The 70,228-nt window shown below is 40.5% G+C and overlaps 6 protein-coding genes and 1 long non-coding RNA gene across 28 annotated transcripts in view; 3 read left to right on the top strand and 4 right to left on the bottom strand.

The window, feature by feature from the left end:
* Nucleotides 1-9,839, bottom strand: part of LOC111260690 (glycolipid transfer protein) — a 16,375-nt gene extending 6,536 nt beyond the window's left edge. Inside the window, exons 1-3 of one of the 7 annotated variants that reach the window (XM_022833641.2) lie at nt 9,263-9,839; nt 7,888-8,894; nt 1,892-1,986 (exon numbers count right to left, since the gene is read on the bottom strand). The gene's annotated coding sequence lies outside the window, so the exon portion shown is untranslated. Of the gene's footprint in view, nt 1-1,891; nt 1,987-2,924; nt 3,806-7,887; nt 9,239-9,262 lie in introns of those variants that run through there. The other 6 variants (XM_022833640.2, XM_022833644.2, XM_022833645.2 and 3 more) reach the window with 6 other exon arrangements.
* A 3,592-nt stretch (nt 9,840-13,431) lies between these two features.
* mRpL22 (mitochondrial ribosomal protein L22) lies at nt 13,432-17,100 on the bottom strand. Of its 6 annotated transcripts, none has more exons than XM_022833638.2 (4): nt 17,008-17,100; nt 15,695-15,845; nt 15,126-15,430; nt 13,432-13,748 (listed from the first exon to the last, which is right to left on the bottom strand). In XM_022833638.2, exons 2-4 carry the CDS (start codon nt 15,836-15,838, stop codon nt 13,613-13,615), a joined length of 585 nt encoding a protein of 194 aa, XP_022689373.1. In that variant the 5' UTR covers nt 15,839-15,845; nt 17,008-17,100; the 3' UTR covers nt 13,432-13,612. The 6 variants fall into 6 exon arrangements, with proteins under 6 accessions (XP_022689373.1, XP_022689369.1, XP_022689370.1 ...); XM_022833634.2 differs by having other exon boundaries at nt 16,884-17,034; XM_022833635.2 differs by having other exon boundaries at nt 16,902-17,028.
* Nucleotides 17,101-17,201: 101 nt separating this feature from the next.
* On the top strand, nt 17,202-31,096 carry LOC111260684 (double-stranded RNA-specific editase Adar). 4 transcript variants are annotated; one of them, XR_015311149.1, is made up of 14 exons: nt 17,202-17,482; nt 17,917-17,969; nt 18,301-18,436; nt 18,787-18,908; nt 19,298-19,429; nt 20,069-20,214; nt 20,714-20,832; nt 20,945-21,109; nt 26,985-27,184; nt 27,411-27,621; nt 27,926-28,080; nt 28,443-28,582; nt 29,022-29,146; nt 29,563-29,700. XR_015311149.1 is itself a non-coding variant. In XM_022833615.2 (14 exons), the coding sequence occupies exons 1-14, from the start codon at nt 17,470-17,472 to the stop codon at nt 29,753-29,755; spliced, it is 1,938 nt and encodes a 645-aa protein (XP_022689350.1). In that variant the 5' UTR covers nt 17,202-17,469; the 3' UTR covers nt 29,756-31,096. The 4 variants fall into 4 exon arrangements, 3 of the variants coding, with proteins under 3 accessions (XP_022689350.1, XP_022689349.1, XP_022689351.1); XM_022833615.2 differs by having other exon boundaries at nt 18,790-18,908; nt 28,991-29,146; nt 29,563-31,096; XM_022833614.2 differs by having other exon boundaries at nt 28,991-29,146; nt 29,563-31,096.
* Nucleotides 31,097-31,411: 315 nt separating this feature from the next.
* On the bottom strand, nt 31,412-39,318 carry Sce (E3 ubiquitin-protein ligase Sce). Its single transcript, XM_022833619.2, has 6 exons — nt 38,475-39,318; nt 37,198-37,342; nt 34,742-34,878; nt 33,628-33,909; nt 33,040-33,182; nt 31,412-32,614 (listed from the first exon to the last, which is right to left on the bottom strand). The coding sequence occupies exons 1-6, from the start codon at nt 38,550-38,552 to the stop codon at nt 32,224-32,226; spliced, it is 1,176 nt and encodes a 391-aa protein (XP_022689354.1). The 5' UTR covers nt 38,553-39,318; the 3' UTR covers nt 31,412-32,223.
* A 619-nt stretch (nt 39,319-39,937) lies between these two features.
* Nucleotides 39,938-46,837, top strand: LOC111260686 (uncharacterized). 8 transcript variants are annotated; one of them, XM_022833629.2, is made up of 7 exons: nt 39,938-40,139; nt 40,262-40,405; nt 41,922-41,972; nt 43,253-43,570; nt 43,894-44,319; nt 44,851-44,937; nt 45,328-46,837. In XM_022833629.2, exons 4-7 carry the CDS (start codon nt 43,256-43,258, stop codon nt 45,511-45,513), a joined length of 1,014 nt encoding a protein of 337 aa, XP_022689364.1. In that variant the 5' UTR covers nt 39,938-40,139; nt 40,262-40,405; nt 41,922-41,972; nt 43,253-43,255; the 3' UTR covers nt 45,514-46,837. The 8 variants fall into 8 exon arrangements, 7 of the variants coding, with proteins under 7 accessions (XP_022689364.1, XP_022689355.1, XP_022689357.1 ...); XR_002680482.2 differs by lacking the exon at nt 41,922-41,972 and having other exon boundaries at nt 39,945-40,139; nt 45,328-45,640; nt 46,639-46,837; XM_022833620.2 differs by lacking the exon at nt 41,922-41,972 and having other exon boundaries at nt 39,944-40,139.
* A 3,643-nt stretch (nt 46,838-50,480) lies between these two features.
* On the top strand, nt 50,481-53,097 carry LOC147753467 (uncharacterized). Its single transcript, XR_015311166.1, has 2 exons — nt 50,481-51,918; nt 52,752-53,097. It is a non-coding gene; the product is annotated as an uncharacterized LOC147753467 (long non-coding RNA).
* Nucleotides 53,098-55,381: 2,284 nt separating this feature from the next.
* On the bottom strand, nt 55,382-59,350 carry LOC111260670 (uncharacterized). The gene is made up of 9 exons (XM_022833595.2): nt 59,221-59,350; nt 58,593-58,986; nt 58,359-58,439; nt 58,004-58,186; nt 57,789-57,914; nt 57,184-57,598; nt 56,986-57,067; nt 56,212-56,828; nt 55,382-56,052 (listed from the first exon to the last, which is right to left on the bottom strand). Exons 2-9 carry the CDS (start codon nt 58,914-58,916, stop codon nt 55,931-55,933), a joined length of 1,950 nt encoding a protein of 649 aa, XP_022689330.2. The 5' UTR covers nt 58,917-58,986; nt 59,221-59,350; the 3' UTR covers nt 55,382-55,930.
* Between the last annotated feature and the right edge of the window lie 10,878 nt (nt 59,351-70,228).

Here is a 70,228-nt window from a genome sequence, read left to right as displayed (position 1 = left end):
CTTGACACATCTAGCTTATTCCAGAGTCGGAATAATTTGTGTATATATGTATACACGAAGTACTAGCAAAGAAACATTCTAATGGATATATCTAACATTCTAATGGAATAATCCGTTACATAAATATCTATATGTCGTCGTATAATTTACAATTTTTTAGAACTTCTTCTAAGAGTAACTTCAGTAGAAAAACTTATTATTTTTTGGGTTCTAGTGGGTATTCTAGCGGGTCTTCGAAAAAGTATTAACCGCTTTCAAGCCAAACTAATGGCAAATATTTTACATACTACAAACGAATATTACTAAGTTATATTTTTTTTACTAAGTTATATATATTTTCTGATAACATCGCAATCTTATCGCCATAGAACTTTTATTGTTTTTGAGTGACTAAGTGTTCTTATTACTGAATCAAAATTATCATCGTGATTTACAGAAACCAAAACAGATGACAGATTGATAATGCAAGTCCGGGTTATGTGGCAGATGCATTTAAATTTCGCGGGCAACTAAAAAAAGCAATGCCATAATAAATGAAGGCATCTTTTCTATTCACTAGTTCCGATCGATCTTTTCAATGGCTTGTTTTTGCGCGCTTGTTGGTCGTTTACGATGAAGCTCATAATCAATTGTTTCCATAGATGCTGGCAACTCATACCGCATGGTTCCTTCCCAAACACACAAGTGTCATTTCCTTTGACGTCAATCTGGGCTTTACTACAAATTGTAAAGAACTATTTTGCGGCAATTTGCGTGCCACTCAGACACATCGAGCTTTTTTTGAAGCCAACCTCCTGTGAATGACTTCAGATTAAATGGCCGGAGTTTTTTAGTGATCTGGAGACATTATGCCTATTCATTCTCTTGCTCAAACATCGCAATCATTTCATCAGCCTCTTCCGTAATTGGTCAACCACTAGGCATAAGATAAGAAGCATCTTTGCATCAAAAGTTCCAAAACGAAGACAGCAACACCATCCTGGGGCCGTTTTTCCTGACAGCACAAACTCGTTTTTAAGCCTGGGCGGCATTTGTGACGCTATGGTAATAAAATGACTGCCGAAATTTCGCTCATTATCAAGGCGATTCATTCTAGGTTTACACAAAGGCGTTCTAACTATACCATTAGCGCATTTGACTTTCGATGTGATTCGTATTACTTGATATATGTGACTCTACGGATATCTAGCTAGAGAAGCGGTTAATACTACAATTCAATATATTATGTAAGAGCAGGCTTTATAATTCGACAGGAGATCCTGGTTAATTACATAATCTTATCGATAAGACGATTTCGGTATAAAAGACCTACTGTTCGCTATTAAATTCTAGCAAAGTTCTTAGGCTACTTTGCAGGGACACAGTGGCGAGACTGAGCTATACTTTATACTTTGAGGTTAACGGATTTAAAGCTACGCGAAAATGCATGCAGTCAACATGCCAAAGGAAAACAAGTGAGGATTCTCTATGTTATAAAGAAGCATGATATAAGTTTAGCTTAATAATAAATTTTGCTAACATTTGCACTTTGACAAAAGTGTTTGGTAACTAACCAGAATAATATTCAGCGCTCTTAATAAACAGAAAACAAGTTGCTTTATAGCAATGCGTAGCCCTTTCTTGGGGCTTAGGTTTGATACTATATAACTATATGCTTCGTTTACTAATATTCCCGCTTAGTGCAGATATAGAAAACTCTCAGCGGACAGTCGGTTTATACCCGGGTAGAACACAACGTTCTTAATAGAAGTACTTGGCCCGTCCTTATTCTAGACTAAGTCTAACTTTGCTCTGCAATTGTGCTGGTAGCGCTAAAGTAACAACTTCGTTCTACAGGAAATAGTGAAGGAAATCGAAGTAGATTTTTGTTGACTACATTCAGATTACGTACCCCGTAGATCGGCGTCGTCCATGAAAACCCGTCGGCTAGGCTGTGGCGGTTACGCCGTACTGGTATAGTGTTTGTTTGTCTGTCGAGTCACTGTGCTAAAACCGAAATAAAAAAATTTACCCTATACCAATATGAAAACACAGGATGAAATCAGTTAATGATAGCTAAAGTTATCCGCCAACATAGAAATCGTTTCGGTTTTTGAATTGGTAATTAGTTTCTGTCAAAGACAGCCTGATGACGCGCGTTGCAACGCAATATTCATAGTATTTTGCAACGAGCAGATAGAGTGAGGAGTGTGATATCGTAACGAACGGGAACATCAAATATAAGTTAGTGTCCGGACCAAATGGTTTCTTTAAAAATTGAAGTAATCAGCCGCTAACATCGCATCCATCTTCTTATATAATATTATACTGTCGACAGTCTTGATGCTCGAACATGGTGAGAAGAGCATGATGGAAATGACAAACCTCGCAAGCAACAGATTGTGGTTCGCAGCAAAGATTGCCTTCAACCGGGGGGCGATGTATTCTATAGGAATATGGAAAAACCTGTCGTTGGCAAGTGTCGTAGCAAGATCGATGCTGAATAACAGAAATTAAAAAGCAAACTGCTGAAAGATACACATATATGCTTACAGAGTCAATATATAATTAATTTAGCTTCATCCACCTATAATTGCACTTGATCATTCTTAAACAGGATACATATGTCTATTTCTAAATTAAAACAAATAACACGATTTATATAGACAAGATTATTTCCTTTAGTCATGAGGTTGATTGTATTGTTTTCTTTTTTATTATTGGCGATATACTTTGCTCATTCACTTAACAGTCATTTTTTGATGATTGTCAACTGATCAAGGAAATTACCAATACGCTACATCAATATTCTATAATACGATTAACAATTGAGCAGGTTCGTAAGTATGTTTCTTTGAATGTCTTGTACCTAGCTAAAAAGTATGCTAGAACCAAGTAGGGCGCAGCGCAGTGCATTTGTTACGCTTCCTGAATTAAACTCTTACGTTATTATGTAGTCGCACTGCGTCCAGTAGCTTGTCCAACTTGACTATCTAGCACATAAAAGGTGTATGCTTGCTTATTCCTAGCTTAAATCACTCTAAGGTTTGAATCTCCCTTTTTTTGACAACTACGATTTTCGATCTCGAATCAGGCGTGGTTACACATTCACACAGGTAGGCGAAACCATTCGGTTGAACGTTTTGCTCATTCAACGACCAACCCTTTCAGTGAGCTTTACATATTACTTTAAACGCGGCCAGTTTGAGTCGATTGTACGATGGAACATTGCCAATAAGATTGTGTCGATATTTGTAAAAGTTTAACCTCTGGGGTTATTTGCTTCATCGTCAAGATACCATTACACGAGAAGCAGCCAAACAGCTCGACGTCCCTAGTTGTAAAGGCTCCCGTGCGCAATACGTCATTATCGCAGCGTTCAACAGGAAGTTTCGTTTTGGTTTCAACGTCGCCGACGACGACGACGCCCACAACAACGCCTCTCAGCACTCCTCACCTTTAACCATCACTGAGCATCGGCAATTGCTTTCACCGAGACCTGGATAACTGTCACAGTCCCGACGGACAGCACTACTGGCTGCACTCGAATACTACCGTGATCATATTTCCAACCAGTACGCGCTTTTGGACCGATGAGCACATTATAATCGTTTAATCAATTATGGTAGTCATATGCCTTTTTGTCAATATTTCAAGGTGATGCAGCCTAATCATGTTAAAAAATAAGGTAAAGTAAAATAAAGATTAAGAAAGACTGATAAGGCCTTCTTTAATATAATAAATAAAGGCCTTTTTTATTATTTTTTTTACTATAGGCTTAATAAGAGCCTTGACCTGTCACTCTCTAGCTGCGTAAAATTCTGATTTGTTGTCGTAAATAGTAAGAGTCTTACCACCTTTAGCGAGTCATCTATCTGCTGTGTTGAAGGAAATCGCATCATAGGTCTATTTTGGTTTCGTTATCGGTATCCCTCGTACCGGTATTATGTATATAAAGAAAAGGAGACCTGAAAGACACTTCATATTCTTCACGAATTTTTGTGAGACTTGCCTGATGCGAGATCAAGAAATAGAATTAGCATGCAAGCAAACCAACTGAACCTGAGGACACCTGCTTATTTTAGATGTATTATGTTGTAATAGTAGAATATTAGGCTGATCATTGCAAATCAAACTCGCAACGAGCATGTGCGCCGCTACCTCTTTAAAAGCGTATCGTTTGTATAAATGCTTACATAAGTTTACTTATGTAAGCATTTATACATAGAAATGACCAGAGTAGAATACTCGTAAGCGATTCAATCTACCTTTCCACCAATTCTCCGAGATCTTATACTGCATCATTAGAGCCATCATTTGAGAGAAAGAAATCTATGTTTAATTAGACAAATGATTAGGAACGTTCATCATCATAAAAAGAACTGATGATCTGGCTTGACAACATTTCATAACCGATCGCAGTTTCTCTTCGCTGGAGACGACTAAACCTTCTCCTGAGACAGCCTTTAACCTGTACATAGTGCAACATCATTAAACATTTAATCATCATCAGAAGTCGGACTAATGCATACTACCTATCACAGCCCCTTTTCACTCGGTTGGCTGCATAGCACATGTTCACTAGATTTATTTGGCTGTTTCACGCGAATCTGGCGAATTCTGAGACCGCGTAACTTTTAAACTAGTTAAGCATCAGTTCTTGATATTCGTTAGAGGTGCTTTCCTTTATTTTTACACACTTGTCCCATCGTTCCCACGTGTAATTTCTTTATTTGTGACCTTTCGAAGCAAATGATATACGTTCCTAAGAATCGCCCTCTTTAGGACATTGAAAGTCCTGTAATAACACGGACCTAGCTAGACGGGTTGAAACCAACATTGGATGCTCCTTTGCTCAAACCAGAAAACAATTAAATCATAGCAGTGTTTCATTTTTGACGAGTTTTTCACAGTAACAAATGCCCCTTATGTGCATTGCAAGTTCTATCATCATCTTACACTTGAACCTACTCGACACTGCCACCGAACTTCATTTTTCTTCGGGGCGACGTCACTTTCGTCGGATCCCTTTTCGGTTATCGTTAAGGATTAAATCTATGGCTACGTATGCTCCAGGTAGATTTTTTTATCATTGAAAATACACAAGTTTTACGTGGAATACGCCACACGCATTTACTGATGCGAAGCCTATTTATGAGAGCTCCAGTTTTTTTTACCAGTGTTTAGATTGTGATTCTGTATCATGTTGCAAGCAAAATGCCAGCTTTAACATCTAACATTTTCAACCGCCTAACTGGTCTTCAAATGTTTACATCATTTACATGCTGTATTCAAGACCTCCTTGCCTAATGTCCTCATCAGTCTTTGATGAATTTTCGCAACGCTATGCCCCTTGGGAAAACGTGACCACATACCGTTGATTTTCGAAACTAAACGATATTTTTTCTCCCAGACATATTTCTCCTGCACTAAACTCAATCGATTTTTACTCATAACTTTCTAGGAGACTGGAGTATTTACCAGGCAGGTTCCGTCTGCTAGTGGTGCGTAGTTCAAAAACTATTTCCAAAAAAAACTATCCAATTTCAAAGTCCATCGAATTCACTTGTAACAACCTAATATATCGAGTCTGAGTAACCAGTTTATTGACGTTTCGGTATTCTGGAATTGTCGCAGGCCGCTATTAAGTTTCTGCTTCTGGTGCCTCAGACAACTTTCTCAAGCGGTGACTTTATCGATATTATCAGTAAAAGTGGACCTTCCTTTTTTAGTCTCTGCTGTTGCACTCAAGTTCGATAGGTGACTTTTTTCTGTTAGTCTCCGGCCGTCGAAAACCTGTAGTTTGTATTCGTACATCACTTAACTGTGCATACAAACTGCAAATGACACTGAAATTGGATAGGAAAAAAGATAACAACAAAGAACTAGACCGCAGACCATTACGGGCTTGTTCTCTCAGAACCATACAACCTACATTGTCGATACAGAAAATGAACTGAGTTAGAAATCCAACATTGTACACAACTCCCATCATATTTACATTATATCAATGTATACACTTGAACGGAATGTCAATTGTCTGTAATTTATTTATCTTTATACTATATATCAATAGTAACTAGTGCAAGTATTTTTAGAGGCAGCAAAATATATATAACGATCAAATAAATGCGGCCTTCCGAATTTTAGATTTAAAGATACTAGTAGCGTAAAGATAAACATTTGAGACGTCACAGCGCTACTATAGCAATGTTTCTTGCGATAATCTGGGATATATAACAATTTCATTGCCTATTGAGCCCTTTGAAAGCGTCACGTCGCCTTAAGATCAATCTATTAAACTATGAGCTCGTCGCCCTTTTTTTTTTCTTCACTCTATTATGAATTATTTGTTACAACCATAAAACATTGCGCTTCGACACATCTTTGTTCCCGTGCTAGTGCAGTGGGTAACGTATTTGTCTATTAAACTTGTATAAAACATACGCGTAATGTCTGAACTAACACTATACAGTTCTTTTCTTCTTTCAAAAAAAATCTGTAAAAAATCGTTTATAGATCGTTAAGTATAAGTCGTTCCTTGGCGTAATTTAGCTTCAAAGCATCGTTTTATGTGCTCTGCCAGCCCGCTTATAAACAACAGACCGGTGTTCATGTTATTAAATTGCCACACTCACGACTGTTTGTCTCATTGCGCACGGAAGGGGAAAGTAGCTGAGGTACACGCGCGAGAAAGAATGAGAAACATGATGAACTAAATTTGAATCCGCATGTAAGCAAACCTTATTTCCTGCTGCTGCCTAAAGTAATGCCTAACGGCTTAAGTAGCAGACATTGAGCACGAAAAGCATATATACACATAATCATCTTATATGACGACGTTAATTAACTAAACATTGATGACGTATGCAACGTTGAAAGAACCAACAAAAAGGACTAGATGCAATAAGTAACTATATCCCATCAACGAGCTCTACTTTAATCAAGTCTATTCGCTTACACACAACTACAATGGTTGCAGTATTGAAGCGTAAACATATATTTCTATATTCTTGCTTCTCGCGCATGTGCCTTAGCTGCTTTCCCCTTCCGTGCGCAACGAGACAAACAGTCGTGAATGTGGCAATTTAATAAGATGAACACCGGTCCGTTGTTTATAAGTGGGCTGCCAGAACACATAAAACGATGCTTTGCAGCTAAATTACGCCGAGGAACGACTTGGTTATACTTAACGGTTTATAAATGACCTCTTACAGAATTTTTTTGAAAAAGAAAATAACTGTATAGTGTTACTTCACACATTACGCGTATATTAAGTAGAATGTGTTCGGAGTGAAATTTTTACGTAATGACTTTAATTGTTTTACGTTTTTTGTGATAGTAAACCTACCTATCTTTAACAAGAACAATCGGACTGAGAAATTTTAGTTTTGTGTTAAAAGTTCTTACTGCTTGCTTGCTTCCCATAATAACACCACATGTATATAAACTGAAATTTCGAAGATACACACAGTTTTCATGTATAGTGTTATGAGCGCTAAAAACAACTTTAAATATAATGGTGTACTGAAGTGTAATTGTTTCGGGTTAGGAAGAGCTCTAGCGTTTGCTAGCACCATAATGAAAATAATCATTCGTAGTGATGTGATTGCCCGTCTGGACGATTTGAGATATGCTTGGATAAAGCCGTACTTCCGCTGCCTTCCGTGACCAGCAGCTGCAGTGTGTCACGCAACGGCTCGAAACTACATGAGATTTTGTACTTGTATACGTATCTTTATCGATGAGTCAAATGAGACTAGTTGAAGAAAAGTTGTACACATAACTATTATAGAAGTTCTTTCTAGTCGCATCCTTTTATTCTAACAACTAGCGATAATGAAAAAAATCATAGTTAAAATTAAATAAAGTAGGATTCATTTTATATAATATTAGCGTGTTACTCACTGTTTGACGATTGCTCGCTGCTTGAAAGAATGCTGTCCGCTACGCGACGTCAAATGAAATATACCAAGGCGTTATCAAAAGAAGGATTGCATGAAATCACCGTGATAATGGATGGCTTTTTATGGCCTTCAACGTCTCCAGTTTCAATCCTTATTCACTTTCTTCTGTCACTCAAAACCTCATTGTTGTTGTACCACTGTCGTGTACCTCACTTCATTGAGAGCACAGAATGGCCCGCTGGCTAACATAAACCCCTTTTCGTATCTTGCCTGTGCAGTATTAGCTTTGATTTACATTTGCTTCAACACGCAATGGCAAACAGCAGAGTACGGCGGGCGATATGATAGGAGCCGTACAATAACTACTAACCGACTAAATAGGGGCACTTGGATACGTTCTGTTGCAAATATATGAAGCAATAAGGCTCTTCTCGACGCTGTAGTGAATGGCAAATCGCCAATAATGCGTAGGAGAGACTCTGAAATGCCGAGCTGCCGCCTATTGTTTGTATACGCAAGTATTTTCTCATATAGTGTTGATGTTGTTGGCGATAACGACGAGAAGACTGACGATACAAGTTGTCTTAAGATACGCACATGTTATTCGTGATAGACAGCCGCATCAGTTACTTGTACTGCCAGGTAGCTCTTATGCATATGCTCTTTCACCAAATAAATGTCATGTTTCATTCAAACGCAGCGTCGGCAAGGACAGTCTTGTCGAGGTAACAAGACAAACATTAGTGTGCATACCATCCGTCGGCGACCCAGCCCTAAGTTCGTATCAACTTTCATGTAGCCGATTTCATCAAAAAACTGTTCACGTTCATGACACGCAAGCTAACCACTTGCCGCCCCCGTGTTTATTTTTGTTACGACCATTCTACTCTTGTTGAGCGGAAGGCAGAGCACGAATCAGCTGTTCACCCAACTTCCCGAGCGATCGGATGGAACGCACATAACGGCGGTGTGCACTGGCGGTGACTACGAGCGGGTGGTCGATTGGTGCTAAAATAAAGAGAGCAACTGCATTACTCCTAGTGACGATTTGCCCACGGATGATTGGCGCAAAGACAATGCAGATTCAAACAGAAAGACACGGCCATATACAACGATAATAACCGGCTATATCATGGACATATGTTATTACGCGGTGCTAGACAACGACAAAAAACAAGTGGCCGTATGAACGTCATGTGCAAATGCCGGCACGCAACGATGCAACAGGTTGACTTATCGAAATAGCTGCTCAAACTAATTGACTCTACTAGCCACTCCTACTCTGTTAAGACGGAGCAGCAAATAACAGTTATGACGACAGGATTATGTACTATTATATAAAGGCCAGAACTTCACGTCCACTGGGCTGCACTTACATTCGATTACAAAACCACTGAGATCACTCAGATCAGTTTATCAACACTTCTACGGCAGGCGGCTACCAGAAAACACCAACCTGCGCTGGAGAAACAAAACACCGTAATTACTCCTCTTTTCTCCTGTCAGTGGCTTTCTCAATTCACGGCGTTCCGTTTATCCGGGTACACCTGTGACAAAAATCAGCGTCGGCCGTACAGTTCGTACCCATCTAGCCAATTACATAGACGAGCAGGTGAGCCTTCAACCAACGATAGAGCACAAGATAAAACTAGCGGCGCAAACATCAACCGCAACTAACGGCGTTGGTCAGGAACAGAATCACTAGGTACCCGCAGACGGCCAGCATTTGTGCTGCGTCTGGAGTGACAGCCGTTATTCCCGATGATGTGAGCAATACGGCGTACGGGCGCAGGCTGAGATAAAATAAACGAGTTATACTGCCTGGAGAAGATGGAACTTAACGACGTGACTCACGGGAAAGGGCAGACGGCACAGATGTATTCAAAGAGGGAGAAGGCGTGAAAGGGAATGGGCGAACCCCATATTTATGGTGAAGACACTTCACGATTAAACGCAGGCAGCAGACAAAAACAGAGACAAATAACAACGAGAAAGGGTAAGTGAGAGGATGGATGGTTCGTTCTGTGCTGAGATGCCCAGTAACCGTCTGAAGCAATGTTTAGCTAAGACAGTAGAACTGAACACAGAACTCAAAACATTTATTTAGGTAGAATTTGTGCGCTAATATGAGATAGTTGCTGGGTAGTTGATGGAGTATTTTCGATTGGATTCAAAGGCATGAGAAAATAATGGTGTTTATTACTATAGTAAATAGCTTGGAGAAGTTTGAAATAAGCTCACTTAGCGATAGGGAAGTGATAGCAGTGTGGATGGACGTGATAGGTTATTAAGATAGCTTCATGGACATCTAGAGTGAATGAATCGTTGCAAATAAACGCATCTTAGTATACTCCGTGTTCGACAATATTACATATACAGCGCTCCCCTAAAGATACAATCATAATGAATTATTAGATGGATATTAGCATAATGCTTATGAAATCTTGGATAAGTTGAAGACAAAAATGTCAAGTCTTTTCATTGCGTTTTTATATAAATGTATATTGAAGCTGTGTCAATATGTGCCCGGATAGCATAAAATAGTCATAAGTAAGTTTTCTGTGGGGAGCAAAAAATTACTTATTCATATCATCTTTCACAAACAGTAGTTCGAGTATTTTTTTCCAGTTACAGTTAAAAAACCTAGGTATCTTAAGTATATATCAATATCAAATAAGTACTTGTCTATAGTGACGAATAAGTTTGAATCATTTATCTACAGGAAACATATCAAATTTGTGATGGTACGATTGACAGTCTAAGTGGCTCTTTACTTTCTAGCAAGATTGTTTGGAACCCTTATGTGAGCTATGTCACACATTATGATACATGCTACCAGATCGTTTAGACAAAACGACGTTTCCTGTTCGCCAAATTATCGGCCATTGCCGTTCAAGGCAACGATATTTCAACTCGACACAAAATGGAGTCGCTTTTCAGGTATGGTGTTCTGTTTAGTTTGTCTGCTGGTCCCGTACCACAGCCCCGAAACCGATCAATACGACTACGAAAGCCGACGAACTGATAAATGCGTTGAGTAAATTTAAAATAAATCACACAGAACGAAAGACTAAATTTACGCTTAGTCAAAAACGTGGATGTCTGCTGAAAGTGATTCTCTGAACAGATCCCATTCCGTTCAACTCGGGCACGCAAATCCTCAATTTACCGAGAATTCAGCTCTTTTCATGAGTCTTACAACAACCCTGCCACAGTCCGTGCATGTTATCAGGGCAATTTTCCAACCAAAAACTACTTCTGTCTTCTTACAAAGAAGTGAATAAGCTTTTTCAAAGCACACCGGATTGTACTGTTTCCATAAGGGCCAGTGGGGTGCATTAAGAAGCTCATGGAGGACTCTAATGGTCCGTTGTTGAAACACGAGCCCAATTAGACCGAAACTCATAACCTGCGCTCATCCAATTATTAGCTAAATGCTATTCTATCCAAATGGCGTTGTCTCTCCTATAAAATTTCGTAGTAAATGTCTGATATATATAATGTTGTTGCAGCTTTTGGAAAACCGTTTATTCAGTTGTGTAATATTATAAAGTTTATCGAAAATTACGAATTAATTTTTTTTTAGCGACATTATAACGAGTCTAAATAGTTTACTAGATGGGGTTCATGTTGACAGTGCAGAGCAGCTGCAAAGAGGAGACCAAAGAAGTTTCAAGTTGATACTTTCAATTTCAAACTTATTGCTCATATCAGCTCTTATTAGCCTTCTTTCCGAGGCGTATGCCGTCTCTGTACATTTGGAACAATTACGCCTGCTTTACCGATGTGCATTTTAAAACGACTATTACGTGAGACATTTAAACTCGGACAAACTTCGATGGAGTGATTTTCGTAGCGAGTATTTGTTCATTCGCCGCTGTTAGTACCCGAAAAACGCTATTTATTAGACCTATACAACAAATTCTGCATAGTAAAAAATCGCAATGACATCACCAAGATTAAATTTTTCTTTTAGTCCGAAATCTAGGGCCTGCTTTTCATGCGGCACTTAAGTCATCTGAAGAAGATTTCTGTGAGATGGACCAGAAGGTCGTCAACAGATTTTAGTTAACGGCTCAGGAATTCGTCGTAACGGTTTTTAAAGTCATGTTACACGCACCTGGATTTCTTACGAAGAAATTAAAGGTTTTTTTGGAAAACAAAATGTACTCTTTCAACTCGGACATTCAAGTAAGCGATAACAGTCCCCAAAAAGTCTGAAAATGCGCTGAAAACTTTCAGCGCATTTTCAGACCTTTGGGCTTTTGGCCCGTTCCGAACTTCCATTTTTGGTACTTTTTACCTGTTATAAGCTTAAAATTCAATTCCATTGGTATTTCTGTTTGAAGCGTGTTAAAACAATAGTAACGAATTCAGCCAACGAACAGTTTGACGCACAGTTACGATTAAAGCAATATTTGTAAATTAAGGGAGGAATATTGTTCTGAATTAGGGAAATAATCACGGTGAATGATGTTTATGTTGAATATACATAAATGTCAGAAATGACAGTTCTATTACACAGAACAAATTTCGTTCTCTTTTGGTTTAGATATAGCTTTAGGAAGGAGTTAGAAAAAATTTAGATTTAGAAACGCCACCCTGCCTATACAGAAAAACGCCATGATATATGAGATTAATACTACTGGGCCATTGCGAGTAAAGGAACACTAATAGTAATTTCCCATGCTACCAAATTTCCCAATCTTTGGGTGCGCAAAGTCAGACATTACTGTAATTCGAGCTTCTGGGTTCTTTCCTTTGACCAAAGTTTAGAAGGTCGGGCCATATGGGAGAAATATTTTTCCGCATTTCATCGTAGTTCTGTTGCACTATAAAAAAACAAAACAACAAGCTCGTTTTTCCAACACGGTTTCGCCGGTCCGAAAGTTGCATTTTTAGAAGTAAACTAAAAGCTGAACAAATGTTATGGAAAGTCCCTATGAGTCAAATCACACGATTACTAGCCAGGGGGAGGTAAGGCTGATACGCAGCCCCAGAGCACAACTCAAGTTAATAGGAATGTGTATATAGGAGTATATATCAGGTAAAGCTAAGACATCACATTGTTGTACTCGTTGTACTGCATATCGTTTTTTAAAGAAAAACTGATCTTTATCCGTAGACAACATTACAATTCTACTGTAAATTTATTTTAGTACAAATATAAATAAACCAATTTTGTTATCGTAATTGATTATTGATTGACGAATTTGATATCGTGTTCAGATACCTCTATTATTTATATTACCTCTATTTATTCTATGCCCCTTAAAACATGAATTCGTCAATGAAGGTAACCTACACATATTACTCTTTATAATCCAATACGTCTAAATGTTGATTTTACACATTAGGTTAGTCTTGGAATGAAAAACTGTTGACAAGCGAAATAAAGTAACCAGAATATAAGCGAATTTCTCTGGACTCCTGTTGGACCGCTAGCACATCAATGACATGTAGCTATAAGCCTATTTCAAAAATTTTGATTACTGTTTATGAAATATAGAAATAATATGTTGCCATAATAAAGATACAATATCGATTTCTTTTCTTTTTTATGAGTTGTATACCTTTATTTATATAGTTTTTTTATTTTCTAATTAAAAAAAGATTGCATCCTATCTACATGAAAATGACAATTACCATCTCGTTATAGAAGTACTACCCACAGGCACAGCGCGTGGCCGTATGCAGCTTGACATATATAATGCCCCAGTGAAATTCTATATGCTGTACATGACGTAGCGCTCTTCTAATTCCTTGGCAAACATTCTTAGCTTCGTGTCAGGCTCCAGCGGCGGATCATAATACCATTTCGGTGGTTGTCCTTCTTCTAAACGAACATATACGTGAGCGTACCTGAAACGCGGATATAAGGATAGCATGTATAGCACTAAATTTATTATAACTGGTAATAATTAGGTTAGCAGGAATTGAAAGGTATGCAATAGGAACTGGTGAATCGTTACCAAGGGACGACACACAGATCTCATAGATAATACGAATCGTTCTTATAAGTTACAACGTCCAGTTGCTTTATATAAAGCTGAAACAAATGTGAGCAACTGGATGAAGTTCTTGATTCCACTCTGAAACAAATTTCTAGACTTTTGGAAAATAGTTACATGGTCCCAGACGAGAGCACCAAGGTGTGCACCAGGATCGCGAGCTTCACTTTGAGTTAACAAGCCACATTGAGCGAAAAACCTGAATCCAAATGCAACAACCTGATCGACTTATCATTGTTTTAAATTTTTCCTCTAAAATTTCCCTAATCAAGCATTGTTTCATACAGCTAATTTCTCTCAGCACAGGATGAATATGTCGGCTCCCGGTTTCGAACCTGTACCGCCACGTATGGCTGTGTTCATTTAACAACATAAGGACACCTTCATGTGCCATTTAGTGTACACTGTATAACAAATAAAGTTATTACATACGCTAAAAATGTCAAGAGAACACCTTAAGCCCAACTTAAGCAAAACCCGTCTTTCTTGTCGGTTCAATTTTGCTTAGAATTGCGCATGTAAAGGCTGCATGTTCAACAAATATACCTTTATTTTAATCAATTATTTTCTGTTTTATCGAATTTGTCTGAAATAACAGACTGGTGACAACATGCTATTAATATATATATATATATATATATATATATTTGCCTTAATGTGATTTTACCACTTGAATCATGTGTCGTCACTCTCATTAGACACGGCACTCTAGATTACTAAAACCGATAGAAAATCTCGTTCTGTCAAAATCGAGATATCTTTGTGGTGGTGGGGCAAGCCAAGTCGTTTTTCTGAACGAACTTTGTCTCGAAAATCACTTCAGAAAGCACTGGCTTACTTTCATGGTAAGGTCCATCTGAGGTCCGCACCAAGATGATTTTGCTCACCCACAGACATGTTGGGATAATTAAGACGTAAGACGTTGCCCCTTTCTAATGAGTTTTTTAGTAATTTTAGTCTTAGTTACTTTGTGGTATTTTCACAGTGCTGTGTAAGCAGTTTGTCCAGATCTTTTTGAAGCTCCATAGAGACTGCTAATCGATACACGAGCTAGTTGTGAATAGGGAAAAAATCTTGTAATCACGAATTTAGCGCAGTTGGCGCAAGGACCTTCAAACTTGCTTTCGAGTCCTACCGTTGCTATCAATTACACTATTACATAATAAAACTTTCGTTACAGATATATACATACTTATGAATTTTTATTTTTTGTTACCAGTAAGCTTACCTGTGTTCAATGATGCCAAATCTAGCCCGCCCATGCTTTCTAAGTCCTTTAATTGTTTGCCCTTTCGTTGCAAATGCCTCGGCCACCCAGAGGTTTGAGCGAAATTCGATGTTATGCTTCTTCACGGCCAAATCCTGTGCCTCCTCTAAAACCTCTTTAAGAATCTTTGCTCCTTTGCGGTTATCAAACTCCATCTGAGCAATTGCATCGTCGATTGACAGTCCACGGATCTTCCATGTGATCGGAAGGAATTTTTTTACGCTATAATGATTCTGTGCGCGGTAATGACAGACGTAAGGATTTACCTGCAGGACAAAAAAATAAACAGACGTATGCTTTCAACATACCGACTCATGGTTTTTCTTCGTGACATAACATTTACAATGCACTAATAATAGTAATTAAACCTTCTCTCGAAACCAGCATTTCCAGTAACTTTTTCATTTGTACCACTATACCATACAGTGAGGGTAAGCAAAGCTCGAAGAACTACATGTTCCTGTATGTCACAAAAGACTCTGTTGGTAAGATAGTTTTTTTTAATCACAAAATGAACAACTGAGACTTACTGCCTCCTCTGGCGAATGGATAATTGTATTCCTTTCCTCCCAACTTCTGCATTTCGGCATCTCATATGCGTTTGCAGAGACGGGGTGTGAGGTATAAAAGCCTCGCGCGATCGCCTGCAATCCACGTACGGGTCGCGCGAACATCGTTCCGCTGAAACGGGCATTGGGAATAATGGTTTTGTTTGGTTTGAGGAAAATTATTAATGCACACCAAATACGTGCTTAGTTAAAGCTAGTAAAGTATAACCATGTTCGCACGTAGCTGAAATTATTTTTTTGAGCGTACTGCAAGAAGAAAGAAATGATTGGATGTAATGCACCTATACCCGTTGTGTATTATGTTTTTTGAATAAAGAACGCCCTATAGAGAGCAGTAATAGGCATTTTCTATTGGACGGTACCGAATATAGCTTGGGTCGTTATTATTCGTGTTCATTATTTAAAATACATTCGACATAGTCTGGCTGGGCTATGACAATTACTCATACAAACCAAAAACGGCTACAAATTGAGTAATACAATCATAAAACGATATAATGATTGTATGTAGATATTCGGTGAAAACTAAAAACGTACGTGACAAAATTAGTGAAACATGCAGGTTTCACGCAGGTTGCAGCACGGTAGTGCCTTTCCAATCAACTTACAATCTTTTAGGATTTTCTTATTGATTATAGTTTATTATTGGTTTTAATTTAACAAGCTTGAACAACCTTCCTTGATTAGTGACGTCATTTCGATGTTGTGGATGCGCATATTATACTTCGCGCGGTTAAGCGCGCAATTCAAGTTCCTCATTGGTCACGTTGACCAACATGTTGAAATAAATGCAACTTTATACTCTTCGGTCATTTAATAGAGTTGTTCTTTGAAATTAAATTAAAGGATATAATCTACATCCAATAATGATAGAATTGGCATAGTTATCACAGATAACTCCATTCGATCAAATGGGCCTTTCGCCATATTATTTTGCGTTTGAGTAGTGCCTACTTAGATTAACATACTAACTACTTAAGACATCTACATATCATGTATCCATGGTGAGACTGTTGGTCGTAATAGCAGTTTGCTATATCTATGCCATTTGTCCTTCGTGTAGTAAAAGCATTAATTAACTTCACTGTCCTCGTACCTATTATTCCATTCAAATTAGAGCCTTCTTTTAACAGTGTAAAAACCGTATTACCGCGTTTCGATCACCCACACCTTGCAAATGTACAGTATTCCAGATAGCGAGCACCACATTTACTAACTTATCAATTCGATAAGTTTTGTAAGCGCGAAAAACACCGTGCCGGGAACATACTCACATGCGGTCGCTCAGGGACTGCTCGATGATTGTTTACATGGCCGCCATTAAAGCCGCCGAACCCTGGAAAACCCGTTTGGAGGAACACTTCTATGATCAATCAGCGACCATCAAGAAATTCTTTATGCTTTCTACTGTTTAGTAAATAGTATGAATTTTGGCAAGCGACTGGTTCCGTCTGTTGTTGGTTAGAGGCTTTTCAGGCAGAAATTTGCACCATTTTTTGTGATCATCTCTTTGAATAACTTTTCGGAGAGAGCCGTCAGAGCTGGCTGGCTCGCCGCTTTATTGAACTGCAAGTCAGTCGCATCGTAGCTTAGGAATACCCGGGGCTATCTGGCCCACCTAATAAAGACGAAGTATACAAATTGTATTCTGGATGAAAAATTGTGTATAAGAAAATTGTGTTTCCCTATGGTAATCGTGAAGTTTATGGTGCCAAATCAATGTGTTGATAATCAGAATGCCTCCATCGGGTCGGTGTCCTATATGTTTTTTCTAATCTACGTCATGTGTATAGCAGAGTATTTGTGGCAGGGTTGTATTCCTAGTAACCATCGTACTCATATGATAGTCGCAGCAGTTAAAATCAGCCTTTTCTATAAAAGCTACCAAATAAAAGATCGAATCATCGAAGAGATCCCCAGCTAGTATACCTGTATTATCACAGCTGGGCTTTTGTCAGGAATTCTTTTCACCGGTTTCCTGTCTTTACCTCTAAGAGACCACCTAATTTCGTAAAGCACTATTTGCAATAAGATCGGCTAATGAAACGTACACGTGAATGATGCTCAGCCATTGACTGAAGACGGATCCAAAAAAATCCAGAGAAACAGCGCCAAGCTTTTCTGTGTACTTTTTTCTAAATTTCGATCGTTAATTAGAACATGTGTCAATATGGTACTTTCAGTTGACTATCAACAGGCACCACAAGATAACCAGGAGATGACCGACAGAGGGATGGTACGTCACTGTAGTTAATAAAATGTACACATTTCTAAGGCATTCTGATATAATTGGTGACAGTTAACAACGCAAATAGATATTATGAAATAGATAAGAGTTAAAAGCTCCGAGTGTTTATTTCTTTTCAAACATTTAAAATGGTCAGAAGAGATAGAGATATGTCTGGGTCATCGAGCCGAGTTGAAAGCATCTAATGATCTTAATAGTGGCACAGTCGAACACGTTGTAAGAAGCATAATCATTCTGTGGGGTGTTGCTTCGAGCGACTTCGTTTTTTTTACTTAAAATCTAAATTATTAACTGCGTGTATTTTATGTGCGTCAAACAGAAGCGCTCCTTGGCGCCCGGCACCCTGCCGAAGCAGCCCAAGAAGCCGCGCCTCATCAAACTGGATCCGCGGTCGAGCCCGCTCCAGTATCTCAACACGATTCGTCCTGGACTTAACTTCAAAATCGAACGTACAGGTGATTCACATTTTTTGCTGTGAGAACATCCACCAGACATTGTATAGTTTGCTACGATTTGAGATAGGCATAACATTTAACAGAACAGAATCCATAATGCTAATGTGTATCTAAATTAATAATTCGTTGTACGAATATGACAAATGTATAGTTTTCCCTTGATATAATCATTTTTATGTTTGTAAAGAAATCTCTAACGCATGCTCACGACACCTTTGACTCTGAGGGAGTTTCAGTTGCTTTTTTCATGAGTTAGAGCTGTAACTAAAAGTATCTTAACAAAAAGAAAATTCGTTTTTCATTGTCTAGCTTTTGTTTTTTTTTTCGTTACAACCTATCCTTCCGACAAGAAGGCGGGCCTGCGCATGAGCCAAGGTTTTCCGTCAGCGTCGTTGTGGATGGGCGTACGTACTCAGGCCTGGGAAAAAGTAAACAGCACGCAAAACAGTTCGCAGCCGTCGAGGCGCTCAAGGTAAGACTTTTGCGATGGTTTCTAAGCCCGAGAGTTAATGTGGGTCTGTAAGAAAATATTATGTTATTCGAAAATCATTCCTGTTTCATATTATCACAGCCTTTTTTTTTTTTATATATATATACATAAATTGTACCGTGCACCCCTTCGACAACTTTTTTTTTCGAAATTTAAGGTGCCTCTCTTCGTATGGAAACAACATTTCCTAGATCTGTCAAGCATAAACATTTAGACTAACTGGAATATTTTTATTACAATCTTACTTCTGCCTGAATATTTTATGCCAACTGTTATATGCGTCCATGTTGCAAATAAACAATCAGGTAGTTACTGCGTTTCTCACGAAGGTGATTTTTTCTTGGTTGCAAATGTTCGCACTTGGGCCATAGTTGATACTGAACGATTCCAGCCTCCAGTATATCGAAGATGCTCCCAGGGGCCCGGGAGGTATTGTTATGCCGGAGCCTGCTCCCCCTGAGAAGCCCGTTGCGCCTGCACCTCCACCGGCACAAACCGCCCCGGTGAGTGTTTACGATTTGGACAGTTTCTTTAGCATAGTTTTAATAATCTCGCCGTTGTGTATTTTCTAGCTAAGGCCGACTAATTTACCCAATGAATTAATAGTCGTTAAGAACTGTTCAGTAGCAATGAATTAACTGAAGGCTACTGCGTAATGAATTCTCTAGTTTCGAATGCAGATCACTTCATAGAAGGACGTTTCACAAAATCGCTTGTGTTCAGGCGGAAGAACTTAGCATGAGCATAGCAGCAAAATATATGAATAACACGTACTCAATTTTGAGTGGAGACCAATTACTGTTTGCACATTAAACAGTTTTTGTCGAATTTGTCGTTTCATTGTCACTGGCACCGGAGTGAAGCTATTAATACCATCTCACACGTTTTCGATCATAAAAAAAACATTAAAGGTTCTTGGCTCTAACTCTTCTGATTAGATCTATTACACAATACTTCTGCACAGTGTTCTTGGCTCTAACTCTTCTGATTAGATCTATTACACAATACTTCTGCACAGTGTTCATATCAAGCCGACCGTGCTAATTTATTTTATACCTTAATAATTACGTATCGGTCAGCTGGATCCGTAGGTGACAATTCGCACCTTCTATTTTTACTAATCTGCTCATAATTGTCCGAAGGATACGCAAAATCCCGCTCCTTCAACCCAGGCCGTGCCAAGTGCCATTTCAATAGCTGGTAAAACCCCGGTACAAATACTAAACGAAATGGATACAAGTGCCGTGTACGAATGTATCGCAGAAGATCCCGTAAATCTCCCCAGAAGGTAAATATATTTTACTAATGAAACGACGAACGTTATTCTTGATGTTGAACTCAGCTTGTAGTTGGTTATGCCATGATAACGTGCGACTCGAGTGTGAACATAATGTAAATAGTTTTTAACAGCTGGTTACAAGATGATTTGATTCCGTTTACCTAGGTCGCCTGTTTCTTTTGGACTCGTGGGTCCAGTGGAGACATCTATATAGATAGATAGATAACAGGTGTATATAAATAGCATAGAACATATGAATTCATCATGCACTTGTTCACCGTAGTTTCAAGATAAAACATAAGTAAAAATAACCGGGAATGGCTACAGATAAACTAATAAATCTGCTTGACGATTTGAACGTTTTTAAGAAGTCTCCCCTATGGTTCCATGTTACTATAAATGCTAACCTATTTATCCATATTAATGCTCTAATGAATTATCCGCTGATGGGCTGCAAGCATAACTGACTGTCCAGTCCATTACATTCATGATTTCTTTTCAATCGTAGGTTCACAATGACAGTTACCGTAAAAGGAGTTACTTATCGGGCTTTCGGTGCAAACAAGAAGCAGGCAAAGCATGCCTGTGCACGATCCGCCCTTATCGCTATGGGGACACCTATTGCAGGTAACCAACGGTCTAATCTCGTCTCTCGTCCATGTACCTATGTCATATGAGATGAATAAAAAGAAACTGCTTCCCTTAAATGCGCCTTGCTGTCCTGTGTCTCGCGTAACAGATTCAGAGTCATTGGCGGAGGACGCTCTTGCAGATATCCAAGGCACAATACCGCGACACCAGGCTAATCAAAACCTGTCGGACAGGATTGGGACAAAAATGTTGGATAAGTTTGAAGAAGTGATGCGCAACAGGCCCGATAAGAAGCCGTGGAAGGTTCTCGCCGGTAAGTCGCCCAATTGAGGGTACAATTCTTGCGTTTGTATTAATGAGCTATTCATACTGCTTTTGAATGAGAAACATCGGGGTTCGGTTAGCTATTGAACAACAATGGACAAACGTTTCATGTAGCCCAATTAATGCTGAAAAATCATCTCCTGAATGTATGTTTCTCATTCTTCGAAGTAGTGTACTAGTGATGTTTTATGAGACTCTTCAATTTCTCGATTGATTTCGTGTCCGTACTGGCCACCTTTCCGGCCAGTGCTTTAGTCGAATAATGGAAAAAAAGTTGAAAGACGCGGTTGTTCATGTGGTTGCTGTTAATTTTACGTTTGTGCGTCAGTATGTTGTCTGTCGCCGTGCATTAGCCCGTCTGTATGGATCAATATTCGATGCCTGAAGCAAATGGTTGTTGTTACCTTTAGTCGGCTTTGCCATGGCCGGGCGTGACCGATACGCTGAGCGAGCACGAAAACAGGGGAGTTTTCGTGCACGATTGTTTCTTGAGAGTATGGCGTATACTGTCAGCGGGCCTGGGCACTGCAGACCAGCTGGGAAATCAACGCCATGGCGATATTTTCGCAGGAACCGGGAGTCGCTTCCAGAACGGCTACGGCAATGGCGGCGGGGGCGGAGGCGGCGGCGGCCCGAGTGCTCGGGGTATGCTAGCAAATCAGAGGAGTGGTACTAACCAGTACCAAGCGACCTCGTACTACAAGATAACTTCATACTATCAGCAGCTGTCTCCGCAGAGGCAACCAACCCACCAGCAGCCACAGCACCAGCATGCTCCGTTTCGGCCAGTAGTCAAGAGAAATTCGGGCCCGTACGGTGGAAATTTTGTGCTAGCAGCTTCCAGTTTCAACGGTCCACAATCGAGGACGAACTGGCCAAATAGTAATAATAGCAGCAGCAGCAGCAATACCCCTGGCAATTACGTCGTCAACAGCAATGTCACCAAATACAACAGCATACCGCTCCAAGACCGAAATTCCGTCAGTGCTCAGACGAGATATCAGACATCAGGTGACTCTCGGAACGCCGGATATTACGCATACGAACATTATCGGGCCCGGGGAAGTGCAATTCAAGGGGCGGACTACTCGCCACAGTCGCAGATAGCTTCGGCTAAGTCGGGAGCTACGCTTCGTGGAGGCCATGGCAGTGGGGGCGGTAGTAATAAGGCAATGACGTTCGCTTCGCTTACCTCGCCGTCATCGCAGGGCCAGTGGGTTCCGAACTGGGCGGAGACAAGTGACACGACGAATTGGCAGTATCACAACGCGTACTATGGCAATGGCGAAGCCACGTCTGCGCATGACATGGCGCCGACGGCTAATTACACAGCGGGCTGGAACTACGGTGGTTATGGCGGCCAGGACGCTAGCACCTACAGTAATTATGGCTCGGCAATGGATTCTCCACAGATGGTGCTGGCCGGTACCCCGCAGGGGTACACACAAGGAGACGGTCGAAACATCAACGAATACAGCGCATGGGGTGCCCGCTATTAATGTGACCGTTTAGGCGCACTGTGTCAAGTGTCCGTAAACCTGTGTATAACCAAACAAGTAGGAGTGAAGACTAAAAGCATCAGCGATACGAAAGACGATAAGAACGAAGGTAGCCGGGTTCAGCAGAGATAGCTTTCACTCGTGTTAAAAAAATTAATAGAACAAGTAAATGAGGCTGGAAGGATATAATAGAGTAGTTTTGGAGGCTTGGGCGAAACTGTGCTCAATGATTAGTCGTACGGGGTACGTGTTGAATGACACTTCGCTTAGATCGACATTCATGTATTTTTAGGAATAGTTTAGCAAACACAGCAAGCAGATCACAAGAGACGCTAGCATAGATAGAATTCGAAATATGCAAAAGTTGATCATGAGCATCTGCTTTCGACCAGATCTTCCTGTTCCAACCTAGTGCGACAAGGACAACCAACGAAACAGTGCCGATGCGGAAACCGAATATGTCAGGATAACCTGTCAATGCAAATAATGATTAGACGAGCGCAATTTTTTTATAGCTCTAACAACACTACATACGGTACTAGCGAAGCTTTTCATGCCAACAGCCAGACAAAAGCATAACAGTGGTGAGGAGTGTATGGCGCAAGTGTACATACGTTTTATGAGTGTCCCAAATTGCGATTGTATACAATTCAATTACGTCGTTTCGAATAGAAGGTCAATGTGCTAAGAGAGAGGGATTCATTGTAGTTTGATAGTAATATGACGTACGAAGAAAGATGTTAGTAATGATACCTGTATTGCGCGAATGTATTACCGTAAACTCGACTGCGCAGCATTTGCAATCATCGCGGATAAAAACGCGAATTGAGATTTATCCGAATTTCGCAGCTAATCGTGTTTGTCCACGCCTTTTGTGCTCTTCAGTGTCATAAAGTGCCTTGTAGAGATGAGGACGCAGAGATTTGTGGGCAGTGGCTCATTGTTACACCACCCTGAAGTGGACTTCGCCGCCTTCATAGTCGCACATATTTACGTTTTCAAATTAATAGATCATATAAACTTTCGTTTCGTTTTCATATATATATAAATTGAATTCCTATCTAAGAGCGCCATCCACTTCACCATTTTTTTGAATCTTCAAGTCACATCGGTTCGTTTATGTAGCACGTGCAGCATTCGTTCCTGCTGTTCCTGCAACTAATATTCAACTTCAACGAAGATATCATTTTCTTTTCCATACTAATAGGATACTCACAGTCCTTGCCTAATGGGAACCGAATTCTTTCGTCTTTATTTGTCTGTTCAATTGCTCGAGCAATCGCTTGTTTACAGTAATAGCACTACCCACAAGAAAAGCGTCCAAAGAATAACAATGGCAAACTGAATCCCGATATACACGCTTCATTAATTTATATATAGTGAGCATATATACGTGGAGCCGTTCAAAAATTAATTTTTCTTTACGTCAATCGTCTATTGTACGAATCTGGATACATGTAGTGAACTGTATTTAAGGTATAACTGACTAGAATTACGGTGTGTAAATGTGATGACACGAGAGCAATATTTGATAGCTAAGGTGAACTATGCTAAAACTGGAATTGCTATAAGATGGCAATAAAAAAATGACTCAAGAGCAAACAAAGAAGCAAAAAAAAAAACGATGCAGTACTTCCGTGTTGGTGTCGATTCAATCCGTGCTATTATCTAGTGTTTCAGTCACAGCATTTCGTGCACATACGTGTATTAAATTGTTGTTCTTTTGAGAGTTAGTCTTATTTTCAGGATAACTCGGCCAGCAAAATGGCGTACTCGGAGCCTGTTGATCTGCCACCTTGGTACATTGCAATTACGGCCGCGATTAGAATTGGCTTGTAGTAACGTAAAAGTAGCTATTTCTATTAATTTTTTTTACATTAGGTGATAACATAGACTTACATAGTCGAAAGTGTGAAGTAGATTTTTCATCTGGTACCGTTAAATGTAAGAGATGTCTAGCCATTGTAAGGTAAAAGCGTAAGAGATTTAATTCTGAAACTGCTCAATCCTAACAATGTATTTCCTTCAATGAATACCTTATTAAAGCGAGATACATGATTTATGACCGAGTTTCTTTCGTATCGGTCCAAGACAGTATTCGAAGAGATATACAGAATAGGAGACGCTTGATGAAGCATAGCGGATGCTATTTTTCGCTAACTCGACGAAGATCTAGGACACTGGCGCTAAGTTGCATAATAATGGAAACAGCTCGATTCGGTGTTGCTAGAACCTGAATTGAAACGCCTTAATCGGTGATAAGAACTTATCCGGCCGCGTTAATTGCATTGTACAAGAGTTGATTTTGCCTACTCTTATTTATTCAATTCTGCCAAAATGTTGAGATTGAATGATTTACTGGGCAATCTTTTAACCTATCAAGCGTTTTTATTCGATGTCCCTAAATTATCAGACCATCACAAGGGATTTCGAACGCTAGCAAAAAATCGAATTGGCTCATCCATTGTTTAGTATGTATAGAACACTTCATTAATATCCAATTGTCCAAGTGATTTTATAAGAAGTCGTATTCGGGTTGCCAAGAGTTATAGGTGTTTTTGACCTTTCACGCCACCCAATATAGATTAACTGGCGACAGCTGCGAAAATGTAGGTAGCTGACCTAAATAGGTAGGAAACGCAATTGATAAAATTTTCATAACGTTTGGTTACCTCTTGTAGAGTATCATTGATTGTCTTCAAATCGGCTAACAAACGAAACTGACAACAGCTTGACCACTAGATATATTTGCAGTAACGATCATTAAGAAACAATATTAGAAAGTGACGGAAATAAGAAATTGGCAGCTGGCAGGTACAATATAATACTAAAAAATTTAGGGCAATCAGGCTATGGTGTAGGGGTTATAGAGTGGCAAACCAGCGGGCTAGGCAGCCAGCGGACTTCAAGTACGTCATTTTGCATCGAGTTATCCGCCGCCTACGACCGAATTTCAAAGTAAGTAGTGACTTCATTTTTATTTCAATGTAATTGATGCAGATAATTTTTTTTATTTTGTCACGAATAATAACTACCTTTTACAGCGAGAGTGCATTAGTAATATAAAGTTGCAATTGTTGTCAATCACTATCCTGTGCGGGTATCTATGATAACTAAACAATCTACAGGTAATTATAAGAGAAGCACTGTGTTTCATACAATAATTTTTGTTTCACCTATTTCTAATAATAACTAGAATACTGGTAAGATAGTGATACAATTGTAACAACAATAATATAATCATCGGTCTACAAGGTGCGCATTTTTATGGCGAAAAGCTTTGCACAGATAGAAAATCAGTAGACGAATTCATCATATCATTTACTTGTTGATATTAAATTAGAATTAATATAATTTTAATTAAGTAATGGTATATGCTAGCATATTATATAGGCATCTCATGTCCAATATTTGTAAATGTTAGTTGATTAAACGTGGATCATCTTTGGAAATTTATAAACATATGCCAGTGTGAATGTATGTTTAAGACTGTCTAAATTCACTAAGCGTCAATGGAACTAAGATTTTCGTTAATTAATTGATTAATTCGCTATTACAAACCAAATAATGTTCTAATGCTAATAAATGTTCTGCGTATTACGTTAACCATTACTTAAATTACCATTACCATTACAAAAAGAAGTAACGTAGTAGAACTAATTATTCCGATCCTCATTTTTCTGCGCAACTGACATACTTACTTGATTGACAAAACTTAGTTCCCACTAGATTAATATTGTTTTCGACTAAGTAAAATTATGAAGACTTCTCTTAACCTTCGTTATGGCTTGCGAGATATGTCGTTTCGCCCTGACATGTTCAACGTTTGGGGCCGAAAGCTAAAAGACATTTTAGGCCGAGATTCGCCAATGAATAAACTTAACCCACGACGCGCGCTATCCTTAAAGAGACTAAGCGGGCCTGTGCGGCCCATATGTATGGCCATGCGCATTTTGTTGAAACGGGCTACGTTGCTCGTTTCAGCAAGATGCGGATGCTTGATAAATTCCAAGTAATAACACGTCGTTTGTGGAAGAAAGATGTGGAAGATTGCATTTTGCCCAGATCTGGACCCCTTTATATTTCGTTGTCTTTGTTTTTACTAATGATTTAACAACAATGCTTATGTATATCGACAATGATATTTAGCAGTCTAAGCTGAAAGAGATCAATAGTGAATGCATGCGTTGAAAAATCAGACCAATTAAGAATTTTAGCAAGATTTTTAAGTAAGTCTAACTTTACAGTGTAGGTCTGTACGATGAAATTTCTCCGTTCGAAATGTATTTAATTCCTCTCATTTTATAATTAAATGGGGCGTTTTTTTCTGTGCTTGTGCATATGTTTCCGTATGACAAAAATCAGGTTTGGCGATGACGAGGATAAGCTGTCCTGATGCCGATCCGAACATCTTGTGTATTACAACAGGCACGAAATGCCTCAGCGGTAAATACCTTGCGATGGAGGGTTCCGCACTGTTCGATTGTCATGGGGAGATCCTCGCTCGACGATGCTTCAAATTTCTCCTTTACCAACAGCTTGATACGTACGCTGATCCGGGTGCCGTAAGTTCACTACGAATTTAGAACACATTTGTAAAATGCTTACACTTGTTTGTGTATGCATTTACTAAGTATCGAAACAGGTACGGTGTCTTTTTTGTCGAATCCGTCTACTGCGGGTACTGTGAAATCTACCAACTTTGACACGTTCAACAGCCATTTCAGTGGGGCATAGGTACGACGCATTCTTGGCTTCAGGATCAAAGACGTCAGTGTTGTTTGTTTGCAGGATAAAACAAATCTCATATTAGAACCGGACATAGTATCAGGAAAGCTGATGTTGAAACCTGGCATACAGCTACATCTGTTTATCAGCACTTCGCCATGCGGAGATGGGCGAATATTCGCACCAAATGAAAAGGCTTGCACGGAGCTCATGGATCGAAATGCCGGAAGAGCGTCCCGGGGAGTACTGCGAACCAAGATCGAGGGTGGAGAAGGTAATTAGTTAAATATGGGAGTGAGTATTTTGAAAATATTGTAATGTACATTATAGAAATCCATTCATATTTACATCCATACAGTTAACGCTAATGTGCCTATATAGAACTAACCAGATTATGGTATTGACTTTACTGCTTATACCAAAAGGGTCATATTATAGGGCTACATATTCGGTAACGGTGAGTAAAAATACAGAATCATTGTTGTCAAATATCATTTCATTATCTGTTGCCTCAGGAATTATAACCTTCACGTACCCATCCATTAACTGAATGTATGCATCTTTGCGTGTGTTCGCAGGCACGATACCACTTCCGGCGTCATTTACTGTCCAAACATGGGATGGTATTATGAACGGCGACCAAAGACTTTTGACTCACTCATGTTCTGATAAGCTGCTCCGATGGAACGTGCTCGGTCTCCAGGGCGCGCTACTGTCACACTTCGTGCATCCCGTATGTTATGTCAAATGACACTTTAGTGTATCTTGTGTCTGATGTGGTGGACCAATTAAGGTGTGCAGTCGAAAGCATTTTAGCGTGGTTCACTTACACCATGCAACTTAAGTAATGTAAATTATCACCTCGAAAAAAAAGGTCTCATTTTTTGTTATTTCCTTGGAGAAACCTTATGGAGAAACTATGGATCGTTTTAGACCTCTAAAAATGCATTATGCGAATACTACAGTTTGAAGTTCATTTCGTTTATTTACTAGATAAACTCTATACAACGATAAAAATGACGTCTTAAGTTCACACAAAATGAAACAGCTTGACAATGATTCGCTGTTTCGTATGAGTGTCGTTTGATTGTTTAGATCTACCTGAGTAGCATCGTGCTGGGTTCAATGTTCCATGCAGTTCACATGGAACGCGCCGTGGCCGGCCGCCTCACGGGTCAGTTCCCCGATGGAAACCTTCCGCCCGGCTACAGCCATAATTTTCCAGGGCTTTCGAGGTAATCACAATTATTTTGCTATTTATCCTGTTCGTCCTATTGATATTTTTGCCAGTTGGTGAATTCGTTTATGTTCAAGATAATATATACAAATACTCTTTTAACCGGCGTTGCTTCGAAATTTTTCATTTTATGAGAACGTGAAGTAGTCGTGTAAAAAATTTGTCCCCGATTTTGCAAAATACCAGTAACTGTTTTATTATACGCTAAGCTGCTGTAATGGTAACAAGATTTTTCGGTATGTGCGGTCGCAATGTTTTTCAATTCAAGTTACATGTAATTCACGAATATTGCCATATCAAGACCGATAATTGCTATAATTTAAAATTATAATTACAGCGCCTTACTGTTGTATGAATCTTACAATTCGAAAGTAAATGTATCCGTTATTATTTTTATCATTGTTAGGCTAAGCTGTGTGATGACTCGTACAATTCAGAAATCTCCGAACTTCGCTGTCAATTGGATAATTGGTGACGATACCCCTGAAGTCGTCGACGCTTCAACCGGCCTTCGAGAGACAAATGAAATTTCACGGCTGGCCAAAAGAGAACTCTTTTCAAGGTAATCAACTTCAACTATTATTGTTATTATTATTAAAGGCCTTTAGTAAATGGGTATTGCTCTCAATAGGTTTCCAATAGCAGGTTCTCAGAGAATCTGACTAAAATAGTGAGACTTGATAAAAGGTATTATTCTACATACTAAAGTGAAATCCATGCTTGTTTTGCCTATGTGTAACAACGGGCAGACATCTTGTAGCAGTATGGAATTGGCGACTGTTTTTTTCAAATTTATTTTTCTACTTAATCTGGAATATCGAAATGCCATTGATACCCTCTCAATAAATTAATTGGCCGAGCCGCGGTTCACACTGATTCACGTGTATTGTTACCGTTAACCTTTACACAACCGTATGCTTTGTCACTATGATATGTAGTATGTGAACTAATTATCAAAAATCTTTTTTCTTGATGCAGGTTCCTCAGTCATTATAAGAGTCGCACTTCCGAAGCCACTTTGGATGAGCATCTCACGTACCGCGCTGCGAAGGAACTTGCATTTGATTACGAGTTTGCTAAGCAAGCGATGTTCCAGGCCATGGAACAAGCAAAATTAGGTCGGTGGGTTACTAAGCCCGAAGAGTGCAGTGGCTTTAATCTGGCTGATTAGAAAAAGCCAAGTGACCTTTTCATCAATACCGACCAAATCGGGCCAAGTTTGTTAGTCGGTTTTCTACGTATGATCTCGTATATTATGGCCTCATTTCTGCTACCAACTGTTTTAATTACCTTAATCTGCCAAGGACGCTGGCTGCTGTTAACAGTGTAATATCTTTTACTTTAGCGGTGTCAAAAAGAACAGAACTCATCCTTGCCCTATTTTAAGATCAAACTGGGTCTACTGAGTGTTACTATGTTACGTTTCACAGTGACAGCCTCAGCTTCCGATTCCTTTTACGCAACTTGCTTAAAAGGCTGAACATTCATTTTGAAAACTACATCTCATGGACTATCCACATCAGACATTGTGGACAGATATCTTTTATCGACATTGCACCCATAATAAGTAGCTCATTTCACCGAAAATAGCTTTTAAACTATTCTGTAGGATATATTAATATACAGATGTGACTGTCTATTGGAGGAGCTTTATTACTATTAGAAATCCATAGAATAACCCGGTAAGGTTAATCGGTTATGGATGTACGTGGGCACTGGTACGAATATTTCTTGCTGACATATAGCTCTAGTAATAATAAGTGAAGTACTCTATTATATGTTAACCAAATATTAATGCCACACTAAACTTTCGATAAAACTGAAACTTCTATCGAAATGGGCTAAACTTGTACACGGTTATTATCGTGATGTATCATGTGACACTACCTGCACTCCACCTAACGTGTTCTGCGGGTGTTAACTTTATTTTTCTGTTGAAATGTGAAATCGTATTTGTGGCCCCTCTGGACGGACTCAGTGTGGCAAGATTTTGTTCGTACATTTACTTGCATTAGTTGGAGTTCGGGCGCTGAGCAGAGTAAACTGCGTGCCTTCTAAGCACCGAAACGTCGAATTTGGCGATGTTTGTCAGGTGTCTTGTTTTCTTTGTGATTTCTCTATTACTGTTCCCAGTGGGTGGCATTTGGGGGCTGACAGTAACAACAGCGGCATTTTTTGGATACTTGTTGAATGTACTTGACCCTATCCTTGCTCACTAAGGTAGACTAAAGTAACCAGCTTTACTTAGTAAGAAACTGGAAATTGCCATCTTCATACTTGTGTAAACATTACTATGTAAATTATCTTTAGGCTTAAGGCGCGCACACAGCTTTTCGACATGATACGATATCTTATATCACTTGCTTATTTTTATAAGGCACTGATGCCTTATACATAATTGTAACAAACAGCTTTTTGGTTTCGTAAGTGCCGTGTGGTGCTTCCTGTTGTACTATAGTTGTATCGTATTGATTTTTGAAAGGTTATAAATAGAGACTGTATAATCAATGCATTTAACGCGTCTTTAATTAGGCCTTCCGGAATACTTTTTAATTCACATGTAAATAGAAGCACGTGGAAAAGCCCAACAGATTCTAGCCTAGAAGGTTTGATAGCATTATAAATGTGTTGAAGTATAATGTTTGCCAGTCCCTAAAATTTGAGTATTTCAATTGGCTCCTACCGCTACTCGAACAATCTATCTACTATCAAAAACAACGATTTCGGAATTTTAGAAAAGAATTTAACAGTCCTTAAAGCAACACGTTAGTATCACACGGACTAATACGCGCTAATTTAGGCTTATATGAAACGACAACAAAGAAGGTCAACGAAACCCATACAAGTATAGCGTTTTTTTTTATTACTTTTTTCATTCCGCATACGTATAAGCATTTTCTTGGTGCACCACAGAGATGGTACTTCAGTCCATAGAAAGAGCAAGTCGTCGCATATCAGCACCTATTGTGAAGTACATATTTACAATATATTATAGCATATCTAGCATTAAACGAATACAGGAGTCACTGTTAGGACATTATGTACTGCTAACCGCCGGGGCTGTTTTCGTTTCTTTTTTGGATTAAAAAAAACAGAATCGGCATTTCAATGGCCGAAAATGTATAAATAGATTTTTTTATCAACAGAATCAATACACAATTGATCGACAATTCGATTTGTCAACTTCGGCTGTCAATGATGTACCTCAACCAACATATTTAATTAGAATTTTTGATCTATCTAATTATGAGCACATGTGATGAAACGTTTGTTTATATAAATGGAAAATAACAAGGGCATTGTAATATAACATTTGTTCCTCGACTGCCAAATATGTTCATTTGAAGGTCAATGTAGCGGCTGGATAATCACTGTTCGGCCACGATAATGTCTGTCGCATCTTACTTTTCACACGATCTATCTTCCATAAATGAGTTCATCTCATCATTAGTTTCATGAAATCGCATTCATAAGTCGAAAACATACTATCTTCATTCTGCGATTTACTTTTGCAGATCATCAATCAATTATCTATCCGTGCACATCATCCATATGCATGTGTATATTTATGTACTCTGGTTATCGTCCGGTGTTGTCGCTTTTCTTTTTGCTAGTGCTCCGTCTTCATTCACGTGCTCATTATTTTCCACCGTCATCTTTAAGTTTTCTTGCCACGTAATAAAGTTCAAGAGGCCGATTCTGTTTCCAATAGCGTTCATTGATTTGGTCGAGAGTGACGTGGGTCGGCAGAGCAAGGAACGACGCCGTACCTGTGCTCACGTACAGAGTATAAACGACTTTCGAGTCATTTGCGCCTCCGGTGCCTGCACCTGCGTCGTTAACGCCGCCAGCGGCCGATCCCAATGAACCACCACCAGACTGCTGACTTTTGTTTCCACCGGCACCCCCGCCTCCGCTGTGGTTGCTGTGGCTATTACTACCATCGGAACCTGACGTGTCGAGCTCGTAGCGAGTTGTGCAGTAAGCGGCTAAGTGCTCGGCCGTGGCGTTACCTGTCGTCTTCATGTATCTATAATAAACGGTACGAAGCGGTAACAGGAGGCGATAGAAAAACATCATGCAAAACATTTATGACAGTATGCGTGGCGAGCAGTGAGTAGCAATATTATACTAAATAATAATGTGTGTTCAAGACGATAATTAGGCATTCCATTACACGGTAGTATTAAATTAGATATACTATACAGAGAGAGTCGAAACGTTGTTAAGGTGAGCATCGAAAAAGAGGGAGCTCAACATATTAAACAAAATAAATATAATACTAAATGATCTGGATGTACTGTTTCTTCATATATGTAGATAAATAGCACTGCTCTTAACATTTGAAAAGACAATATTCTAAAGTTGTATCCTCGATATTCGTCCAGATGCAAAATCTTGCTAAATTCAATTGCTTCAATTGTTCTGTTGGTGAATCTTAAGACAAGAACGTACCGGATCTGGCTGTCTTGGGAGGGCTCGCTGGGATGAGGTTTAACGACCAGCTCAATTTCGTTTACTGTAACAACGTTGTCGGTGGATGATTCATCCGTGTCTTCGGGACAAGCCACCGCCCGGCCTCGTTTGCGTTGAGGAGGCTATAATAATTATAAAGACACAATTTGCTTGGTAAATAACAAACACATGTAATGGTGAAAAAAAGATGTATATATATCTTGCACTGCATCGATGGTACTTGAGCAAATGCGATGTGTCTAAACGATCTAGCTAAATCTGGTCTTGCATAGGTTTGTGTCAATTGATGTTAACGCTACCCAGTTAATTTTCTCCTCCTCAAAAAGGCTGCTAGCTATAATATACTCATGAATTCCGTTCATATTTAACTTGAGATAGAAAAGAGAAAAGATACATCTAATTTTTGCCTCAAATACATAACAAGCTAGAATACTAGTCTGTGAATCTACAGCCTACAACATTTTCCTCAGACACTCCCGTTCAGATGGATCTTCATCAAAAATATATTAACAGACCTTCAGCAGATCGTTATTTCCGCAAATCTTACAGACCACAGTAATGACCAACCTGCGGAGTAGAACTGCGGCTGCTTCCGCCGTCGCTAACCGATCCGTCATTGTGACCGCCGGTCCCGGTCTGTTGTGGACTAGGAGCGCTATGGGGAGCCCCTACTGTCGCTGAATGACCACTTGCTGGGGTGGGCTCCTCTTCAGCCGTGGCACGATCACCCGCTGGTCGCTGCTTCCGGTTGGCCAGTTTTCGGCTGAGGGCCTGTGCTTTGAGGCCCTCTTCGATCGATGAAGCGAAAGCTTGTCCACACGTCTTGTTCAACTTAGCCAACACCCGCTCCTGGCAATCGATAATTGCATGGTATATTTATTGCATTCTCATGAAATGGCAGACAGGTACGGTAAGATAAAATGGAAATTGAACTGAACTGAACTGAACTCGACACTGCGCAAAACAATAATTTCGTTGGCGATGATATCACAATAGTATGTATCCAATGGCAGTAATTAAAGCACAATTTAGCTTTCCAAACTTAAGTCACTAAACGCTTTCGATAAACATACAGATTCCGTTTCGCACTGGTATGGGTTAGTCAAAGGTATGATCGACCATTCAGGCTGGTGTTACACCCTCAATAACAGCAGGCCGTCATTATAAAGGTTGCCTCTTATGTACGTTATCGTTTTATATGTATTGTTTACTTAACAAAGGTGTCAATGGAAATTATTATTATTCAGATTCAAATTTCATTTGTATACATAAATGAGATGGTTAGACAAAACGTTGGAACATCTCCTTTAGTTGAACTCACCCTGCACCAGTGTAAAGGGCAGTTATGGCACCAATTTCAATAATATCAATCTAAAACACATTAACAGATTCGCATAAAGAGAGACTATACACACTGAGTACGGGTAAAGTATTAAATAATACTTACGCTACTTAAGGGTAACAGCATGGTGAACTGATAAGCTATTGCTATCATTTTTCCATGTTATATAGTTTTAATCAAAAAGGCCACTCATAGATTTTCAACGGATATATTTTGTATGCCTTAAAATAAATAAAATAAAAAATAAAATCAGTGCCGATCGAATCGAATGGAAAGCTAAATAGTTTAAACCCTGAACAGTCAAAGTGGATTGAACCAGTAAATCACACTGATAACTACCTGATAATGGTCGTACTCGTCACGAGATGGGTAAATCTTGGCAATGAGTGCATCAAAGTTTGGATCGGCCCGAAGACTACGTTTGGAGACGAGCTTCTTACGACAGGTCGGGCATTCTTTGTTGCCAGATCGAAGAGCTATTGCGGGAGAATTGATAGATATTTAGCACGAAGCATTTAAAGGAATAACCATTAGCACCGCGCGTAAATGAAATTCCAACTGTGCTACCATTATATCGTATTCCAGTTGGAGCTCCATGATCGTGCAGTGTTATCGAGAACCCTTACCAGTACCTTAATAAACATGGTAAGCCTTTCAGTGTCTGTATAGCTATAATAGGACTAAACATCGCCATACATGTTTAACAAATTAACTGGTGTAGGATGTTTCCGGTTGATCTCAACACAGAAAAACCCAGGACAGGTTCTGCAAGTAGTCTAGCCATCACAGCAGTAGAGCGACCTAACCTGTATGAGCCCTATAGTTTTCGTTTCTATGCCAACGACTGATTAATCATTCAATCAATGTTTGGTCACTGCGAGTGCCATTATTGCAGTAGATCCATTCAAAGATGTAAAAGGTACACTCACACAAAGATATATAGACAGATAGATATGCAGGCACGTACTTACACAACACGGAGAAAAAAAACTCAGGTCAAGTACCAAAATCATACTCATATTAGTGCGCCTTTGTTGATTTTAAGGACTGGCACAAACAAGTTTTCACATATTTCCTGCTGTTAATGCTATCGGACACGAAGTAAACGCAGTGATTAGCTCCGTCAGGTTTCGAGATGCCCACTAAATATTTTAGCCCTCGTTGAAGTTACAGTGGCTCACAGCTGAGTGACTCAATTTATTGCTTAGTCACGCACATATTGATTTGATTCGGATGGATGAAAAGAAAATGCCCGTGAATACAAGTTGTAGCAAAATAAACAGCTCTGTATATAGGATGTCATTCCCAGCTGTGTGTAACGCCCTCGCTAATATTAGACTAATAGATGAGTCATGCCGTTAGTCAATTGTTATGCTACAGAGTTACTACATTAAAGGCTAGTGAATTGTAACGGCCATGCTGTAACCAGAAACGTAAAAACAAAAAATTGCAGACTCCGCGCTCAACTCCAACGATCTTGTGATTTCATAAAAAAAAGACGAATCGTGCAATAGTTTTATATCAACAATAGTTTATTATTCTAGTGTTTTATAAGTGACTTATCTACTTAACTAGGATAGGCGCGATGAACCCACGCTATTAGATATAGGCACAGTAATCAGAGTTAGTAGTATACTAACCGCATTCCAGGAAATGGTGTGACGATATCCAATCATCAAAGGCAAAAAATCTACACAATGGATAGAAGCATTTAGCCGGAACTCCTAAACGGGTAGGCAGCCATTCATATTATTGCGTTGTAATAGCAAAACTCAGTGAGAAGTTGCATCGATCTATTTGCTAGCTTGGTTTATATTAAAAAATAAATTACCATAAGACGTGTATGGCCGCCAAAAAGGTAACTTGTCAAATATATTGTACAAGGTTTTAGTAAATGCACGGAAAATGCCTCAATTTAAATCAGTATGAAAAACGTCTACCAGAAAATAAATGTTTCGTAATTCAATGAAATATTAAATTATGAATGTACGAACATGGCCCGCGTACACAATTATGGATGTCAGGTGCAGTATTGTAGTTAACAAAGAGCTCTCCGATCAAAAAAGTTCGGTTTCCGGAAAAAATTCCAAAGCTGCTAATTTTGGAAAATAAAATCACTTTACTCTAATTACAAACTGTGCCGTCGGATGTCATACCAGGCAAAATAATAAGACATGGCAGTGCTCCTTTTCATTATAGCCGGAGAATTCCAAAGGCATGTCCAGAGATGAAATACAAGCATCTGTGCAAGATGTCAGTCTATATGTCTTCGCTTTTTTGGACCACAGCAAAACATGATTTCTATTTACTCAATTCATGTGAATTGGCTAGTTAGCTGAATATATACAACACGTCCTTATAGAGTCCTCACTTTGTTTTTGGCAACATACATGTGGGCCACGTTACCACTGTTGAGCAAAGTGGTATGCTCAATGTGACTTTACACAATAAAACACGACATTTATGGAAAAAAAATACGGAAGTGCTTAAACTTCCAACATACGGCTATTACACAAATACGGTTATATGCTTCGTGCTCATCGAGCATCGGCGTTTTGTAACGTAAGTTTTGCTGCAAAGTTAAGGCTTGAAGTGCATATTTTTAGTCCTATTGTATCTCCTTGTTTGCATCTAGCACTTTTCAACCTACGAAAAAGCCCATACCTGCTACGCATGTAAGTATGATGATGTGTACAACGTATTTAATTTCTCCATACCTATAACAATCCAGGTATGTAATTGCATACAACGAACTTGTGCTTCTGCTTTTACTATTGAAAGGTTTTAACACTCACCTGTAATAATGCACTCTTGACAAAATCTGTGTAGGCATTCTTTGGTGGTCATGGTTGTCTTGAGTATATCTAGGCAAATGGGGCACATTAATTCCGAGTGAAGGGAACGTTGAGAAACCGCAATTTCCGTATTGTCAGTGCAGACCTAGAACGTAGCACAATATCACAATAGGTATTTTTTTCTAGTTATCGGACTACAAAAGAGAAATATTCACATTTATTAACGTTTCGTAAAAGTCGTCATAAATTCGTAAAGTAATGCTCGACCATTAAGACATTCTGACCTGTACTTTGATTCACTCGTATTATATCGATTGTTGCATTAGACACCTACCCCCCCCCCCCCCCACTATTATCTGATAGACATCTACTACAACAAACTTCTTTTTATGTTATATTCTCACAGTCAAGGCATAAAAATTATATTCAAAATTTGAGAGACTAAGGCCATTACCTGCAGTTATTGTGCTGCCGCGTAATCCTAGTTTCTACTATGATCTGTAAGATTTTTGCGCAGTTCAAATACAATATTCTGCAAAGGTTCTTGAACCACACTCGCCGAGCCTACTCAACGTCTGCTTAACCGACCCCAAGAGCAAACTGACAACCGTTAGGTCGGAGTTAAAAGATGTGTAGGAGTTAAATAAACTCCTACATATCTTTTATTAAACACTATCATACCTAAGTCGATCATGTGTTCACCCACCGCGGACTGAATAATAGTTGTAATAAGAATAGTAATAATCTTAGTTATTATTACTATGTATTAAAATAAAGTTCAGTGATGTTTTCGTCGTATAAAGTAAGTTACGCGGTTTTTCACGCTATGCTTTCGTGTCTGGTGCACTCACGCCGTCTTATTCTAATTATATATGTCATAAGATTATAAGCTGTTGTTAGTCAGGAACGGCTATTGCGTAATCTATGCTCAACCGCGTTAAACAAATCACAAATTCATGAGTGCTGGTAACGCGACATACAGTTTTTATAGGAGTATTATCGAGTATCGGTAGGTCTATAATCTGTTGATAATGTGAACTTTGTTAAGAATCTTTATCTCATCACTTTATTCTCATTATGATTCTTTTTACTAATTCGTTCTGAGTAATAAATAATTGTTGACAAGTTTGTTGTTAAAAAGTGAAGCCTTTCTAAGCTGATCTTCAACTGTTCTCTTGTTTAGCAGAACCTTAGAATCAGCTTTTGCTATTCCTCTAACGACTGGGAGGAACACGAAATGTTCAGCTGAGGAGACGCGGGGTTACGAATACACAAACCTCTTGTGGAGTGCGGTGCATCTCATACAGGGACAATTCCCAGGTTCGAGCTGTTCCTAGGGGGTCCATCGTTGTCATCGCCTAACTCTCCTACGACGGAAAGTCAAGCACATCAAAGGAAAATGTCGCAAGACACACGATATCAAAGCGCCAGCAGTAAGAAGCACAAATACGCAATAATATGTTACTGCCAGGCGTACTCCAACCAGAACAATGAAATATGCACATACACCTTCTGATGCTGCTACAAGCTGTCTCGTATCCTGTCTGTTTACAGAGGAATGAACGACGGACTGCACACCCCTCTGACAGAATGTTGGCTGAACCCAACCAACTAGCCAGCGGAACGGCGGTACAATAATACAAATATTATTTTTCCTTCGCTCTAACATATAAACAACAGCTAGCATCTACGGCTAATTCAGCACGAAAACAACAGTGAGCTATTGCCTCAATAATGACATTGATCTCTGACTGGCTAACTGCTCTGGCTGTACTGATTGAGTGAGTGCCGAGATCGCGCATATCAGAGCTTACCGCTACGGGGGAAAGATCTGAGGGTTTAGATAAGGCCTGTGTGGCGGGCGGCTCAGTGTTGCCATCAGCCATATTTTGCGAACCTAATAAATAAAGCAACCAAATTTTCATACTAATAATAACAGTAGAGGATATCAATTTATCTTGTATGACAACATGGCGACATCGTTTTTTCTTTGAAAAAAAAAAAAACGAATTTGATGCAGTTTTAAAGTTCAAAAAGTAACACAAGCATTCACATGAATACAATCTATTGCAATATTTCACATGAAACTAATATGGGCATTCATTCGATTTTAGTAAAATAAACAACTCCATGCTGAATAGAATAGGTCCTGCATTATTATTCAGTTTATCGCCAGTGATACTCCAATGAGAACTGCACAACGTGCACATAGAGTGTGGTTGTGTATTTTGTTAAATGTGTAAGTGTATAAGATTACAGAGGTTACTGTGTTTCCGCAGTGAAATTCCGGATTCTAAGTTGTGACATGAGTCATCTGAGCTAGACTCATAAAGTGCAACTTTTAATACTACGATGCGCATCTGCTCGGTGTAGCTAATCTATTTACACAGCCATGGTAGAAAGTAAGTCGAATTAAGCTGACAGAGCTTGACGTCCAAAAATGAATCACTTAAACTTTGGGATTTATATACATCCCAGAGATTTATGTCTATTTAAGTTCAATAGCGAACTAAGGAAAAGCTTCACTTGTAATAAGAAAAAAAAATAACCGAGCTTCTACTGAAGACCTACTCATAAATTCTTGAAAAAGACCAGAATGTTCGATGCAAATATTAGACACGTTCAGCGTTACTAATATCAGCCAGTCTGACATGATTGATGGTAACGAATATATAAAAAGACCCTCAATTCCCAATAACAGACGTTTGCTCAATGATTTCATGATGTCAAAGGAGTCGTTGTTCAACCTGATTCTCCTATAAGCACGCGAACTAGCGACATCTATCTAAACTTTCTGGAGCGGATCAGCACATGTCGCAGCAACCTGATTTCAGGGCTATTTATATACGAGGCAACAAACATCGCACCACTTATTGATATTGACCTTATCTTCAAGCGAGCCGTTTTCGGTCGCCCCATATAATTTGGAGCAGAATTTCCAGGTAAGCTGTAAAATATCCACCCACTTAACTAGGTTGATTCGAGGTTCGCTAGTTACCCTTGGCGCGGGTATCAGCCATTGTCACACCTCTTAACACTCGTCTGCTTCGTTAATCGGTTTCAGCATTTAGCGTCATGGAATTTTGTTTAGCGAAAGTCCTCATGCGTACACCATTCGCCATATCGTGTGTATCCGTCGTGTGCGTGAAGTCCACGCTCCCTCCCCGACCAGACCCCAGCTTACTCATCCAGCGGCAGAGTCTATTCGGTGAGATAACAAAGCAATTTGCTCCGAATGTATTGTGCAGTGTATGCGAGCTAAATTTGTCCTTTTCACTAGAATTCGGCAAAAGTTTAGTGGAAATCTTTTTTTTTTTTTGTTGCTAACGCAATAACGGTGTGATGCTACCTTCGATCAACAACCGTTGTTGATAGATTACTAGCAGAGCGTCTAGTTGTGAGGGAAGCTCATATTTTTACCGCGTTAACAGATGATCAGCAGCCGAAGTCAATTGATGTAAACGCGCTCTGAGCGACAAATAGGTGTGAGTAGACGCCAAACTTGATGCGGGCAGTCTATACCTGTTAATTAAGCCCTGTAGGAGCAAACTGTCGCCACCTGTTGAATTAATTTCGCTGATGACCCTCATAGTGATAATATATATATTCAGTATTACGTGTAGGATTCCTATTATAATAAACATTTCGCGCTGTACCAACAGTGGCAGTAGATGTGTTTCGATTAAACAAAGTCAACCATATTCTGCCAAGTGATTGTGTCAACTGGAGATTACTGTGGCTCAGTCATGGTCATTAATAGATATTGGTTGTAATCCACAGTGAGTGACTCTGTTATTTGTCAAGTTCCGTTCTTGTCTTTCGACCGTGCATCGTACGACAGTATTCTGAATTAGATTGGGTATCTTATTTTTGAGAATTTTAAAATCCACTGGTAGGAATTGAGTGGTCGTATTTGTTTGAGAACTGATGAAAATGAAGACGCGTGCAACGAAAAAGCAATGACGTTGGCTTCTTATAGCGCGAACTCTGGCGCACTGCCATGTTTTTACTACGGCTATTAGGTGGTATTGGTTGTCTATATATATTGACATAATGTGGCAGAGTTTTTGGGGCACAAGTTGACGTACGGTTTATGAGCGCACAGTACGATATTGTCAAACGCTACGAATTATCCCCGTGATTGTGTTGGTAGTACGTTTGTTCACTACACGTAGAGACGCATGAAGTGATTTAAGGTTTGAAGTCACGCGTTTCCGTCTGAGGTCTTAGGAAGCTTGTTTAACTAAGAAATAGAACATAAAACTGGAAACATTTAGAATGAGACCGACGAGCTGTTTGCCGCTCCACAATAATGTGTTAACCTCGTAGTGGGAATAGTGGCTTTTATCTTGCTACAGAAATTCGTTGATCATACGGATTGATAAACTTTTTCAGTTAATTCTTGTACTCTTCTTAGGAAAACATATTGATTATCAATTTAGTTTATGGTTACCATTTAAGGAACATTACATAAAAGAACGTGATTTCTGCACAAACTGCGCAGTATTTGCGCACCGATGTACCATTGGAAGGAAATAATATATGACGACGAGATCGTCTTGCTTCGCCGCATCGCAATAAAATGCATTTTGCGATGTTCTTGTGATTTCTGCCGATTACGAGTTGTGCTCTATTTCTGACAGCTTTCTGCAGAAGGGATTCACTCATATCGTTTTTTGGGCACACAAAGTAAATAGAGTTTTACGAACTGTTTTTATTGACAGGACGGCTCGGGTAAACTACCTGACTCCGATAACGGTGCGTCTCTTCCAGAGGTACATATACGCCGATGCACACTTGGAGTACATGTCAGATACTGCAGATGCCATGAATTGTAATTATCAACGTGTAGAATACTTGGCTTGCTTCGTAATTACCTGAAATTCAGTAGTAAATTCAAAGTAGTTGTTAAAGTCTTGCAATCACGGTGATACCAAATAAAAGAAAAAGTCCTTGTAGTGGTGCAGTTGTAACGGGTTTGTCTGCGAACCGTTCGGACACGTGGGGTAGTCGAGGTTCGAACCATCGAATGCACTAGCTTCCGTGCTGGAGGTTAGTTGCGCTTGAAGCCAAGTAAAAGATGCAAAACTCGAAAACATTGGCGATAGATAATAAGTTAATCGACAGACATTTGCGTACGTAGGTATATCTGACTAGACCTAAAACCTATATTGCATACCGCTGATGGTGTTCTTTTGACAGTAAGGCCTATTTTGGATTTATGCACGACAATTTAATATACGCCAAAGGCTACCTTTATCAGCGTACGTGGATGAAACGCTAGCCTAAGGCCATCCACCCAGTGAGATAAAAAGAGAATAATTTGATAAATTAAGTACACAATTTTTACCCGAGGACACATAAGCTATATGCGCTTTGAGCAATCGTACGAAACGAAAATAATTATGTATACTACATTATAATTGTAATTATTCTCATGAATTTTGTGTAGTTATTTTAATGGTTACTTAGTGTTCAGAGATTGTTGTGCGCATTTGTATGGCTTAATTAAGCCATTTCTAGATCGGCATCCCTTTAAATAGTATAAATAATAACATTTAAATTCTATTCTTAGATCCTAATTAAAATCCCTTTAAATAGAATAAATTTAAGCGTACGACTACGATCCATTAGCGTGTGCGGAATCCATATCCATTGCTTTGCTTAATCATTAGCCCTATGTGACCCGACCCTTGTTGTGCATATTACTGGGTAGTGCATACACAGAGGTCGCAAGCTTTCCCAATAGTTAGTATGGGGTCTATGCCCAGTCTGTTTCCGATATATAACTCGTCATTGTTTCTTTATTAGGTTTGTCAATCAAAATTACTCATGTTATTGTGAGTGTAATAACAATGTGATATATTTATAGTAATTTGTATATATATTAACAATATATAGTAATTTTCAATAGACGTCGGCGTTGTTCGAAATGTGGCCATTTACTACCTTTTGTTTAATTCTATGTCCAAATATATCTAGTATATTATAGATAGAAAAAAAACTATTGTAAGTGTCGTCGTATCTTGTGCATTTTTGTATCCTTTTATCGCAGCCAATGTCTGACGAACTGCCGCGCCTCGAAGCCCGAGAGGCAAAATTGCCCTCGACATGCAACCTTGCCGCAGCCGGAGATGACAATATGAGTGAACCTACTGAACAGACTAATTCTGTCGAAGAGGATGTTGAGCAAGTGATGATCGACGTCGACACGGAAGAAGTGGATTTCAACCACGGACGTCTCACGGAGATTCGGGGACTTGAGGAACTGAGACGAATTCGTGTTCTGGGCTTCCGGAACAATCTTCTTAAGAAGATAGAGAATTTGGAAACGCTTACCACTCTTGTCGAACTTGAGTTTTATGATAATCAAGTAAGGAAATAAGGGATACCAAGGGAAGAAGAGACCCTACGTAGTGATGAATACGATGAAAATAATAATATGAAATGTTTACATTGTCTGTAAAGCGTGTTTGTATTGTGTTTATGAGAGCGCCAAGCAAGTTTACCCCGTATTCAGTGCTCCGCTTAACTTTACAATTTATTAAGTGTAGATATCATGAACATCAGATCGCTACTTAGCAAGAATAATAGATTCGGTTATATATTATTTTCGAGTATACATCAGATAACTGAACTTTAATTTGTATACGATTTGTACGTACTAAACATATGTAATCATTCAAATCTTTGCAGATTACGAAGATTGAAAATTTGGATACGCTAGTAAACCTGAAGATTCTTGACCTGTCATTTAATCGTTTGACAGTAATCGAAAATCTTTCGTCCCTTCGCAGTCTTGAAAAGCTTTACCTCGTCAACAATCGTATCTCGAAGATTGAAAATTTAGACGCGCTTGAGAATCTTCGCTTGTTGGAATTGGGTGCCAATAAAATTCGTGTACTCGAAAATTTAGAAAAGCTCACGTCACTTACCGAGCTATACGTTGGAAAGAATAAAATTGCCAAACTTCAAGGTTTAGAAACACTCGTTAACTTGGAGACGTTAAGCGCTCAGAGCAACCGACTATTGCACATTGAAGGGCTTGACAACTGTACTAAACTTAAGGGGCTTTATCTTTCTCACAATGGGCTAACAGCAGTGGAGAATCTTGAACAAAATGTAAGTGAACTTGCTAGTGGTGTCTGTCAGGTATAGCTTTCTTTTTGAAAATCTAAGGTATTTTTCGGAAAGAGTTACACGTGGCGAGATAGCGACTATAAGATTGACCAACTGCGCCTTGATTTAAGATTATCAAAGTTGGAGCTCTAACTAATGAATATTACAGAGGCGATTAAACAGAGTGGGCTTTTATGACGTTTAATAATATGGTACAAAAAAAAAAGTATTATATTGTTTCTGTCGGTTTTTTATGTGTGTTATGCCTAAGGTTATCCTATACTTTGTAATTATGCATTCAAGCATAACCGCTAATATTTTTGACGATCTAGTAGTAGCTATGATATCATCACGATTGATTTCGCGCTCGAAATTTAGCAGTTTTGCCTGTTACGTAATTGGGCATACAAGAAGGACAGAATCAATCCTATCAAAAATACTTGATGCAGATACACTAACTTAAAAGGCAAAAGCAAACAATTTCTGTTAGTTTACATACAGATTGCTATTGCCACTAACCATTGAAATCTACAGGTCGAGTTAGAGACATTAGACTGTGCCTCGAACCGGATCAGCAAACTTTCCGGAATAATACATCTCAGTAAACTTACTGAGTTCTGGGTACGTTTATAACACGTTATTTCCCTTGATAGGTTACTTGATAACGTATAAATCTGTGATCTTCTATGTCAGTACCCTTGACATCTCATTTTGCTACAGAACCTCTATATTTTATACATTGTTAAGGTAGCTTAAATTGGTTTGTTATATAAACTACGATAGTAGACGTTACTCCGTTCTACTCAATTATAGAACAATCAAGCGGTAAGATAAAGCTTTACGATTACTACCATTATCGTAACCATAATATGACAATTTCAGGAAATGACAATAGTAGAGTTTAACTATTGAACTAGCAAATCCTATCAAGTATTTCCTAATCCACTACATGCCTTTATGAAATTGTTTTTTGTTAACCATTCTCATTTGTTTTTACTTTTGATTATGCAGTTCAATAATAATCTCATCGAAGATTGGCATGAGGTTGACGTGTTAAAAGAGTTTCCCCAGTTGGACACCGTCTACTTGGAGGGCAATCCGATTTCGATGGATCCAAACTACCGTCGAAAGATCATGCTTATTTCACCAAGTGTCAACCAGATCGATGCGACACTGTGTAGACAGAAGGCATTATAAGCACTTGTCCTTATACATATACCACCTTTTAGAACCAATTCATTGTTCGTTTAGTGAGAGGTGTACCGCCGTCGTATTTGATCTTTTTGCATTACGGGATAAGTTGCTTCCCGCCGCCACCTTTCCTGTAAGTACCTTTACCTCCGTGTGTGTTGTGGGCATGTTTGCGCGTATAATACTCTGTAAGGCTGAAAAAAATGATAAATGTGAACCTTATTTGTATTTGGGACTCCTCCGTACCATTCACTGCGCACTATAACGTTGAAGAGTAGGAGGAACGGAGCAATGACTACAATACCAACGTAGTATTATTATGTGAGATAACGATAATAGAGTTATTGCGTATGTGGCGGTAAACTCGTTGAAGTAGGTACTAGCTAAGCACCGGACCCCGATTTGAAAAATGTAGTTGATTAGACGAGAGAAAATGAAGTGACTTATAACGCAAAGAGGAAAAACAATCGAAACAATCTATTCACTGCTTGCCAGTAGTTGAGATGCTGCCGTGCAAGAAGAGGCTAGATGAGGATTAACAGGCCAGAAACACGGCGAAGAGTATTACGTGAAACAAAAGGTGATGATTGTTGTATGATGCGGTTCTAGCCAAATGGCGCCAATGTTTGTTATCTGTTTGTTGTGTTCGGCTATATAATTTATAATTGAAATTTATTTTCTGCCAAGTCGTTAATGCGAATTTCCGTCAACGAATCGTGACCGCTTTGTTTTGTTTTAAAACTTATAAAACATTAACGTAATCGTACTTTGATATTAGGTATAAAATGTTATATACTACTTAATTCATGGATTAAATTCATTGATTTTAAGTAGCCCCATTGAAATTTTTTTTGTTAACAGTTAGCAGCTGCGTCGGCCGCAGCCACGTGAAGCCGTTCGAGTACCTCTTTGTTAAATTGTTTGTGCTTGTTTCGTTATCTTGTTATTGCTATATTTTTCCTTTACGTTTTGTGATTGCTTTGAGTGAACACAGCGTTATATGAATAGAAAAAAAAAATGGATCTTTCATATTGAAGCCGTCTAAAAATTAGTGTTTTTAATCACTTATTGTTACCTTAGATATTAATTTCATTGTACCCTTCGTAAGGTAACAGTAGTTAACAATTACAGTGGTAAGCGCTGGACGATAGGTTGGACGTGGTTCGGACGTCGAGGCCACACAAATAAGGAATTTACATTTTTCCGACATCCATACAATTAAACCTCGTGCAACTATAAAATAAATGAGCGGGATCATACCTATTGTTAGAGCTGGTAACGTAATAATATGGCTACGATTGTTTTTCTAAATAAAGCGTAAAGTGCTGAAGTGAATATTGTCGTTGATCGTTTTCTTACGGACTACACTGCTATTACTCTTTAAGCCTTATAACGTAGTACGGAGTCAACATAATACGCAGAATCGATGCGGAGCTACACATCCTGTTGGAAATTCGTTTCATGAAACAGTGTAGTTTCAAACATCCAATAGCTTGCGAAGAATCTATCTAAAGTTGCTAAATATTGGGTTAGATAATAAGTTACCTCATTTTTTTTTACTGAAAAAAGAAATATCGTATCGTGTAACAATATGTTGTTATGCAGTGCACTCTCCGTCATTGTCTGCCTCTATCTCCTTGCTTCTCACCGAATCATGTATACCGTCTCGTCAGAAGGTACCGTGTTTCGAAAAAAAAAGTTCTAATTACATTTTTAATCGTTGATCCGTATCAAAGGCAAGGCCACGAAGATGCTTGTCTGATAAAAGGATAAAATAAAAACTCGGTGGCGCAAGGTGCGGAGAGAGACTATGTAAGGTACAGTAAGACCTATTATTTGAATTCTAATAGGGCAGCACTTTGCGATGTTTGCCGTACGTAGCCTTGCGTTTTCATAAAGCAGAATGGTCTGACTTCTTCTGTGAAGTCTTTTCTCTTAAACAGCCTTGACTCGATACAGGTGAGACAAATAAACGCGCCGATCAGGCTTTATTCCTATCCCTTGAAGTACTAAATATAAGAAATGAAAAACATGCTTCTTAGGGAATAATTTGCAGTGAATCAGGCGCATAGAGTCCCGCCAAATTTTTTGAGATAATTTAGTTGGACCCTTGGCCTTGGCTTCCCACCCGATGGCCATCCATTCCAAACTGCAGTTGATGTTGACATACAGGCACCGCTTTGCACCACCGATGATAATTCTGTGCAAAGGTCGGTCCTTGTGGTTGCGTGATGCTCAGTATGAGGCCAAATGCTGAGAGGCAACGTTCTAACGACTTTTTTGGAATCCATTTTTCTCCAAACTGTCTTCAGGTGGTTCTGATCGAACTCAAAATCCTCTAAGTTCCAGATACTGTTTTTAAACGTCGTAAACCACTCTCGTGCAGACATTCACCGATAGCGCCGTTTATGTACACAAAATGAATATCCCGGCTGTTCCCGCAACATCTTGATCTCGATGAAATACGTAGTGGTAATGTGATACCAGCAATATAATATAGTCCGCCGCTGTTTCGAGCTGTGTGTTATAAAACATTATACGTAAGGTACTACTTAAATAACAAATATTTCCGAATAATAAGTATCGATGATTCGAGTACTTCAACGCTACATCGTTTACAGCAGGACTTTTGCCTTTCTCCCCTGAACATAAACAAACTAAATAAGCAAAATAACAACACTGTACTGGGTTTAAACTTTACATGTTGTATTTATCTTTGTCGTAACATAACATTGTTAATGTGACAGCTATAATTACATCTGTGCACTCTTTTGATGTTCCAGGCCATTAACTTCATTAAGTGATTATGAGCCGACACGCATTTTTTGTGTGGAAGGTTTTACAACTTATAAATAGGTTCCATTTGATATGCATTCGTTAAAGGCATAAAAAGGTAAGCTACCAGCTAATATAACCTCAGTGTATAAGTGCTGAATTTTTCACGTCGAATAATTTCGAAATTATTTTCGACCTTCTCTTTATAACAACTGGTTTTTCGTTATTATTCTGGAAATAAGCATATGCGGTTGGAAACTCATCAGAATCTTCGGCGTATTTTCATAATTTTTGGGGCTGTGTTTGATGTAAGACAACTCCGTCGCAACATCTAAACAGATACGTCTATGATCTTAGATTTTGATTCGGATATCTAAGCAAAGAGTTCGCTCTATGTTTTGAGTTTTACGTCTGGTACCGTCATTGGTATTCCCTCAGACGGCTGGTTCTCAGCAACGAGCAAAACAACTAGTTTTGCTAAAGTTAAATCAACTTTAGCAAAACTAAGTAGTGAGCTGTTCTGCAAGCGGCGTTCGATCGCTTAGTTCAATGTATAAATGATAATATGGTTGCAAAAATATTCTGACTACCGTTTTCCCCTTCACCAGCTGCTGTTGTCTGTCATCGTTACTTATTAATTATTGACTAACTTCGTAACTTTTTTTGCTTCGATGATTCGAGACTTAGTATGCGCATGAGTGACTTTTCAGTCCCGCTGCTTCCCTATAGGAGTCCACAGCAATCCTACTCATTCCTACAATATAGTTCAGCAATAGCATGAGCACGGGGGTATTGCTCGACACCGTACCCGCAACAACCATAATAGCGACATTTAGGTTACCTCCTTCCTACAATTTTCCCTGCTCACTCATTTTTGTGCTTTTTCTTCTATTAACAAATTTGGCTCTCCGTTCCGTCCTTTAAACCTTTATCTTCTATGAGATTTGCTGTTTCTTTTGGCTGTTTTACTTTACATATAACATTTAACTTCGGCGAATGACATCGCAATCGTTGCTAGGGCGACTAGGACTTCTTTAGACTAGGAGCTCTTCATTTATTTCTACCATAAAAACGCTGTTTATAATTTTCAGCGTATTCGGATGGCCAGTAATAATCATTCAGCATCAGAAGTATTGCCAGTTGAGAGTGCACTTAAGTTATTTATTGAACTTTATTCAACGGTATTTTTTCGTCTTGGTAATAACAGTGATACGTGTTGCAAATAGGGACGATCAAGGCTGGCCCAATAGCGGGCCACCGTTGGCCAGGTCGAATTTGCGCTTGATTAAGGGTAACGACCGAATGCTATGAGCGCTTTGAGCGACGGGAAAAAAGACCTATCAGGGGTAAAATTGCAGGGGTACGCCATCGCGTATGAGGAGAAGGGGACTGAGTCAATATTGCAATTTCCCTCTGTTGACCATGGGGTGCAGCGAAGGTAGCATAAAATCACGAGTCGCGGCCGTAGAATGGAATGCAGGTTGATCTAGCTAAATGCTATCATAACAATACAAAAAATCAGGAGAAAATCGGAGGCAGTTGATAGGTGTCCAGTGTTACACTACAGTTGTAAGCCAATTGCGGAAATTTTTCCGCTATATATAAACTGCGTGATCGAGATATGAAAAATTTGGGTAGAAATAAATAAAATCACCGAACATCTACAAAATTCACTCTCATTTTCACACTTCAAAGGATCATACATTCAAAAAACGATTTGTCGCAAGTTATGTTATTACTCCATGCAAGGACGCCCTGGCTTTGTAGCGATTTTGTTATTGAAATCGAAAGGGGAAGCTGTAGCCCTGCAATTAGGTAAAGTACGATTCTACAGCTTCATAAGTAAGCCTTCAGTTCAAAAAGTATGTTTTTCGACACTTACCTATAGGGTGTAAAAGAAGCGCTTAACAAATGAAGGAAAGAAATTTTAAGAAGTAACATTTTTTCTTTAAATAAGGCTATATAGTGTTGATATTATTTTTGTAGTTTCATGAATAAATTCGCAGCTGTTAAACGTACGCGCCAGCCAACATCCCATCCCAGAATTCGCCAGAATCTGTAATACGCTCAACGCATCAAACATGTGGTAAGATAGGTGCTTTATGAGAGATTACGGATCGTCTCAACGAATATACCTCAGCCAGGTTGTTATTTAAACCCTCGCTTTCGTATACATTTATGCAATGTCTACTCGTAAATTGAGCGGCTGAGATCTTTTCTTCAAATTTCTCACTATCACTGTGTACATTCTGCCCCGAAGAGGTCCAACAATGGCCGCCCTCATCACGCCGATTCCGTAGGTCACATGTGACCAAAAATAGTTTACGTGGGAATAATCGGACGTCCCATATTTCCGTGGCACACCCTGTCCAACACTGTGCACGTTTAAGTTGTTCCGGTTTGATATTTGACGATAACGAAGTAGTAAACATTGGCTACTATGGGAATAACGGGAGGACTCGGCCCATGAAGGGGGAACGAACGGCGGCGGCTGCGTCCAGGAGTCCGTAAAGAGAAGGAGAGGCAGTGTAATTGCAGAGCACACACGCCAGTCCCAAAGCAAAACGAAGAACAGAGAGGGAAAGATAAGGAAACGGAGAGACATGAAGAAGTGAGTCCAGCCTAGCTTCGTCTCAGCCCAGGCCAGACTTCGAAAGTGCGGGGGCGAACAGTAGAGAAAAGGAGAGAGGCCCAGATAGAGGATAGTCTTAGCAAGCTTACAATTTCGTTCCTTGTCAGACGTACGGAGGGATACGAGGAGTAAATGTAAAGCGGCAAGATCCACCACAGGCGGACGGACGAATGGCGAGAGGATTGCGGGGAGCTTTAGGGAAGGGCTGGAATGGGACTGGGGGAATAAGTTTATTATATTATCATCAGGAGCATAGAACAGCGATGGAACAGACAACGGACGGCGTGTTGGATGGTAGAACGGATAGCATGCGCCAAACAGAGGTAGCAACGGCCCAATGAAGACGAACACGTTGAGCTTAGGCTGGAGGTTGGAATCGGGTCGTTGTGTTCCCGGTCGAGGGAGAAACGGAGCGCTGGAAGGAAGTGCGTTACAGAGAAAGGAGAAACCGTTGGAGTTGTAGTCGTTTGCTAGGTCTGGAGCACCACAGGATCAACATGCGGGGAGACGGGTCACAGGATAAAGCCAAAAGCGGGAATCTGCGGGGTGCGTTAACGAACCGCCGCGCCCCAGGCCACACGGGGCGGCTACGGCCCGGCACAAGCTCCAGTACACCTAACACGCCCAATCCCGCTAGAGATTCGAGGTAAGGGAAACGGACAGGCACCGATGGACATACGAGTAGTTCGGCATTTGCCGTCGAAGCCAGCATTTCAACGGGCGTGAAAAACCTGTGTAACGTGAACCACGTCAACGATAGCTGCAAGCTGTCTGCGAACGTTTAGTCCTCAACACCTCGTGTAGGACCTGCCAAGCTGCGCGAACGTGCATAGTTATGCGGGTTCCTCGAGTGATGCCGCTGTCAAAGCGATTGGTGGGTAAGACGAGAAAACTCCGTGTAGGGTTCTTTTCGGGTCCCCACGAGAGTTGCAAACTAAGGGCCGTCCATGCGGTAGCTTATGGTAGCAGTCCTGCGGAAAATGTGTCAATGAATCAAGCACGAGGTTAGTTCCTAGGTCGGGGAACCGGCAAAAATATGCGGTCTGGACATTGTCCACACGCTTGCACTGAACATGTTGCATAATGAATTAGACCAGAGACGCACAGTAGGGGACAACTGTTCGTTCGTATGCCGTTAGCTGAATAATCGTGAGTTACTTCGTGCTCCGTCCGTTAGTTAGTTAAACGAAGAAATAATAATGTTAGTGGAGTATGAGTTGGGAAGCATGCCTTAGAGGTTAAATCAGGCACGAGTAGGATTCAGAAAGGGGGACTGAGTTAGGCAAACGTTATTCAAATTGGTTCCAGCAGTGGCAACCACCGAAAACTTAGTTTGGTCGGCAGAAGCTCTTTGGACGCTGATTTAATTGGCCGTATGTCTACCTCTATGACAATATGGTAATTCTATATGGCAAGTCGAGTGGCACTTTTGGAATAAAATGAGAAAATCAGGTAGATGGCAGAATAATCTAGGAAAGGGTTAATTTTTTTAGAAAAAAGAAAATGCGGCGTCAAACAGCGACTTCCCCACGTTACTTTTCGGACTAACCGACGGAAGTGTGGCCCTAGGATTTGATAAAAGCTTATGAGTAGAGAAAAGTATGATTTGTGCAGCATATAACTGTACATTATTTTCAAAGATGATGAAGAGCTATGTACATTTCTTTACAAAACATGGTAATATATCTGGTATAAAAGTTTAATTTTCCTAACCATAGTCCTTTGTATGTGCCTGTCTTGGTGCTATTAAGGGACAAAACATGGTAATATATCTGGTATAAAAGTTTAATTTTCCTAACCATAGTCCTTTGTATGTGCCTGTCTTGGTGCTATTAAGGTGAGCTTCCCTTGACCCGTGAGCTGTTCGCCAAAATTCAGATGAAGCGCGGTAAGCTCCGCCATAGTATTTGTCGAATCCCAGCCCCTTCGCTTCTCACGTACCTCTCGGAATGAAAGCATTGGACCCCGACTGCAATTTTTGTTTCCTCACGGCTTGCATAGTGCTGCGACATGCGGGCCAAATTGTATTATCAAAGGGAATAGAAGACGCGATACACGTTCGTAAATGTTGTGGCCCGAAGCCCGCAATTGGAATTTTGAGATCGTAGGAGCGCAAAGAAATGACGTGGCTTTGTCAATACGATACAGCGAGACAAAATAAAAGAAGAAGAGTAACAGGGAAATGGGTGCGCAGAACAACTTCCGTTGGGCACGAGCGTTCAGCATTGCGGTATCAAGCCTAACAAATCAACTTTGCCTTCTGGATTGCATAGAGTTAAACCGTCAGGCGATCACCTAATATATTTTTCGGCAGACAAAGATGCAGTATATATGAATAAGAGGCAGTGAAATCCTCGGAAAAGCAACACGTCGGCTGCTGGGACTTACGGATTTTGAAGCACAAAGAAGGTCTTTGGTGATTTAGGCGGTGCGCTGTGTAGGCGCGACTAGGTAAAAAGAAATGCATGTTTGATGTTCGGACAAGTATGACTATAACAAAAGAAGTTTAAGTTAACAAAGATATTTAATTGCGGCAAGTTGAGATGTGACATGTTCACTTTCGCACAAAACGTACCTAATTGTTTCAATCGGACTATCCGAGATTCTGACACTGAAAATGCTTTTATGAACGAAGTCTGAGAACATTCAGATCAGTTTATCATAGAGCCGTAGATTGGTGTTCATGTTAGCTTTCATTTCAACGAACTGCGGTCTAGATTATTACATAGCCAAGAACTTTACATTCTGCTGCTGGAAATGAAAAATACAAACGACTATATATGACTCATATACCGAGCGATGCGTAAACAATTACCTTTCGCAAGCAGTACTACTTGGCAAGCTCATCACTACCACATGGATGCTACTAAAGTAACAATATATTAGCTAACAACGAACAGTTGCAAGACCAGATTGTCATTCATTACAGATCACTGCGAGGCTAAAGCGCTCCCTGTGCTAGATTTTGTTGTGCTACCATCTCGTCCTATTGTCGCCTAATCCCTACAGGGCCACTGGGACGAGGTTCCCTAGCCATTTTCACTTAGCAGCAAGCGCCAGTCGACCCGCCCATGTGGTTCTATCTTCTCTTACTGTATGCTGCCAGCTTTTCGCACCCACTTCCAGCTTTGCTGCTTTAGCTGATAAATGATCTGGTACGAAAGTACGTGCGCCGAAAGCTCGTTTCTTTCTCTACGGGACAAATGACCGTGGAAGACAGCAGAACCAATCGGTGAGACGGTTTAAAAAGCGGATATCTATTCTGTAGTAGTCCGTTTTTTGTAGCTGCACATTCAGTCGGTGCACACAGGTAAACGTTATTATTCGATTTCTTCGATGTTACCCTACTCTTCTGACCAGTCCTTTTGTGGATGTCAGCCATGCAGTCTCTCGGCGATTACTACCAATCTCGTGCGTATCTCGCTCTGCTCGTGAGGCTCTACGTTTAAAAATAGTATACTAGTTACATGGCATGATATACTTGCTTCACGCGGACGGAGTGCGGAGCACGAGCTTCCGATTGGCAGACGAAAACCCAGCTCCTTTGCTTGGCTTGTGGTAACAAACGGTTTGGTATTAATGAACATTTACACCTTGAAGCATAAATTTCTTATTTTCTCTATTACAATCTTCGTATCGGATCGGATTTAGCGTTTTCTTTTACCTCTTTACAACGCTATCTTAGAGATATGCGATTCTACAACGAAACATTGGAGCTGTTAATTATTTAGTGTAGCCTTATTGGCAAGCAACATAGACGAGCAGGACGTGTCATTCAGAGCAGGGCATGTCATACTTTATACAAGGAAAAGGCTAAAACGTCAAAATGGATAGCCTGGAGTTTCCTCTGGGATTCGCAGGAGCTTGACGTAACCGTTACATTGCCTGTGCTTCTTCGAAGATGACCGAGCGCGTTGGAAATTGATGGATATCATGTGTGACACATACACTTAGAGAAATAGGGATATATACGTAAAGATCAGGAATGTGTGCATGTGTTATTCAGGTGTCAGACAGATACATTAAGATGGGAATGTATTGTGAAAGATCAGGATTCTGCATGTGCTCAATAAAGATTGGGCAGTGCGGTGGGCACATTATCGTGCATGTATAAACAAGCGTGTAAATTCATAAAGCTCCTCTGATTATCAGATTCCAGATAGGTCGCGCTAAAAGCTTCATCAAAGCCTGGTTAAGCAAGACGCGGTAAAAGCTCTATCAGCAAAGCCTGAGAGTACGACAAACAACGATAACAACAGGCAACCTACCTAATAACGAAGCATCTATAATTCCAACGACTACCTACGCATATAATTGATTCGATCAGTCAGATAACTGATATATATTAGTTAACTAATTACATATGTATTTGTTTTGTTTTTTTCTAAAAAAAAACGTTTAGCGTTTAGTTTATGTTAACTAAACGCTAAACGTCTGTTTTTTTCTACACATTCTCAAACAGAAAAATTGTCAAAATACGAAAACATTTTTTAATAAGCTCAAGAATTTCGCTCCCGCCCTCCGAAGTACGAGACATGGCTGTTTTTGAAATTCCCAATGAGAGAACTTTAGTGGCCTCCATAAGTCTTCAAATGTGTTTCTGGTTTTACCAAACTTCTAGCAAAAGCAAACGTAAGGACAGTATTTTAGGTTAGAAAAGCGGTCTTAATCGTATAGTTCTGCAGAGCCTTTGGACCATGTAAGAACGCCATACGGAGCCGTCTTATCACGTCGATGTCAGCCGTTGCGCGCGCCTCAGTCGCCCCCTTTGCTTATCTACGTAAATTTGGCCCGATGAAATGACGGCCGCCCCCTTTCCTTATCTACGTAAATTTGGCTCGACGAAACGACGGTCATGAACGTTCTTTTTCCTTGTAGCATTAATCGTAATATAACACTTTCTTCTTAAAAAAATATTCAAGGTGCCCAACTCTTGACCGGACGGACTCCCAGTTGGGCTTCTAAACATTTTTTTCGCGAATGACTCAGCCGGTTGTGTTAGGCGGTAGGATGCACCTATTCCTCGATGCTGTCAAGAGCTTTTGCTTTTAGCGGAGTCGAACTGCTGGAGCCCGGACCAGCAACGCACGTGGAGCTTACTTCGTCCGGATGATCATCGCAACTCATTGAGGAACATTCTGAGAAAAACGGCGGAATAGAAAGAACTCATAAGCTTCATTCTAAATGCATGGACAGAATAACCTATGCAGTTAGAACTTGATCTCGTCTATGGCGTTGCACTAGAAAGGACGTTACATAGAAACCTAATAATACGAAAAGAAACTAAATCTATGTACCATCGGTGCAGTATCCACTTGTAGGTGATTGCGTCGCACTGGACGGACAACTCTTCACCATGCTACTAGACAACGGAGAGGACTCTCGCTCTTCACACTTATCTAGGAGCCGCGTCGCCTGGTTCGTCAACGTTTTGTTTGTACCCTGCTCCTCAGCAATGATAATTTCAGGTGTATCCATCTTATCGTTATCGGCGTCAGTGTCTTTGTTCACGGCGTCCACATTGTCGTTAGCAGCAATGAAGGGATCGGTTTGTTTTGTTACAGCAGAACCAACCCGTCGTTTTTCATCATCGATACCATTAACGACTTTTAGTTTATTACCACTTGCTGCAGTAGAGCCCACAACGACAGCTTCATCTTTAACAGTGTCCTTAACGGTGACCTTGGTTTTTTTAACGTGCTTCGAGTTCTTCCCAACAGTCGAGTAACGAAGGGTAAACGCGTGAGCAATGGGATCATACATGCCACGCTCCTGCAGCTGGCAAGCGATGCAAGGCTCCCATGCGACGCGCTGCCGTGCTACTTGGACAGATCGCAGCTCGAACGCCGATGCGGACTCACGATGAGCTCGAGGTCCTACTACGGGCAAACCACAGTCGACGATAGCGGGATCACTGCAATACATTACATTTCTCAGATATTAGCGAAATACACCCAGGCAGGTAGGTCAGATAGAAACCTACAATTCACCTAATTCTATCTCGCTTTAGATTATTATAGAAGTGTTTTACAGAAAACATTTTTTTATATTATAATTATAGTTTTTTTTACCGGGCCATGGTCTCTCTAAATGACTTCCCCGCGGTGCGTCGTGCGCACAGTTTCTCGCTTTCTTCATGCGCCATCTCTGGGTCTGCAAATGAATTTTAAACAACGTTGGTTGCATGTCTGTTTTAGAATGTGCCTGCTAGAAGAATGATTTAACTAACGTTCCATACGATTGCGTATAAAATAGAATTATTTATATACCATAACAATATCGTCGATCGTATGCACTATGCTGCTGTGGGTGCGATTCAGTACTTTGCTTTCGATCCTCATCGGCTTGAAGGGCGAGTCGAAGGACGCGCGTCAGCTCCTTCACCTCTTGAGGATCGTGTAACTTAAGATGCATTTGGGGGTGCGGTTTAACCGGCAACAAAACTGGAAGCTCTGGCCCACCACAGCCGCTGCTTCTGAACGCCATACGGGTAAGAACGAACAAAGCGGTCTCAGCTTCACGATGACTGGAAAATTCGACGAATGCAAGGGCCTTCCACTCGACCTCGAGTAAGGCGGGATTTCTTGAAAGGAACTTTCGTACATTGGTCAGCACAATCTCAGGAGCGTCGGGCAGGGCGCACGGGACGCATAGCATGCGTGGCAATACGTAAATTGCGTAAACCTGCGGGTCATTGAGACAAATTTGCTGTTTCACCGTTCACAGGATCCAACGTCGAGCTTGTCACTTAATATCTAGATACCAAGTGTTTGTTTTTGTTTTTAAGGTTTAGTGTTTTTCTCATTTAGGATTGCGATTTTGAAAAACAGACGTACAACGATCGACCGGTTAAGAATACGAGGAACCAACTGACCTGTCCAAACATTTTGAATACATCAAAGATCTGAGACTGCGACTTCGGCATTTCTTGGTGCAGCTGTACGACAGCCCGTGATGCAAAGGTCTCATCATAATGTGGGAAGGGGATTAGTCGACGGACCTGTAGAGAGAATGCAGATTCATAAAGTTTTCTATTTTCCTCTATAATATATGTGAGATGATAGTATTATATCAGCCTGCGGATCATACCTTGGTTTCGTCGTCACTGAGTTCTAGCACTTTTGATGCTTTAACTGCTTGCCTAAGTATTGTCACCGCGGTATGGGATCTTGTTACCGTTCGAAGGCGTCCGTAAGTTGCCATAAAGTTAAGAGAGATCCATCCTGACCAGCGACGAATCTGCTTGACCAGTAACTCGTCACGAAGAGCAGTCTAGAGAAAAATTTTAGTCACAAAGACGTCTTCGTCAAAGTTCTATGCTATGACGATGCATCTGCTATTCGAAACATCCGAAAGAAAGAAGAAGAAACCCCGAAGAGATCTGTCTTTTCGGCCAAAACGTTAAGTATTTACTGCATTATTGAGGTTAATCAGAAACACTTACCTTATCATCTAAGTAGAACTCGAGCAGAGATTTTGCCTCCTCAATCAGATTGCGTTCAGTTCCGCCCTCATTTGACGCTGTCTGAAAATCGAAAACGTCCTAAAATAATTGAAAACGTCCTAAAATAACAAATTTGCAGAGAAATAGCAAAAGGAACTCTTCATTCCTTGCTTTCATGCGAAAAAACTTGCGCCTAAGAAAAAAAATGCTGTCAATTTTAGAAATAGTGCCAACCTGTTTCTGAGGCGTCGTAGGCCTTGTATCTTCCATAGAAATATCGGAGGTATCGGATATAAATCGCTCGTCGGTATCACCAAAACCCTCAATTTTTGTTCTGGCAATGCATCCGCCGATAGAAAACTTCAATGGTCCTTCCTTAACCAATACTTCCCTAGTAGATTTCTCTGTAAACAGGGCGTGTTTTCCAGCTTCTGATGCACCATCTAATAACCTCGCAGGCCTCTCACTGACGTCAGTTGAAGGTCTGTCAGCCACTATGGGGTCTCCCACGACGCAGACAGCCGGATCGATTTCGGCGAGTGGTATCATCTCGCGCATTCCGGATGCTCCCAGCACTTCGACCAATGATGACGCGCTACCCTTCAAAGATGACTTCGCGTAGTTTTTACTGTTGATTCCGAAAAAGATTAAATTAGTTTCATATTTCAATTGAGAATGAATCATTTGAAACAGAAGTATGGCTGTATCGTACCATTTTCGCTATACATCACGACCAGTCAGCTGGCTACGATTTTATTTCGCAATATCACAGCCTGTCCAGCCCCTAAATTGTGCCACAAACGACTACGTATTCTACAGAAATTGGGTTAGTATGCACTAAGAAGACCACTGCCATACTTACTCTTCTAACGAAGACCAAGGTGTTTTCTTGAGAATGCCTTTCAGTGGTCTATGTTCACGAGCCTCTTGTTTTTCTTTTAAGGCTTCCTGAGGCGCCCTAAAAGAAACAAATCACAACCACGTAGGCTCCGCTGAATAACAGTCATTCCATAGGATGATACTGACATATGCAACATAACGTACACACTTCCACATGCATTGCATTTACCCAATTACCTCAAACAGAGGATACATGCGTACGTGTAGTGTTCATTGACCACACAAACTTTGATTTACATAAACGAAAAATTTACGCTATTCACCGTAACACTACAGCTTCCTTTCGTTGCCTTTTCTTAGCCTTGGATCACTACATCATGGCAGGGTAAAATCCAGAAGTGAATTAGGGTTGGATGGAACAGATAAGGAAAGCTTCCCATAATAGTACAGATGGAAGCAAAAAAATTATGTCAACAGCAGTCAATGGCCAACAGAAATTGCTGCATGGCGGAAAATAATCACTCGAACCCTAGGTAATAAAAATTTTTAAAGGTAAACATGGCGATTGTATCTATTAACAGTTTCATGGGTTTTTAAATTCCGCGCAATGAACTCTGGCTGGTACTACGAGGGCCGTTCGCATTTCTCACAGAGGGATAACGTCCTTTTACGTGCAGTATCCGGAGAGTTCATAAACTTATCGACAAAAACTTACGCTTTAGGACATACGTAGGATTTCCAACACAAGATCGCCTGTCACAACGGAACAGACTGATGGACCATTCCATACGAAAAGTTCTCTGCCTTCGTTTTCTACAACCAATACCGATCGCACTGTTATGTAGCATGAATAGTTGCCCTAAATGGAATTTCGACCCTGAAACTCGCAAAGATCTTGGCGTTCCCCCCAGCCTGGACACTTCATGCAGCTTGCAATATTTCGTTGGCACCTCACAACCACAGCTGATAACATTAGTATGAGGGTACCGCTGAAGTTGATCGTGTTAATCCTTAAGCGAACAAGAAGTTCGGTAACATGAGGCCTGTATTGTGATATTTATTGAGGAGAATTGCTGAATTCGAACACCAACCTTCGGTCGATTGTTTTTTGGGCAAGTTCGTATAATGAAAAAATATAATCACAACAAAAACCCTTCCCTTTTGAATAAAAATGAACTCACCGTGGAATAACGTGCTCATTGCAAAAAGACATCTTGATACTTTTTGTGATTTGACTCTTTGAAGCTGACGATGTTTGCCCTAGCTGCACACAAAGACAGATTTTGAATAAAGGCGCGACTGGATAATTACATACATTTATAGATGTCCCGGAATTTTTTCTCTTGATATATATGTTCGTATTCATGAGCCGAATTAATGAGACTCAGATTGGAATTGGTGTAAAGGTTCTTCTCTGGCCGTATGATTCGCTGTGATTTTTCGAGTAGAACTTTGCTAACCAGTCAACAAGTACCTTTTTTTTTTTCTATTACAGGGCTGAAGCCTCCAGCGTTGATTGTCCCATTAAAGGCCTGTTGATCGTGGCGCGGGCAATCCTTACCTTCTTTTGAGTATCTTCGAATCCTTTCAGTTATGCCTAGTGGATAGGCACTGTCAGCAATTAGTTTTTATTTCACTGTAGAATGAAATAACAGCTACTTTCTTAGGGCAGATGATGTAAAAATCGCACTTCAAAAAAATGTCTGCTTTGCAAGAACGAATAGGCTTCGCAAAAAACTTATCTTGCTTCCTATTTTTTTTCAAAACATTGAGTCGTTTTCGATAAGCTAGGGTACATCCCCATCGGAGGAGCACACCTGGTAATCTTGGTTCCAGGTATTTTGATACGAGCATTCTGGTACAGAATACTCTGATCAAGGGACCGCACCATAGACTGCACAAATGACAAGCAAAGCCAAAAGGTAGCGCAAGATGGAACTTATCGTTAAAGTGAAGTTTACACCTTCATGTATATATTATATACATTTTCTTCCTGCAATATGGGCCATATCAATCCATTGCAAAAAATTAGCTTTATTAAAGAAGTTTGATGGAAATCATACACCCCACAAACTCACTTCTGCTTCAATGGGATGCTTCTATATTCAATATAAAGCACTTTAGTCGACCAGAAACCGAAAAGAGATATTTGCTTTGAGTTCATTCAAAAGATCCATTCAAAAGTTTCAAAGCCGAAATGCTTTTAACTATCAGATTATTATTATTATCATTAGATCAGCGTGGACAACGACGGTTCACACGGCATCTTAATAATTTTATAATACATTTCAAACCCATGGAACCAAAAAAGGTACCATTATCGCAAGCTTAATATCGTACAGCCAACGTTCGGTTAATATGATCAGACCTCCAGTCGTCCGTTCAGATGCACTGAAGACATGCTTTCACAAAATATACTTACTATTGTTGCTTCAAATAATATATTTAGCTCTAGTTTTGGCTCTACGCGATCAAAACGGGGTTTGGCTTTTGCTTCCAATGCCGACTGCATTGAGTGATTTTGTATATACATCAATAGGGGGGTTTTTCTCATTGAAACACGGTCAAATTGTCTCTGTATGAGACCTTCAATGTGCGTCCACCTCCTTCACCCCTCATCCGCATCAAATGATGGTGAAATGTAGCGTGATAAACGCATTAAGCCGCGTTGTTTCGGCACTCACAAGCTCGTCTTAGCAACTTAAAAGGCGCTCTTAATGGTCCCACTCTCAAGCTATTTCGTATGAGTAATGGGAGCTACTGATTAATGTGCCAGTCTCAAGACGAAAGAAAACTATTGTCCAAAAATACTGTTAAATGTTTGTTTAATATTTAGAGCCAGTAAAGGTTGAATCTGATCATGATAAGCCCACGTTTAAGGTGTAAATCGTCATTGCAATAGTGGTAAGCGGTGTTGTATAAGTTAATCGAGTCAGCTATAGTTTGTGTGGCCTAAACTTCTTATCAGGGATGGCCGTTTTCAGCCTATGTTATAAGGAATGCGAAAGACTCTCGGAAAACGACTCTAATAACTCTAGTAGCTCTTTTTGTTTGATCGATTTATGTTCCTAACATAGTGAGACTTCAAATGAGCCAGTACTTATGAAACTTAGGTGTTTTACGTCCCTTACTTAAGCCATTCAATATCTACCTTAAACAGGCAGCTAGTTTCCAGTATGAAGTAAGGTGTTTTCGGGTGTGAACGGTTGGGTGCGGGCCTAGATAGCCACGTGTCCGTAAGTTCAGCAGACAAACATTTGACCGCAGTTATTATACTTAGTAATTTAGTGAAATTCACAAATGAAGACAACGCTCGAAAGCGGTGACGATTCAACCTTGGATGCATCAATGTCGTATCTCTTTGTTCTGAACAAAACTATAGTCACATCAAATACCGAGCTTTGCGGTTTATCGTCATTGTACGAAGCAATACGTATTGACGTCTTTGTTGGCAATCGTGGACCATTTCAGGTCTACAGTCAGACAACGCTCACCTGTAGAAACGACCGCTGGCGACACTACAAGAAAGCCCTGTCGAAGATACGGACCGATATTCAAAACGTAAATCAAAAAGCAACGTAACTCCGTGACGAAACCATACAGACAAGCCGATTAGCAACTGCCTTGGAGGTCAAGTTAACAGATAACCTGGGAATAATTCAGTAGAACCATAGAAATCTTCCTGAAATCTAGCCGCAACAGCGATTAGTATTGCTATGTTAGTCTGACACCTCCAGAACAGAAAGGCTGGATCTTCATCGAAATCAAAGTTGTAGCATTACCAGGCTTAGGGCGCCATACTCGTTACAAAATGCCGACGTACGGTATGAGCGACATAAAATGACGCAGTTATTATCAAAAACGTAGCAAAAACCGTCGCTGAGGTTGTGTACCACCTCGCGATTCGGTGAACACTTCTGAAATTTTTCGAAGCACCAGTTACTATTCTAAGAGATATATTGCATGAATACTTCAAATACATTGCCACCGTAACTATGAGCATGCGGTTTATTGAAGTTTCAGCGTTGGCAAATATTCACTGTGGGATATGGTTACCATGCCATGCCGTTTCATAGAATTGTTGGAAAAATCACAGGTATGGCAAGACCTATATTGGCTAAATTTTTGAGTAATAAGAGCAAGGCCTTGATGCTACACGGAAAGGACGATTTCGAGAGTTTGTGGCCGCCGAAAAAAAAATGTATGTGGACCTTAAAAAATTAATGCACTAAAAGGAAAATGAAACGCAAACGCCAATATTAGCCAGTAAACGATATTCGACATCATTCGGTCCGGGTCGACTTTCATAACATGAATTTGTGCGATTTGAACTAGTTAGTTACTGGACGAGCAAAAACAAGGCGTATACACATACGTTTGTTTTTTTCACATATATATTTTTACCCCAACGATTCTGCGTTTTTATTTAACTGTTGCTAACCTACAATGGCTATTGTTTTTGCTTGTTCCGAAGGTTTGCTCTCGGGAATTTGGTGCGAAGGGTGTCTGGCGTTCGACAATAAATGGATGTAAATATTCTAGCTATGATGGAAACTACTATAGACCTTGTAATTATTTCTGAGCTTTTTTTGAACTAATTACCGCTTGACTAGGGATATCCGTGACGGCTTCAAGCCCATGCGTGCATTATGGAAGTAAATATTTGTTTTCTCTTGTTTCAAACGTCTGCTCCGATAGTACTCTTTATAGCAGCACAAATCGTACTAACATACAAACATATACATAAACATGCAAAATGCGTAAAGTATTGGCATTATTATTGAATTGTACGAATCATTGTAACAGCGTTGTAGACTCATAGTGGAACTACTCGTCATGATATTATACTTACAGCAAAGACGAAGCCATTCAGATACTTACCGGAGAGGTGATGTGAACGAAGACCAAGTAAATTACCCACTTATGTGCTTTACCATCGGGGGCTGCTGGTGCTCCTACGGATGGTCTGCTTTGTTGGCACTTCGTTGTGTTCTCTCTCCTTCTCTCTCTTGCTCATTGCTCCGCTGACCCCCGAGGTAGCTGCCCTTCCTGCCTTCAGGCTCTGCGCTCCACTGGTCTCAGACAGCCCATCAGGCCAATCACCCAATCAGGACTTGCACCCCATTTTCATCCCGCTCCCAAGACTTCCCCCAGTCGCTATCCCTAGTTGACGTTCCGGATATCTTTGGAGTTGTGTGATCCGACTGGTAGCCCCGTAGAACGCCACCTCCTGTTCTCGCCGACGCTAGCCAGGGTGTTAAAAGGTTCAAGCTAGATTTAGTCGGCGTCGCTAAGTGGATCTAACGATGCTTACCAACCTCGTATAGGGTGTTCGGTGTGCAGTGTATGCTCAAGGGACATTTTTGCTCTTCTAAACCGAAAGCTCTCTTCTTAGTTTAAAAATCCCGTTCTCAAATGTTAGCGACTGCACTTGTTTGTCCACCACTTCGTTTGGCCTTGAGAAGTAAAACACATATGAGATAGATACTAAAACGAATTAATTTAACTATTTGTGCGCGGAATATCTATAGAATGTACACTAGTATCTTGCATCTGTTGGACTGTCTGGCCGTTTCTAAGTCTGGCTTATTCAGCTCCTTTGTGTCACACTCTCTCAAACCGCGCGTGCGCCGCCAAAAGACACTTAGGCGAATCATTTAGTATTTTGCGTAGTGCTATCGGTACTGCTGCTAGCTGTGGGTCGTGAGGGCGTCCGCTGGATTTAGGATAACCGTACAGACGAGGCGACACACGGACGCCGGTAACGGGCGTGGGTTCAAAAAGGAGCCTTCTTTAATGTCGGTAGTGCCTCCTAACGAGCGCCACGCGCTGGCTTTTCTTCCAAAACGACTTGAACACTGCTAACAGCCCGTCTGGCCCTGTACAGCTCGACTTCTCTTACAAGGCTTGGTTGCCCCTGTACGACTTGTCTGCCTGAACTCCCTCGTCCACCAATTTTTCTCTTCCTTCTCCCTACTTCTCTTTTCCATTGTACCGAACGGGGGTTGGCAGGCTCCTCAAACCATTACGGTCCGAACGTGTCATCCTTTTGCCGCTTGCCCAAAGCCACTGGTGGGATGGTCAAGCCACGAAGAATTTGATTTCTTTTCTGGTCTTTGTTATTGGCTCCGCCTTCGCATAGTCCCCCACTGGTGGCTGTACCCGCCGGCCTTCGGCAACCGCCTCCGCCCCCATTCAGCGGCTTTACGGTTTAACCGCCGGCTTTCCTTGTCGCCGTTGTTACCGTTACTGCCGTCGCTGGCCGCTCTTCCTTGTCCTCGGTCCTATCCTTCGTTTTTTGGGCCTTCCCGTTGCCGCCGTTCGTCACCGCCATCGTCATCGACAGCTGGCGCAGCGAGTCTGTGCCAACAGATCTGTGATTGCTGTCTCGTTTACTGCCGGTTTAGCGGCCTTTTCCTTGTTCGTTGGTTTACTTGCCGGCCCGTTTCTTGTTGTCAGCTGTCAAGTAGTACGCAGAGCGTGCTTGCCACCCAGCCGGCCATTTTCTTCTAAGGAACGTTCTCGCTTCGGCCGCGCAGTCCATTGCCGCGCCCGTCGCATTGCTGGTCTGCGCTGACCTGCCTTGACTGCTTCTGCTATCTTGTTCTTTGCCCCTCCTTCATCCCGGCTCTTACTTTTAGTCGTTTATATAGCCCTCTTCGATTCGCTGGCCGGGCCACCTACCGTTGCTATTTCGCCATGTGATCGGCTCTTTTAGTTATCCGGCGCCCTCCTGCCGTTAGCAGAGTCCGAGCGGAGTTTCCCAAATTTGTCCCAACTTGCCCCCCACTGATTTCTGATTCAGCTGCCGCGGAAAAAGCAGCGGCTCTTCCGCCTACGTTTTGTCCTCCTATTTGACCTCCTGCTGCCTGTTATTTGGCTGAAGCTCAGTCGGCGATGGCGACCCCTTCGCCTGTCCATATCTCTCACGCTGTTTGTCGTCGTTCTGTGCAGCGGTCGTCACCACGACCTCTGTCAGTGTGGCCTTTGCTCGTCGACCGTCACAGCGTTACTTTCTAACGTGAACGGAGGTAGTACTTATTGCAACCTCCGGTATTGTCATAGTCGTCGCGGGCCAGGAATTGGCCGTAATTCCTGCCCTTTGTATCAGCGACCCGCATGTTGTCAAACGTCCCCCTCCGAACCGCTTGTCTGACTGTTGTCGTCGGCTGGCCAGCTCGATTATCGCTTACTAGCGCCACTGCTGCAGTTCGGCCCTCGGAAACATCGAGTTGTAATTGCGCAGCGAAAAGGCCAGCATCAGATCCTCCTTTCCCGGTCGCTCTCTCCCTTTCCCGAAATTTCTATTCTTTTCGGTCTAATGTAGTTAGTCGGTACAAGTTATATAGTAGTAGCTGTGAGAGGGAGAGAAGGACCAACAAGCCTGCTTGAGGACTGCTTCAAGGGCGACGAGTGACTGTGTGCGCGGGTAGGACCGAATGGGAAGCTAGGGGCAAGTCAGCAAAGAAATTCTCAAAGCAGAGATTTGCCCCGGAGGGGGCAGCAGACGGCTGGAGAAAGCTACTACTGATGACAAACGTCAACTTTGTTTTTGAGGATGATGACGCAGTACTTCTGTTGAACGACAGTCGAGGACTTGATTGACGTCAGTGTAATTTATCCAGGTCGAATTCGGAATATGTAGACTGCTTATTTCAAATGCAATCTAACTACTAAAGACATGCAAGTCACGTTGAGCGTATGTAGTAGAAAGTTAAGTCGTACTTACGTTACTGCAGGAATCGATGTGAGCCATATAGTAACGGTACTTAGTGTCGAGTACTGCATCGACGAGTAATTTTTTACACCTTAAGAAGTACGAAGCCGTGTGTAAACCTGTCTGTGTATTGGGAATAGAGGTCAAGTGCCCTTATAAAAGTTAAATGACTAACTGTTGTATTAATCCATAGGTTAGTCTGTGGAGAGCAAAGAAACACTCTGGAAAGCTATATTCGGGCACTAGCACCTGTGAAAGGCACAATGTTCACTTCAGTATGATTTAAAGATGATCCGAGCTACGAAGTTGAGGTTGTTTTCTGTTGGTCTCATCGATTCTCAGATTATTTGTTATAGTAGATCAATCTATTTTCCCTCGGTACTTGAAGGGATGGACATCGAATTCGACGGTACCTTCGTGGCCCGAGAACAGAATCAAAATCACAGCGCAGAATATGCTATATTCTACGGAATGAGAAACTACATTGTGTTACACGTACAGCATATGATGTTTGTCAAGCTGCCGTATCACGCCCTTATTTAAGGTCGTGAACTAACTTGAAGCACTTCTACATGTGGGACGTCACAAGGCTAGCATGTTAAATGAATGAATTACATAAATTTGTCACCTGCCTTAAATTGAAACGTCAGTCTGAAAAAACGCGAGAGAGTTTCGACAGCTTTCATGCCGGCATGTTTTGTTTTCTTTTGATTACGCATTTTTTCCACATATGTGTCATAACGATATATATATGTATATGGTCAGTATGTCGATTGACTAGAGCTCACTAAAGCCGTGTAGACTTTTAAAAAAATGCTACAAGCACAATTCAGTGAATGGACTTAAATGCCATTACTTCGCAAACCATATGCAATTAAATGTCTCATTGCTAATAGGCGCCCAGGTCGAAATGGCTCAGGGGTCATTGGCAAGACTCAGTAGGTTCAAAGTAAGTATATTGATCGCAGATTGGTACTTGAATAGCAGAGCAGTTTGAAAGTAAAGACACCGCTCATGTACGCGATATTCTCTAAAAGATCTGCTAGCTCAAATAAATGGAACACATCTCTGCTCAGTGCAGTCGTTACGTCAGTGGAAAAAGAATGCTTGAAACTCTGCTTGCAGAGAGGTCTACGCTGCTACATTGCCACACCATTTACCGGAGATGTACTGTTCGCAGGTTCAGACGCCTTTACCGCCTCCATGAGCATTGGTTTCTGATCGGCCCTGTCGAGTTGTCTTGCTACAGGCAGATCCAGTGCAAAAATCTCTCTGGCCATCTTTGAAAAGGTCAATTTGCCGGTAGAAAAAATTCGAAGCACGTCACGCATGCGTACAGGCACAACTTCGGTATGTTTTGCCGATACTCCGCACTGACGTCCTCCGAGGACACCTTGCAAATGATCCTGTCTGAGAATATTGTCCATATGTCATACATGGATGCCATGGCGGTGGGTAGGAGTTCAGAGGAATAAGAAACTCAAGAAAAGGAAGCAGTTCCCGTCTGATTGCCGCAACACTCTGATGCGCGATGTGATGCGCTGCTGTTGTTGTTGGGGAGCAAGGTTTCCTTCTCGGACGCTGTTACAACGCTCCGGCGCTTTTAGGCCCGTGATTTGCAGGAGGCCGGCTCTCTATATTTTCTTTGTTCTTTGTCCTTAAAAGACCTTCTTTTCGCCTGCTCAGTCTGAGTAGTTGGAGATTGTGGACTGTGAATTTGGAGATAGCAGTTGTGACGACGATGACGCCTTGGGCAGAAAGAGCATATATCTAGCTGCATGTGTGGCTACGGAGTCGATATAGAATAAGCGAAGACATCGTTCGCCATTCATATCGTTATTTCAAGGAACAAAGGCAGTGTTTTTTCAACAGTAAATATGTCGCGACGGTTTGATTTTCCTTCGAGAAAGGCCATTCCCGAAGGGCGTACCCTGGCCTGCCAACACGCTCTACGCTTTTAAAGTACGTCGATACGAGCAGAGTGTAAGTTTTTGTGATCTCCTTTCCTTTATATTGTCACGGTTTGTTCCGCTTAGGTAGCTGTCGGTGTAAAATGGTACGTCGGTTCGCCATATGAACAGTGAAGTTAACGGAGAGTGAATGAGGGATGAACACAGATCGATGTCGTCGAAAGCCTTGGCGACGTCAATGTATTCGTCAACGAAGAGAGTGAACGCTCCTCGAGCGGGGTAGCGCCGGAAGATGCGGCTGACTTATGGCGAAAATCTGGGGATTTCACAAAAGCTGCATTTATAGATAATGTATGACACAAAAAAAACAAACAAATAAATAAATTATGCACACATTGTAAAGTCGGTACATCGCAGCTATAAGCTACACAGTAGATGATAAACGTTCTCCTTAATTACCTAATACTTCTATTATTCGAAATACCATGTATGTTTTGCGGTTGATTGCTTGCAGCGGCGACATCTATAGAGATTTTTAGCATTGTTACTGGGATAAAAACGTTAAACATGAGAAATAGTAACGGTGTGAAGTTGCCTATAAAGTACGTTTAACTTGTTACCATGTGGTTCGTGAGATTCGGCCAAGGAAGTAGATAAAACAAAATTTTAGGTCACCTAAAAATATTAGTAAAATAATTGTTCGCGTGAGCCTAAAGGCATAAACTAGGACACTTTGCCCAGACATAACGTGCCTTTTTAATTATTATTTTTTTTTTTATAGAATTCAGGTAAGTAAGTTGGCATTGATTTTTATCACAGGGTTCACAGAAATTTTAGATTCGAAGATTTGAGTTTAAGCAGCCTTTATATGTAATTATTAACATTATTTTTTCTGCTAACGAGCGTTTAAATCTAAATTGCAGGCTGACAGGCAAAAACGTTGTTCCCTGAACCATTCCGGCTAAGGGGGTCAAATGCCGAGCCCAGTGATTATAACTATTTTGTGAAGAATGATCGTTGGACTGACGATCGCATTATGCTGAGTATCACCGCTCACGTTATCTATAATATGTTAAATCGTCAATGCGTCACGAATGTAAGCTCATTGATGGAACTGGTTTTCCATCGTCGGTACGAGAATAACTACAAAGCAGAGTCATCAAAAAATGCCAAGTGACATAAAATCGACCCTTGTTTACTCCAGGGCATTATCATGCCAACCATTTACGTCATAATTGTTCAATTATTGGAAATACTGGTCAATTTCTCCTAGATAAATAAGTCTAGCGTGTATACATTTTTTATATTACCCGGGTGACACTGTTAGTGATTTTTTTCTATCCCTCGTTCTTATTACATATATTTGTTGTCTCCAGCGGACCAGAATTTCGCTTGGGGGGGGG

The sequence above is a fragment of the Varroa jacobsoni genome, unplaced genomic scaffold (genome assembly GCF_002532875.2).
Source record: "Varroa jacobsoni isolate VJ856 unplaced genomic scaffold, vjacob_1.0 scaffold_466, whole genome shotgun sequence".
Taxonomy (NCBI): Eukaryota; Metazoa; Arthropoda; class Arachnida; order Mesostigmata; family Varroidae; genus Varroa; species Varroa jacobsoni.
This window is presented reverse-complemented; position numbering and strand designations above follow the sequence as displayed.

What these genes read in the sequence shown, in the direction of transcription:
- mRpL22 (XM_022833634.2), bottom strand. Translation starts at nt 16,942, where the DNA reads ATGTGGTGCTCGCTATCTGGAATACTGTACATTTGCAAGGTGTGGGTG. An exon ending in TCCATTCGCCAGAGGAGGCA is followed by an intron (nt 15,431 to 15,694) that starts GTAAGTCTCAGT and finishes TTTGTCCTGCAG; the next exon opens with GTAAATCCTTACGTCTGTCA. An exon ending in TTTGGCATCATTGAACACAG is followed by an intron (nt 13,749 to 15,125) that starts GTAAGCTTACTG and finishes TCCGCGTTTCAG; the next exon opens with GTACGCTCACGTATATGTTC.
- LOC111260684 (XM_022833614.2), top strand. An exon ending in CACCGGCACAAACCGCCCCG is followed by an intron (nt 19,430 to 20,068) that starts GTGAGTGTTTAC and finishes AATTGTCCGAAG; the next exon opens with GATACGCAAAATCCCGCTCC. An exon ending in TATGGGGACACCTATTGCAG is followed by an intron (nt 20,833 to 20,944) that starts GTAACCAACGGT and finishes CTCGCGTAACAG; the next exon opens with ATTCAGAGTCATTGGCGGAG.
- Sce (XM_022833619.2), bottom strand. Translation starts at nt 38,552, where the DNA reads ATGACAACGATGGACCCCCTAGGAACAGCTCGAACCTGGGAATTGTCC. An exon ending in TCAAGAGTGCATTATTACAG is followed by an intron (nt 34,879 to 37,197) that starts GTGAGTGTTAAA and finishes CTCCCGCAATAG; the next exon opens with CTCTTCGATCTGGCAACAAA. An exon ending in TCCCAAGACAGCCAGATCCG is followed by an intron (nt 32,615 to 33,039) that starts GTACGTTCTTGT and finishes CGTTTATTATAG; the next exon opens with ATACATGAAGACGACAGGTA.
- LOC111260686 (XM_022833629.2), top strand. Translation starts at nt 43,256, where the DNA reads ATGTCTGACGAACTGCCGCGCCTCGAAGCCCGAGAGGCAAAATTGCCC. An exon ending in TTGAGTTTTATGATAATCAA is followed by an intron (nt 43,571 to 43,893) that starts GTAAGGAAATAA and finishes AAATCTTTGCAG; the next exon opens with ATTACGAAGATTGAAAATTT. An exon ending in GTAAACTTACTGAGTTCTGG is followed by an intron (nt 44,938 to 45,327) that starts GTACGTTTATAA and finishes TTGATTATGCAG; the next exon opens with TTCAATAATAATCTCATCGA.
- LOC111260670 (XM_022833595.2), bottom strand. Translation starts at nt 58,916, where the DNA reads ATGCGCGAGATGATACCACTCGCCGAAATCGATCCGGCTGTCTGCGTC. An exon ending in AGTTCTACTTAGATGATAAG is followed by an intron (nt 58,187 to 58,358) that starts GTAAGTGTTTCT and finishes ATTTTTCTCTAG; the next exon opens with ACTGCTCTTCGTGACGAGTT. An exon ending in CGATCGACGATATTGTTATG is followed by an intron (nt 57,068 to 57,183) that starts GTATATAAATAA and finishes ATTCATTTGCAG; the next exon opens with ACCCAGAGATGGCGCATGAA.